The 60,948-nt window shown below is 45.7% G+C and overlaps 1 protein-coding gene across 1 annotated transcript; it reads left to right on the top strand.

Moving 5' to 3' along the window:
• The first annotated feature begins 2,123 nt into the window (after positions 1–2,123).
• Positions 2,124–55,797, top strand: LOC135256514 (transcription factor HES-1-like). The gene is made up of 5 exons (XM_064338346.1): positions 2,124–2,262; positions 53,978–54,088; positions 54,219–54,314; positions 54,515–54,602; positions 54,992–55,797. The coding sequence occupies exons 1-5, from the start codon at positions 2,185–2,187 to the stop codon at positions 55,495–55,497; spliced, it is 879 nt and encodes a 292-aa protein (XP_064194416.1). The 5' UTR covers positions 2,124–2,184; the 3' UTR covers positions 55,498–55,797.
• Positions 55,798–60,948: the final 5,151 nt, after the last annotated feature.

The following is a 60,948-nucleotide window of genomic DNA, read 5'->3' as shown; positions in this document are numbered from 1 at the left end:
TCTATCAATCACTCCACACCCCAGGCACCCTCCCCCCACAGCTCCTCTCACCTGCCTCATGCCCTAAACCCAAACAGATGAAGAGACCAGCCCCCTTTTCACCCTGCCCTTCCCCTCCCCTCCCACACCCGCCTTGGCCCCTGGTGTCAATCCATCACTCATTCTGACACTTTGAGGCCGTTTGGGTTTGTGGGTCTTTTGGCGGCCTGAAAGGAGACAAAGACAGACACATGTGACCTGCTGCCCGTGACTATGTTGGTTCAGTCACAGGGCCGCGGGGACAGGTGTCTACCCTGGACAGACAATTAACTGTCCATCAAGAGGCCATAACCTCCTATTAGAGGTACATCCTTAGACCTGCTTGATGAATAGATTGCAATATTTGCTATTGTGGTTTTCCTCTGATTCAATTTTTTGTTACTGTGGCACATGTAAAATTGATTACTGTGCTGAAATCATGTAAACATGTCATAAAAATGACAGAATATTTAGAATATGTTGAACAATTTTTTTTTTTTTAGTAAGGATTGTGAGAGGGAACAAAAAAATTTTTGTCAGGCAGCATATTTGTGTCACAAAGTTAAATTGTTCCAGATGTCATTAATCAAATGCTGGTCATTAACATTAGTCTTCATTTACACTCCTTCCAATGATAGGTTTACTGATTTTTCATGCAGTGTTACCATTATCCAAAAGTTTTCTGCCAAATTATTTTGACAGATTTTTTTTTTATTTTTTTTTTTAGAAAAGTAGCTACAGTAGATAAAGTAAAGAAATCAAATATTTTTCCACTTTGACTGAGTGAGGCTGTGGCCATACGCCCTGCATTTCTAGATTCATTGGCTTGGAATGATTGATCTACTGAACCATGAAAACAGGAAAACGGGGAGATATTGTGTTAATACGTGTAAAAGGAAAGGATTCAGCGCGAGGCCTCAGGGACAGGAGAAGATATGTCCTATGGGTCAGACACTCCCCTCCTCAACAGCAACCCCTATCCCGCCCGAAAGTGTCCCCAGTTTCACCTACCTGCAGGATTCCCCTTCTCCTCAGCCTGAGGTTCCCGATTGTCAATGTTGCCTCAAAAGTGGCTGTCTCATTTGCCTGTATTGTTGCTCAGCTAATTCCTTTGCCACCTCCTCGACCCCCCGTCCCATCACTCTTAGCAATGACAAACCGTGGGCGACTCCTGTCCGGTTGTATTGATATCAACTGCTGGGAGAAGAATTTGGCCTGATGACAGAAGACATGCGTCAGTGCTGGGACAAGCCCAGACTTGTCTGGCGTTAGATTTACTACAGAGGGAAAAGCCATCAGATGGACAAACGTTGTGTTTGTTAAAAAGGTCTGACCTCCCTTTGTTGGAGTAGCTGGTTTACTATTGGTCTCTGTGCTCAGAATGTGAATCAAAAAAACAGGCTGTTGGTTGACTGCACTCTAACGTCAGGGTCAATCTAATGCTCTGCTTAGGAAACCTCTTGCAATTTCTAAAATTATATGCTAGCATTTATTGGTTATTGATATCTAATCATCCATTTGAGCTTTGATCATTTTGTCAAATAGAAGTCTTTAGATTTGATTTATGCCGTTTCTAGTATGGAGAGCAACTTTGATTAACCTTAATAATTTTAACATCTTGAATTTCCATAACAATACTTCTCCAGTGTCTAAGTTACATATTAATGCAGACATTTTCACCTGTAATCATTTGTAAGGTTCTTGAATGATTATGATTATAGTTCATGTACCTAGTCCCGTATTCCTTTCTTTCAAATCATCTTAAACATACTCTTATATTGAAATAGTGACACACATCAATCAAAGGCCAGTTTTTGACAATGAGTCAAAAGTAGACCTTGCTTAGCTTATTCTCAATGGAAAGGGACATGAAAGGGGAAAACGGCTGTTTTAAAATACGGTTTAGTTCACATTAAATACTTATTCATTTTAATTTATCGTAATGAATCCATTCTTAATTAATTATAGTTAACTATTGTTCATATATTTCATGTGGAATACGTTAAGTATATCAAATAAGATGAAAACAAAGAGGACATTATCACCCAAACAAGGGGACACAGCTGTCACAGAAACTGATAAATGAAAATAAACACAATCTCCCAGAATTCTTCACCGGTTTGCGTGCTGTTTCAAACAGCTGCACTTGAGTATTGCAGCTACCCGATGGCAGGTACGTATATTTATGCACCGACCAAAGTAACCCGATTACCCGCTGTAAAATCCGACATCAAATTCAAACAGGTAAGATACCGGGTTATTATTTATGCTATTGTAATAGTTATGTTGCCAAGCATTCTCACGGTCTGGGCGGCGTGTAGGGCCCAGAGAACATAGGCCGCAGGCTGCAGCTGGCTAAATAAACTCAGCTGAATGGTGTTGCACTACCAACAACGCAACACAATATACAGGAATTAAACATATATTCTGATATGTTTTATAGCAGAGAAGAACTGACTTCATCGATCCTGCAACAAGTCAATTAAAAATGACAATTTGTTCGTAAAAAAGTTAAGTTTAGCTGGGGACCAGTTGACGCTATAAACTATAAAATTATATATTATAGTATAATGGAGTCAATAATTATACGAATACTATGAGTGAAAGCAGAGTGGACGGTTATTCTGTGTGGTTCGTTTTAATGCAACGAAACAATGCTATCATACATACTACTAACATACGCTGTGCTTTATGTTAGTAGTAGCAGCAGCAGTAACTTTGAAGCAGGTATATAATGAAACGTTACTGGGCAGCATGCATATATCTATTTGTTAACATGTAATTAAAGTGTGCGTGTGCGTTTGTTATGTTTATGTAAATTTGAGCCTTACAGGAAGTTGGGAGCTAATTTAACTAGTAGTTATCTCACCACCAGTTATCAGGGTGCGAGTTGGCCAAGTGGAGGTGTCTCTAATAGCAGCAGTCGGAAAGGAGCACCATGGCAGTAGTAGTTAATGTTACTAATATTAATTGTCAGTTGCCTGTTTTCCAGGTGTTTTACTATGTGAGATCTGAGCGTTAAATGTTAAGGCTGCATGTGGAAATGTATATGTTTGGTAAACATGACGTGAATTGAATAAAGGAGAAATAATATAATTTTCATTTATTGGGTTCGTTGACTAGAAAATAAAAAAAAACAGTTTAGACGCTGTCCTGGGAAAATCTGGCGGGGGTTTTGGTGGGTGGGGGAGGGTTCATTGTTTGCCCCTGAGGACATCAAAATGAGACACGGTCTGGCAGCCATGATCCAATCAAAGTGTGACCTGCACACTTTTGTTTAACCCTATGTCATTACCTCATGCTGGTGTTTATTATCCAGTCTGCTCCGTTGGCTTGTCTGCGCTATGGGATGTCTGTCTGTCCATCTGTCTGTGTATATTCGACTGCTTCGTGGAGCCCTGTGATGTGGGAACTGGTGCATCAGACTGTACCCTGTCTGCCACAGAGAAACAAATCATGTGCGGGATGCATGTCTGGTGCACTGAAGTCATCAAACGCGTCTGAAATGAGAATTATGATTGTGTGTTAACTAAGGAAAAACCCACCTGCCATCCATAAACCCTATAATCTGCCCTAAAGTCAAAGCACACCATCCCCTTGCCCATGTCCCAAGCCTTAATATTATCATTGGGGTTTGCTTTTTCTGGTTTTATTTGCGTGATTGCTGGTGTCATTAACGATTTGGTTGCCATCAGTTGAATGGATAATGAACAGTGGTTTGTACTCTTACTAATTACATTTTCAGTATTAAATCATGGAAAAACTAGCATGTATGAAGCAATCTGTGTACAAACGGAGCATTCCAACTTGGGCATTTAGTCTACTACTTTATAGATGAAAGAGAAAAGACATTCAATGAGTAAGTAATGCTCAACTTTGCTATTATAGCTGCCTACACGCAATTTTGTGGTTTAGTGTGCATTGCACATCAGAAAAGATCTGGCATGAACAAAGATTCATCAATATTAACAAATATCCATTTGCCTTGTGGCATAGGCTATATTTCTTTACTCAATTCGACCACTCTCCCTGGTCTTGTGTTGATAAATTGAAGTGTCCGCAGCAGTGCAGTACAAATACCTCAAATAGAATGATTTATTTGCTGTAATAATTTTGTTGCGCCTGTCGGAGAACCGCATACACTGATTTTGTGTGGATATTGTACCCGTAACATCTGCCCATACAGCTGGAAGTCTGGCAGTAGCAGTTAATTAAGATGTTAAGAGGATCAGAGGGACTCCAGCCCGGTGACATAATGTTGATCCGCGAGTCTCAGTTTAGGACTTCAAAGTGCAGCGTGCCCCCCTCTCCTGTGTTCGACATCAGCACAGGGCAGCGCATCCCCACCGTGCGTGCAAACCGCCTTTATTGCTCCGCGCCGGACAAAGGCCGCCGCTCGAACCCCGTCATACCTGACCGCGAGGGGGCGGGGCTTCCAGCGAGCTTAATCAGAGCAGCTGCGTGGGTCCTAATGGACTTCAAAAGCCGGTCACTTGATTTCAGTTTAGATGGAGAAAAGTTAATTTCAAGGTTTGTTAGTGATCCCGGGGTGAGTCTAAAGAGATTTCGCTGCGCAGGAATTCATGATCCAGATCTTGGAGCGCGAGGAGCCTGGAGGTGCGGTCAGGGGTCCTCGGCGGACGGCGGGGGATGTGGAGGCCGCGGCCGGCCTCGGGGCGAGGGGTCTCTCTGCGTCCCTCTCCCCCGCGGCTCCGGGATAATGGCCCCCCCGTCCCGGACGAGCCCCCTGTGCCACCGGTCGGGTCGAGGGGTCCTCTGTCGGTTTTGGTTTTTCATGAAAGGGGATTAGTCGGCCCGCGGGAGGTATCAAAAGGTTTGGCTGAGAGGCGGAAATCGGAGGAAAATTTTATTGGCGTCTGTGGATAATGCTGTTTATGTGATTATGCGTCCTGTCCGGTCTGCAGCAGGGGGGGGGGGAATCCACCCGGCTCAGCCTTTGATGCTCATCTCTCACCCTGATGTTCATAAAGTGGGGTACCACATGGGGTCTGGCATTCCAGCTCCTGTGAGAGCTCAGGTCTTAGATACTGAGCGTTTATGCTGAGGGTGAGGCTTTCTGTCCTAGGTCCTTCTGTTCCTCGACAGCCTTGTGGTCCTATGAAAGAATTTCGGATTGCCTCTAAATTTACACACAGATGGATGTATAGGTGTATGCCTATTGGATATGTATATAAAATAAAATACAATGTTTTCATAAACAATTTGGTCAGTGCTGGATTATAAAATGATTGAAAATGTTTGTCAAAAAAATGTCATTCCATTCGAATGAAATTGGCCTGAAAGCTGCATAAATGCTGTGTGATCATATGGTAGGCTACCTTTTAAAAAAATGTGTACTTTTTATACAGGAGGGATTTCCTTGCCATAGAACAATGACATGTCTAAGTGTCCACCAATGACAATCCCATGATCCCCCAGAATTCTTCAGAACCTGGCCCAGCTCATCCTACACACACTCTAATGTGTGGCAGTCCCGGTTCCCTTGTTCAGCGTGATGGAGCGTGCGTCTTTGCAGTTGCTGTAGTATATCATGCAGCATAGGAGTGTGTCAGATGGATCTGGCCCCCAGCCTATCTCCTCAGTCATCAGTGTTACAGTCTGCACAATCGTGTGCTAACAATGTCGGGCGCCACGATCGCCCCTCTGACCACTGATAAGGTCACGCTGGGGATTTCTGCGCGTTCTGGTTCAAACGAAGTATGTCGAGGACATTCTCATGACCGTCACATGCACTTTTGACATCTCCTGGGGCTTCCAGCTGTGGAATTGCATCACTGGGAACTTGTGGGAAGTCTCTCAGTCCTAGATTGTGTGATATTTTTTTATTGGAGCTAATAATAATAATATTAATTTTGGTTTCTTGGCAAAATGCTGCATGTATGACTTAATGTGTATGTGAACATCCTTGTCTAATATGCTGTGAGTTCTGTTTGTACAATAGAGTGGAGAGTTTGAAGCATGTCGAGCTGTGGCCAGTCTACATTTGCAGAACTATGCATGTGTATTCCACTACAGGGTACAGCTCGGTATTTGGTGACATAGCAGTAAAAGGGTGTAGCCTACATGAGTAGAACTGTAGAGGAGTAACTGGATGTGGAAGGTTTATAGGTGCCCAGTGGTATGCTGACTTCTAGGGCTGCCTGTGCGGTATATGTATCATGAAGCAGAAGAGGAATGGATGGATGTAGAGCTCTAGTCTTGTGTAGACAGTAGACCTATGTTGTACAGTGCATACTGTGATTCTTTAAAGGGCTGCCGTGGTGTAGTGTTCCGGACAGTTCTAAATCATAGCTATAGGGAGACGTGCACTGGCCTGTGGGGGTAGTGTATAGCCTACATGCTGGTGGTGGCTGAGCATAGCTATATAGCCTTGCATGGAGTTGTACGGCTGTGGAGTTTGAGGCGTGGCGCATCTCCCCTCTTGCGCCATGAAGATAAGAAGCGACGTGGGAAAACGAGAGGGCACAATGGCCCTTCTGTTTGGCGTGCTCTCCTCCTTGCGGTTGATAAGGGGGGGGGGGGAGCGGTGGGGGGGTTGGTTGGCGTAGGGACGGCGGCAGCAGCTCCTGCACCACGTACCCCTCCGAGCCTGAGAGAGGCCTTTGTGTCTCGGGGACCAAAGTGCCTCACATGGCATGGAATGCCGATTATACCGTGGTATCGGGCACGTGTCCTGGCAACCAGAAGGCCATTTTACCCCCCGTGTCACCCTCAGGTCGAATGGGCAGAGGGGAGGTAAGCACTGATGGGCTGTGATGCTGTGTTCTCTAGTGAAACTTTACTACCATTTTAACAATCAATGCCCTCTGTCTTTCTTGTGCCAGATCCAGACACCCCTGTCATGAGTTTGAAGGCTTTGGTTGATATTTGATGATGGGTGGCTGTTGATTCTCAATAATAACCCAAATTTTATGGAATTTGTTGACAAAATACATTGCCCAGAGAGAGAGAGAGAAAACTGGAGACACATTTTCAGTGGATGCTATGCTCGGTTTCATCAAAAAATAAACATCGCTGTGAAGGATTTATGAACCCAAAAAACCCTCTGCCTTGAGAGATTCTCTTCACGCTGCCAAATCGAAATGACAAAACAGCTAGTAGCTTACTACCCAAGAAAACCAATTTTCAGTGATGTTCTGAAAACATAAACATTGTAGATGTACACCTAAATTTTCTGGTTTAACATAAAAATGATGTTTTAATATGAATAGTTAGTTTTTTTGTTTATAGCAAAGATAACAGTCCATTAGCTTGTATTCGGGTGGCTCATACATGTGCTGTGGTGCACTGGTCTATTGTACAAAATGCCACTGATTGACTTTGCATACACACTTATTTTATGATTAAATATTATCATTACTCCAGTTTGAGCTGCAAGTACATCCCCTACTTCATTCTACTCCACTACTTCACTGAAGCACTTTACTATTTGTCTGGAGGTGGGGGGTCAGGATATTAATGAAGTCAAACAATCTCACAGCAAGGATTGTATTCAGGGCCCTTCTGAGCACTGCTAGCCGTCCCATACTGTGCCTTTTGTCCCGGGGCCTAATCGAGTTATCAACAAATCTCTCATCAGGGGCCCTCGCTGACAGTCCCAGAGAAAGACGGGAGCGGGACGACAAATTTCTAGCAGCAGGATGTCGGTGCTGTCCCGGGAGGCGGGATGAAAGGTACCTGTAACCTCCGGGCCACCTCTCCCCCTCCGCCCCGCTGGGCTCCACGCTGCTCTCTGCTCTCTGGCCCTGTTCAGCCCGGGAGAGGGGCGCAGGAGGGCCGGGCGCACAATGGACAGGGCGTTGGTCCTGCTGGATTCCACTCTAAACGACGGCGTCTCACGAGCCGCTTCTCACTCATCCTGAATCAGAATTCGTCCTTAACCCTCACAAATTACTCGGTGAATTAATTTATGACCAGGCTTGTCAAACTGAATTTCTGATGAGAAAAATGAACAATTAGTAATTCATCGTGATAATTTTGAGCCCAAGTGTTTTTTGAATCCAGGCCATCAGTATAAGACATAGATTAGACAGACCTCATGCTCAGAGGTAGGGGGAGATTCTTTTACATTACATTACATTACATTACAGGCATTTAGCAGACGCTCTTATCCAGAGCGACTTACACAACTTTTTACATAGCACTTTACATTGTATCCATTTATACAGCTGGATATATACTGAAGCAATGCAGGTTAAGTACCTTGCTCAAGGGTACAACGGCAGTGTCCTTACCCGGGATTCGAACCTGTGACCTTTCGGTTACAAGCGCAGTTCCTTACCCACTGTGCCACACTCCGTCCTATTTTAGGGAACAGAGGAACTCCATTCACTACCAGCAGCCCCCAGAACACCTGCTGCTCCACTGTGTCCAGTCTCATTCCACCATTCTGGTGTATCAGCAGATGTACTAGATCAGTTTGGCTGACTATAATGCTGTGTACACTGGAGGCATAATGCACATTGAGTAACTGTATGGATGCTGTTATTCTCCACATGTATTCCTGTTTTCCGTGAGGATGTTTAATGTTGAACTTAATGTACTTTAAAATGTTCTTTATTTGCACATTGCCTGTGTGTAAGCTTAATATTCACATGAAAACAAAATCTTGTCTTAGAAAAAGTTTTTTGGTTAAATGGTGAAATCTTTTGAATGGGAAAAACCTTTCTAAACTAACTTGGTAATATACAATTGCATTGTAGTCATATGAATGTCTTGCCAAGACATAGGCCTAATTCTAACAGAAGGCAGTCATGGTCCTTTCAAGATTCTGGCATGGATCATTTTTAACCACTTACTGGTTAAAATAAAAATATTTAAATAATTTAAATAAAAATATTGAAGTTCATGTGAAAGATTAAACACTGCTGTTGTATGTGCTGCTTTAGCATGCTTTACAAAAAAAAGCCTGTTTTTGTAAATGTGGTGACTTCTGCGTCGTTTTTAGCGAAAACAAAAGCAGATGAAAAGTAAAAAAAAAAAAAAAGGTGCTAAGAATGGGAGGGAAATGCCTTGCATATCTCGTACAAAAGCATATTGTTTATGGTAAAGAACTGAAGGGGAAATCACAAAGGCCCACTTGCGCTGAACTGGGGTGCGCCGCGGACCAAAGGGCCTGACTCACGCCTCAAAACTGCCCGACTATAAATCATCTCTGCGGCTGCTGTAAGCCCCATTTATTAAGTGCGTGGCCTGTGTCCGAACTGGGCTCTGACCCTTGGCCTGTCCGTAGCAGGCCGGCTAATGAGGAGAGCTGGTCAGTGTGGCCAACCCCGGCTAAGCCGATCTACCTACTGCTCTGGACAATACAATTGGACACAGCTTTCAGGATGATGGAGAGGACCAGATTTGCGGGACTGACCACTGAGCCGGACCTCACCTTACACGGTGACCTCTCAGATTTTTGGTCAAAACGACCCAAAGGCCTTCTCTCAAAGGCCATGGATTTTTTGGAGCTTGACCATGTGCAGGGATGTTCCCCCCGGGGTCATGGGGCAAGCCAAGGGCACAGCTGCGCAAACTGACCTCCCAAAAATGTCTATATTATCGTAGTTGTTCACACATATTTCTTAATAATTTCTTAGCAATTTAACTGTCCATTTCATCAAGAGAACTACCTGCCTGAATAATTAGCTCAATTTATAATAGTCTCTCTATGCCTAGAAACATGTTTTGAAGACTAGCCTAATGACTTAATAACTTTAAGACAGGCTTTTATTAAAGGTACTTACTTGTACCCAAAACCAAAATAGCATGTGTACGCATACTGGCCTTCATTTCTTCTGAACGGAAACTTGCACGGTCAATCCGTATGCTTCAACGGGTTACTATCTATCATGAATTAAATCCTTGCTTTGAGATTCATCTGTAGTTGTTTGGTGAGCTTCCTGTTCTCTGTGCGAGGACAGATGGCAGTGCCGAAAATGAAGTGCTAACATGGACGCCTCTCCTGCTGTGCGTCCCTGTCCCCTGTAAACGCATCAAAGGACAGCAGACACGCAGTGTGGGCATCTTCTACGCCACGATGAAAGCGGGCATCTGTGCCAGCGCGTACTGCCTCCCTCATATCATGCCCACTGATGTCATCCCTCAGAGCTCCTTGTTCTTCAGTCCAGGGCACATCGTCAGCTGTGTTGATTCCACTTGGGTGCTGACCACCAAAATGTCTTTCCAGCGACATTCTGTCTTCTACACAGTAGAATAATAAGTGTTACGTCAACTCTGATAGAGTACAATTTGTCCTTATTGAACTCCGTTGGACTTCATTAAACTCCATGATTGCCATAAAACTTGTTCTGATGAGACTGTGGATCTGTGGTGCCTCATTTTGTCGCGTGGCTCTTATTTGCGTGCTCGCATGACCTCGTGTTTGGATCTTGAATCCTGTGACTGAAAACAGGCTCCATTCGGGCCTCTCAGTTCTGAGGCTCTGTGGCTCTGTGGCTACACACAGGTGTTTTCTCTCCCGCTGTGTTCCACAGAGACCCATCAGAACCCCACCTCGGGGTCCTTAATTCCCACCCAGCGCGTGAGCCGGGGGCGGTCTAGGCACAGCCCATTGCCTGCAGGTTTCACACCTCTCATTTAAAAGCGCCATCACGCGCACGCTCTTGTTTGGCTACTCGGCTACCTTGTTTGTTCTGCAGAGTGATGGCGTGAGTTCTGAGGATGGTGTTAGCTTGTGCGTCAAATAATCCTCAGCCACCTCATTACAAGTTTGAAAGGGCTAATTGACAAATGATAAATAGCTCTGGTAACACCAGTGTGTTAATTGACATGTTATTCTGCATTTTTTCTTGGAGACATTTTTTAAATGAGTAGTTTTTTAAATTAACTTCTGTAATAGCTTTTGTGCATGCTACGTTTGGAGTAGGCTATGTGAGGTAATTATTATATAAATTACGTAATGCCCCAATTTTGATTCCATTTTTAGAAAATTCTATTTGGAATTAGATGTTGTGAATTGTTCCATTGGTTGTTCCTGGATGTTTTCACATTTTCTGGGCCTTCCATTGATCTCCAACCTGCACATGAATGCAGATTGATCGAGCTGTTTCCTTTAAAATGCGGAGCTTTATTTGGTTAAAAGGGGAATTGTTTTGTTCCATTATGAATAATTGCCATTTTCAAGGCAAGTTCAACATGAGTCAGTGGAGACCATCGCTCATCTGAAGAAGAAGTGAGTTTGGGGTCCTGACACATTTGTATGGCACTTATGAGAGGTATTATGCCCTACGCACCCCACCTCTGGGCCCGTGCCCCTGAAGCAGAGAGAGAAAGGAAGAGGGTGAACTGCTTCGCCGTGGCCTTGGCTGAACGCCCCACAAAGAAGCGGACGGTCCGGCATCTGCCGTCCCTTTTTACTAAACGCGGGTTTAATTGAGGGAATCTGGCATCGGATGTGTGGAGCCGTGGCACGGACAGAGATGGATGGAGCGGGTCAATGGCTTCTTCGGGGACGGGAGCCCCCCGAGCCTTATCTTTAACCTTCGGTAGCCAATCGATTTGCTCTGGGCCATTACTCATCTTCCGTGCCTGACGCGCGGCTCCTCCGGGCCGGGGTCAGTGTGCAGTCCGCCAGTCCGCACATGTTCATTAATAAAGATCCATAGGACCTATACTCTTAATGAATGCTGTGCGTGTGGTTAGAATGTGCCTGTAATGTGAAAGCAACCAGTTAATTACTTATCGTGCAATCTTTAGCATTTCATGTATAAGAAGACATTAATTCCATCTCCTTTTAAAGTGGAAAGAAATCCTTTTTCATTATGAAATTGAGAACAGTTTAATGCAAAACAGGCAGAAAAACGAGAAGGAAGGTCAGCATCCTGCCCTGGGTTGAAAAGAGGGAGACTGGCCTGTAGTTATGGATGTGGCCTGGGCCTGTGTTGGTTGATAATGATTGCCTCTTGCAAGAGTTTTTGCCGTATTTGAGATCATTCTGGTGGTTTAGTCTCATTTACATTTTGAAATAATTTGTTTATCTTTGAATGTTATTGTCTGTCTTATAAAGCTGCTGTGTGTAGTAGTCGTTCAAAATAAGATTGTACAATCTGTACACAAAATGAAATACGGTGTTAACAACAAAGTTATAGAAACCTCTTAAAGTTAAAGATGCGCTTTCTATGTAGTAGGCCTACTGCTATCAGACAGTAGGCCTCGACTAGACTTAAGAACTCCTGGCTCTCCATTGGGAATGCCTATAGCCTACATGTAGCCTGGGTCAGACCAGCAGGGAGGAACCATGGGGAACCCGGGAGGAACGCTGTCCTGTGGAGATCCACTAGCTGCAGAGATTCCAGGGTAATTGGGATCAGGCAGGTGCACTGGCTGGTCCTAATGGCTCAGGAACAACTTTTTGGCCCTCTCCTGGGTTTAGACACCATTATTTCCACGTAAGTCTATAAGAGCATTAAGCACTGGCACATTACCTCTTGTGTAAAAGTCAGCAGGAACTACCATTATGTCGTGGGCTGGCTGTTTTGTTTAAATTGTTATTATTTGATATTTTAAAACTGTGTCTTTGTCCTGGTGATCTTTTCAGAGAGAAACGCAAATAGATTTGTCTGCTGACAAGTGGTGCCACAAGACCCAGGGAAAAAATTAACCAAAAAGCCATAAAGGTTTCTGTATTTTAACGTTCCAGTACTGTTGAGATCCTTGTTCTCTTTTCACTGAAACTGGCCTCAGCCTAAAGCGAACATATTTGTACTTAATTTAAAGCAACAAAGTGTCACATTTTGAAAAAAAATCTTAAGTTTTGGCACAGTTTTCACTTTGTTCATTTAATTTTTCTTTGTGTAACATACTAAAGGAATGTATTTCCTTAGATTTATTCGTGAAATTTAACAGGAACAGATTGCGGCGGTTAGACTGAAAAGAGATCCTGTGCACAGTCTCAGTTCTGATCCTAGACCTCAGCTCTTTCTTGGCTGACATCTGCTCGGTTACAATTTCTCCTTGTTTTGCTAATATGAGCCAGAAGATCTGCTCGCGCTCGCTATCTTTCGCCGAGCTGAAGTGAAATTAATTGTGTGCTAAGCTGAGCAGCATTAGCGGATTGCGGCTAATACTCTGGCCAGGCACAGCTGATCTCTGGCCAGTCCTGCTTATCCTCCTTGTAAAGGGCAGCTTGCCGCTGCAGATCCTGAGATGATTGCTGGGCCAAGTAAGAAGAGGGGTTTTTTTTCTTCTTTCTTCTTTTCTTGCTAGGGTCTTCTCTTTCTCTCTTTTGTCTGTCTTTTGTCTTTGTCTATCAGGGATTCCCCATTTTTTTGTCTGTTTCCAAATGAGGTTTGACTCCTTTGTCCTTTTCATGCATTAACACAGCTGCACTCTTAATTGTTACAATTCACTGGTCGCCCTCCCCTCCTATTCCTCCCTGTTTATTACCAACACCCCAAACAAACAGAAACCAATCTGCTTTGACTTAGATACCACACAAAGCCAAATACATACCAGAACACTGAATCTTCGCATGTGCTGTTTGAAGATTGTTTAACATAGAACAGCGGTTCTCCAGAGCAACACATCTCTAGTCATAGCACCCTTTGCCGAGCAGTACCTTTGTGTGTGGAGTGTTGATGCACGTTTTTTTGTTTGTTTCAGGAAACAGTTATTTTCCGGGGCATACTCAACTTGAACCACAGTCGCCATGCTCCACTGTATCTAAGTTGACATGGCCAGCGATAACATGGTTCTCTGTTGACATTCTTGTCGAGCGCGGTCCGACCGGCTATCGACTCGACGTGTGGCGTGTTTCAAAAAGCTCCACTCTCTGAAAGAGCGTCATTCAGTGGAGTTTGTTTGCGCCCTCGAGTTCCTTAAGCACCTTTATCTGGCGCATAGCAACACGGCGGCTCGCTGTGTTTCGTCTGTCCGACCCGCAGTGTTCAAAGTGTGGTGAAGGGCCTGAAAGTTTTATGCAAATATTGACTCGTTATTCAGTCATGCGCAGGTATGTGATTTTCTCTCACGTGCTGTGTTTGTCCTGGGAGGCTGGGAGGTTGGGGCGTTGGAGGTCGTGTTAATTATTCTGGCATCTTTGCAGAGCCTCATTGGATGAAGTTTTGCTCATACAGTTTGAGATGTTGGGCAACAGTGCGCTTTTGTAATTTTCCTCACGCACCTGTTCCTGCACTTCACAGTCTATTTGAATGTTTTTTAAATAATTCTTTCTCAGGTCAGTGAACAGGATGACTCAGTCTCTTACACTGCTGGTACACTGACATGACAATGTCACCACTTACCTTAGTGAAGATGCTAGTGCCACCAGCATTTTGCTTATCTGCAAGGAAGACTGCAGAGGTCTTAAAAAATAAAAAAATTTCCTCAGTATCCTGGTGCCACACAGAGCCAGCTTTCATAGATTGGAATATAGGCCTATGTTGTACCATATTTTGCCTGTTTTTGGATCTAGCCTAAATCTGCTGATTCTTCACCATTCTCTCTAATGCCGCGAGGCTTTGTGTAATTGCAAAACGTTCTCTGGCTTACATATTGTGAACTTTGTGAAGTCTGGCATAGCTACCGTTTATAGCCATTGCTCAAGCCTTTGCCTATCAACCCGGCCTATGCGGCTGATGCATTTAAAAATGCTTTCCAATCTGTTAGGTATTCCCTATGAACTCCCGGCATGGGGCCTTCCCCCCCATCTGCCTTCCCAGGATGTGCAGTCTCGCTAAAGGCCACAAAATAAAAATTCAGACAGACAATCGCCCCTAACAGCTTGTTAATGATTTTATGGTCTCCGAGATGACACCCCGAAAAATAAAGCTACAGGACACCTTCCATGACCCTACATGGCTGTAAACATGTATTAACCAGATAACGGGCCTTGTTTGGGGGCATTTAGGAAAGACAAAGCCTGCCCCCCCAGCCACAAAGGGGTGGGGGAGGGGGACAGTCAAAGGAAAGAGGGGGTTCTACTTTAGCTAATGAGATGGCTTATTGAGATGAAAAGGAGCAGGTCTTTAGGGAGGGCAATTGCCCCACTGGTCTGTGCTGATAGTGTAGTGTATGGGCAAGAGAGAGGCTCTGAGCGTAATACTGGCCGTCCATTGTGGCTATGCTAATTAGCATGGGGACAGTTGCGTTTCAGTGTGGGTGTACAGGGACAGAGTCATTACTGAAGTCACTCTCCTGGTAGGCTGTAAAGAGGAGGCACTTTTTCTAAAGTGCATCTTAAATGCTGAAGTTCTGGTTACAAAGGAAGGCTACCAAAAACCATGGAGCAGTAAGTAGGCTGAAAATGTCCCCTTCAAGAGGTACTTTCGGAAAACACTTAACCGATTTCACTCTGCTTTTTTAACGTTTTGCAAAGTGGACAGCAAAGTCTGAAGTGACCGTCATTTGGCAGGGCAGCTCTCGATGAAAACAAACAGGACTAAGATTCAGGTTTACCACATAGTCCCTCTGACTTTCCACCTACATGTTATTTTATTATGAGGTAGAGCAAAACCTATCGCTACAATAATTATTACTGATTAATGAGAATTCCATGACTGTAATAGAAGACAGCCGTTTTAATGAGATGGCCATTCCATTACAATGTCTTGATGTGGGGTAGGGTCATTGTGATCTTTTTTCAAAATTATGTTGTACTTTTCTTGCACCCTTATCCAGAAAAGGGCTAACGTGTGGTATATGCTCCTGGATATATAGACTACTCAGGCAATGCAGGTGAAGAATCTCACTAAAGGGTACAAAAATACAACAGTGCTTAGTTTGGAGCTGTGAACATACTGAATGGATACTAGCAATGTTTCCGAACTGCTATGTCATGGCAGGGTACTCTGACCTGTGTGCAGTGCGAGACCTTTCGGTAGCATAGGGTCCTTCCTGATTGCGCTGAGCTTAATTCGCAAGGCCTGATATTAGCATGCTAATGCGTTCCTACGCACTGGGTTCAGAGGCTGGGTCAGGGGACGATGGTCGTTAAAGAGCACCCGTGCCTTTCAGGGTGGACGCTGCTTTGCGTTTGGGATTAGCAGGGCGAGGGACACACCTAATCTGTCCCCCTGATCCCCCCGGACCAGGGCTTTGCCGTGTTCCACTCCGATCTGTGTTTGCCGCTCCTCTAATTACGGTCTTTTATCGCTTTGTGACATGGCTGCCAATGCCCGGCTTCAACCTACTTGAGAGCTGGCAGTCCCTCAAATCTGGTGGCCCAACGGTGGAAGCATAAAAGACAGATGTGGTTTGTGAGCTCGCTTGTTGTTGTTTGCTATCCGCGACCCACCCCCTCTGTGAAAAGAACCCTCTCTATCAACTCCACGATGAAGATGTAACTGAATTAACCACAATGAAGACTGCACATTGTGTGAGCAGTCTCTCTCTTGGGTGTGCATTCAGAAATGCCTTCTAAGGTTTCTTTGATGTGCCTGAGGAGAAACTTATCATCCCAGAATTCTCTCTCTTACTCGCCTGCTGAATCCAACATCTGTTACTGAATCTGCTAGAATAAAGGCATTTTAGGTACACAACTATATTAGGACCATTTCAACCAACAAAGGGGATCCAACTGAAATAAGCATGAGTGTATGCTTTCATCAACTATCAGCCAATGGCACTTAGTGGAGTTTTACATCTACGGACAGCTGATTTGCATTTGAAAGTGGATCAAAGAAAAGAGTTGACAGTAGCAGAGAACGCACCAGACGCTGCCATGTCCATAATTTACAGGCTCTTGAAAGATTCCATCATCTTGTTGCTTAAAAATAATGGCTGTGGCAACCTGTTTTTTAAAATCCTTTCTCTCCCATATGCAGATGCCGTTTTTCATTGACTTGCACCTTTTCGAGATGTTCAGTTTGTCAAAGAATATCTGGGTGCTGAAAAGCTCTCCGTGAGTCCAATAGGGTTGGATGTAGATATGTTAATTTCCCTGACAGAGTGCATCACAAAATGGTACATGCATATAAGTAGTTAGATTAACTTCAGTCCTAATGCAAAAATTGATGAATTTGGTCAAAACAAAGCACAAGTTAAACAGTGCTGTCCCAAACATATTGCCAAGCATATTGTCTTTCCCCCTCTCATACTTGTCCAGGTGAGGGGATTTAACCCTGGTTAGTGTACCTACCCTTTTAAACTGCCTTTTGCTACCCATCTCTTCAGAAGTATTTAGGCTTGTGCCATTTATAATAGAAAAACTTCAAGCTACAGAATATATGTATACAAAAATTAAAGACCACAGTATGAACCCAAATTTCCGCTTTTCAGTTCATTACACAGTTGTCCGTGTAGCCAATGATATATTTAGAATTTCAGTTATCTTTAGGTGATTGTGTTCTTAAAATATCAGACTTGTGAAAATGGGGAAACTTGCCTTTGACGCTTTGGCCGAAGCACGATACAAAGTGTCAAAATGGTTGGACCATCGGTCTTACAACACCGGCCTTAAGCCTTCCAGCTGCCTCTGTGTCTCCTCAGCCTCCATGACGAATTCAAATGACGCACATCTGAAATAAGGTTCATGTTTTGTGCTCGACAGGTTTATGCCAAATTTCCATGTTTATAAACTTCACTCACAGCACGAACGACTGAAAAAAGGACAATATCGCGGATTCCCTCTTCAAGCTACAGCACTTTGGGAGGTAAAAATAAGGTTGCTCAGAGAGAAAAATTGAATCCATTTTTGCTGGTTAATGGTGTACGAGTAGGCAAAGGAAAAATATAGGCCAGATAAAAAACTAAAGCAATCTGAGTTTTTCGATATTTCATACTGCGTTAATGACAGTCGGTCTTTGGCCACGTATGTGGATCAAAGTGGGCCTTTGTCAGAAAGTTGATAGAAGTACCAGGTTTTGGATTGTAAGGAAACGGCTAAATAATGAAGGGAAATGTATTTGTAAAGCAGTAAATTTCTGCATATTGCCATTATAAGATGCAATTTTAACAGTGAAAGAGAGCAAGACCTTAAATGGGCATATTTAAAAAAGCTCATTGTAATCATTGAAAAGTTATTGACATTTTTCAAGTTTCATAAAACCGTTGTCTTAAATAGGGATATTAGTCTGAAAACATATGCCTTTTCGTACCAAATATGTAAGTATAAACAAATGCGTATAAACAAATGTAGAAGCAAAAAAAAATGTTTATTCCAGGGACCTTCTAATTAGTTATGTTTTTAGTTATAATAAAACCAGAGGGAAACTTAAAGCCTCAGCTTGTGCTTCTAATTACTTTTGAAGCGTGCATCAGGCTAGTCAGTAGCCCGAAGCTCCTGGTGGCTTGGATGTTTATTTTTTTGTTGATTAACTTGATTATTCAGACGGGCTTTCGCACACAAACCAGAATCAGACTCCCACTCACGAGCTCTATGCCAAGGGGCTCTCCGCCGGAGCACCTGTTCTCAAGACCAGCGTTTAACTGCAACTGTAATGGCGCAACGCAAACTGAGGGATTTTGTGATTTGATGGCAGAAAACAAACAAATGTTCCATCTTTTTAAGGAATAAAACTGAATTTTTTGTGTTAGCACAGGTCAAAAAGAGGTGTCCTCATCTGTTTTGCTATTGCAATGGCTCATTGCAGGACAAAGGCACACCCCTAGAATGAGTTGAAGCTGTGGCTGGTGTAATGGCCAATCAGGACACTATATACATACCCTTTAAAAGAGTATTTGTGCTCTCATCCTTTCTATGATATGAAATTAGGTGTTTATGGTAATGGAGTCTAAATTACAGAAGATGATGCTTGTGTACCGATGTTTTATTGAAATATATGATGAATTTAATAGATTTTTTATACAGTGGTGTGTCTGCTAATACAGTGATGTGTCTGCTAACAGTTGAGTAATGTATCTTCTGTCACTCTTACACAGTTGAGGAAAACAACATGGCGAATGTTTTTCACCAGCAACATCTCACAGAAACCAGTTGTCAAGATAGGTGAAGCTTGCTGCTGTACTGTAATGTTAGCCACTGCTTTGTATTGAGAGCAAAGAAAATTTGCTGTTTGAACAAAGTCTTTTGAAATGTTTTGACAGCACATGGTAGCTCCTCCCATTACATTATGGGATTATGGGATTCATGAAGCTTCACTCTCCCATCTCTAGTAAATTCAAGTAAGTTTTACATTGAATATATTTTTCTTAACAGCATCTGGAATAGACCTTTTAAGATGCAGACTAATGATAATACAGTACTATCCTATAATACATGGACCTAAAATACTGCATAGGAAATGTTCAGCTGTACATGGATATAGTACAAATAATAATTAGTACTAGTGAGCCCAGGGCTGAATGAATTGAAGGTGTGCAAGCTGCTCTTCTTTGGGGGCCTGATTAATATTTGGCTTTGTTGAAGAGGGCGTGTCCTGTTGAGGGAGAGGTCAGGGAGGAGTGCGATTCCCACACCCCCCGGAGAGTGAGGCCTAGGGTTGGCGGTGTGAGGGAGTGCATCATATGACACAGAGCTGTATTCATGGTTTTTAAAGAGAATGGAACTCGCACAAGGTAGACTTTAAATACACATGCTCGCACTCCCACACAAATATTACCCTAGCAGCACACCTGAACAGCAGCAATAATAAATAACAAAGCAGCCTTCACGTCTGGCAACCTCTTCTGCTCAAAAATATCAGCAGTTTTATTGTATCGGCTGTATGCCTATGAAGTGATGTTTTTTGAGATTTATTTTGGTGGTCGGTCGTAAATCCAAAAATATAAATGCTCAGTTTTCGCAGAACGCACCACGTTCCAGACGCCGTATTGGGAAAACACATGGCTTTATTTATCTCTCCGAGTTTGAGAAACATAATATCAACTGTGTACACATATAGGGCTTAATTGCTTGGCTGGGAGTGTCGTTGGACAGAGCTGGGGGCAGCGGGGGGGGAATAAGGCTCTTAACCTAATTGATAAACAGCACGTGCGCTAGTTGTGTAGTTTAAACGAGGGCTGGCGTGTCGTCGTGGTGACGCTTCGCTTCTGCTTGACGCCGTGCGTGACGTGCAGGGTCCTCGCGGCCAGCCTGCTGTTCCCAGAGCGGGAAAGCGAACGAGGACCAAGTCGCCGGCACCCATGCGCGCTTAATCCACATTGATTAGTTCATGCAGCGAGTGCTTTAATGCGATGGCATAGTTCTTCCCTTCATTCAGGGCTATTTGCTAGCATTGCTAGCAAGTATGTGCGTATGCGTGCGTGGCATGTGTGTTCTTTCCTATTGTGCTGAGGCCACAGCCTCTTATCTGTCTGCAGTGTGCAGGATCATCCTTAGAGACACACTTACCCTCTTCGCCATGCAGGAAACTCTGAAGTGCGCAGGATAAGTGGTTCCTGTCACGTGTCGTGCTGATTGGCCACAATCAATAAAATCTATTGGGTCACAACGGCCGAGGCAAGTGGTCAGTGTTTGCCCTTAAATGGTCCATTTCCTGTCGGCGACTGATCTGAAACTAGACTGCGGAAAGGAGAATTGGGCTGGCACCGTAAAAGCCTTTCAGTGGTCCTGCGCAGCTGAGGGTCATTGTGTGCGGAGTGCGAGGGTGCGCGGTGGAGGATGTGTTCATCGGTTCGGAGTGGCCTGGCGCTGTGGGTGACATCACGGCGTGAGGATATACAGTGGAGTTAACCTGTCCAAATGGCCTCTTTGGTTTTTATTACTTTTTTTTATAACTCATTGAACTGGGCTGGTTGGGGTGACTCACTGTTGCCATGATTGAGTATGGCGGGGCAGGGCTGGAGTCCGTAGCCGCTGGGGGTGGCAGAGCGCCGCGTTCAGGTAATTTACAGCCCCCCCCCGCCCCCCCGCCCGCTGCCCCTCCCTCATCCTCTCACCCCCTGCGTCGCCTGGCTCCATGAACTCATCGGTGACTCAGCTAATAGCTTAACCTGTCACAGATTAGCCGGTGACATCATCCCCTCCCCCTCCTCCTTTCCGAACACGAAACTACAGAGCGGCGAAGAAAAGAAAAGCAGAAAAAAAAGCCAAGGCCACGGGGTCTCCTTTCCACTTTATGACCTACACCCCCCCTCCCCCCCACGCTCATTCTCAAAGGGTTATTAATCCCGCGCGGTGAAATCACCGGCGGCGGAGTTCCCGGATCATCTGCGGTTGCCAGGAAACGGCGGGCCGGCGGCGCGTGGGACGGCAAGCGTCTCGCCGAGCGTTCGGATGAAGGCGAGTGCGATAACAGACCCACGCGGGCACGAAAACACACGTTCTGAAACGACGACCGGCTCGTTTGTGTCCCAGTGCCAAGCTAATTACCTTTTACAGCCAAGGGCTTTCCTCTGAGTCACTTCCAGCGGCGCACTTCACCGCTGTTGAACACACACATCTGTATAATTGCTGCTTGACTCCAATCTCTGTCAGCATCAGCAGGTATTTGATATACAACTCTGAACCAAATTCATAAATACCTGGCACGCCCAAACCTCTGCTTTAATTCTTATGGAGCAGCATGAGTTTCCTTGATGACATGTAGATACACGTGGAGCTCCTTGGTTTGAAAGTGATATTTAGTTCTGAGAATCCAAATTGTTGGTTTTATTACCTTACTGATGTGCATACTTACACGTGTGGCTGACTCTCCTGCAGAGGAAAGTGTATGTTCCATTAGAATTAAGTTTATTTGAAGCAGTTTATAATTAAGTTTATTTGAACCAGATTTGTTTGAGATTTGCTATTGATGCATGGACAGCATTCGTTGATTGCTTAGATCACTTCCTAATTCTTTCTACTTGCCAAAAAGTATTAATAATCATCTAGAGGATGGAAGTATTTTCAGTATGTGTGCTGTAGAGTATGTTTCTTTCACATGCATACACAGCACCATTTTCTCAGTACACGCATGCTAGAGATGATGTGGGTTGTGTGACTGAGATTTCTGTCTTTGATAACAACTCATCAAACAAAACTGCTTACTGCCATGGCTCTTTAATTTTTCACTTTGTCAAAAGAAAAACAAAGTTTTGATTCCAAAGAGTCAAAACATTACAGATGTGGTCACTGCATTACATATCATTTCAGCCATTTAGCAGATGCTGATCCAGAGTGACTTTTTATGCATTTGTGTGCATGTGTTTGCATGTGTGTATTCCTGTGTGTGCATGCGTATGCATGCGTGCGTGTGCGATTGCTCGTGCGTGTATGTGTGCGTGCCTGTGTGTGTGTGTGTGCGTGTACGTGTATGTGTGCATGCCTGCGTGTGTGTGTGTGCGTGTACGTGTGTGTGCGCGCGCGCTGCACTATATTTGGGTTAGTAAAGCGGGAAGGTCAAAGTTCACCCTTATCAGCGCGGGGCGGCGCGGCCGGCCTGCCATCATGCTGCCCTTGTTTATGGCTGTTATCAGGAGCTGGGGGCCCTCGATAGCGGCCTGAGAGTCAAAGGCGCTGGCGGCGCGGCGCGGCGCTGGGGCAGGCCCGGGCCTCTGTTCCGCCGCGCCTTTGTCTTTCCCACGCTGATAAGGATCTGGAGTGTGCCATAAAGCGCCGCTGTAGATCAGGGCGGGCAGTAAAGAGCCCTCTCTGCCAGAGCGCTCCGCTCTTTCAGCGCTCCGCTGATAAGGAGCGCCGCGGCGCCTCTGCTCTCATCTCTCACCCTCTCTCCTCTCTTCCTTCACCCTCTCCCCTCCTCTCCTCTCTCCTCCCTCACCCTCTCCTCTCCTCTCCTCCTCTCCTCCTCCTCTCCTTCCTCCCTCACCTCTCCTCTCTCTCTCCTCTCTCACCCTCTCCTCTCCTCTCTCCCCTCTCCCTCCTCCTCACCCTCTCCTCTCCTCCTCTCTCTCCTCCTCACCCTCTCCTCTCCTCTCCCTCCTCCCTCACCCTCTCCTCTCCTCTCTCCTCCCTCACCCTCCCCTCTCCTCTCTCATCCCTCACCCTCTCCTCTCCTTCCTCTCCTTCTCATCCCTCACCCTCTCCTCTCTTCTCTCATCTCACCTCTGCTTCCTCTCCTCCCTCACCCTCTCTCTCCTCCTCCTCCCTCACCCTCTCTTCTCCTGTCTCATCCCTCACCCTCTCCTCTCTTCTCTCATCCCTCATCCGTCACCCTCTGCTCACTCATTCAGCACCCTGTCTTTTTATCTGAGAGCACGCTGGCTCTCTCTAAACACACGCGCACACACGCACAGACACATACGCGCACGCCCACACGCGCATACTCATACACACACACACACACACACACACCCACAATGCAGGCACACACACGCAGAGACACACACACACACACAAACACACGCAAACGCAGGCACGCACGCAAACTCGCATGTGTCCTATATGCACATTTAGGTCTAGAATGGAGAGTTTAAAGAGGAGGAAAGGACTACACATAACACAAAAAATAAATTCCACAAAATTGTTATATCAGTGACAACCTGGCAGTTTTAACAGAATTATCAGTAATAGTTTATAATATTTCACATCACTTGTACAGAACACAGAGGTACCAAAATGTATTTCTGTTTTATGTAAAAAAAAAAAATTAAAAAAAAAAAGATAAAACTCAGGGAATGTCTTTTGTAATCTTTATGAAGATTAATGATTTTGTGTGTCTGGGCCAGCTGAAAATTTTCCATTCAGTTCATTTTTATTAACTATTTTAATTCCCAGGAATACTTAAAATTACATTCATGCAAGAATGAGATGAGTGTTAAATGGAAATTGTAAGAAGAATGATTGATTTTTCATGGATGAAGCCTCACATGTGCTTAGGCGCTAATTCAATTTGCTCGTTGTGTTCGCTCATTGAAGTCAGGCACCAAAGATGCAAGGTTATGTGTCCTCGAAGATTTGTATTTCATTGTGTACGTACAAAATGATTTGGACGCATTGTACTCTGAGGAACTTCCAGTTCTCCTTGCTTTAACACATCTTGCAGTGAAGGTTCTCCCCAGTCAAACGAATAAAACTTTTTTTTTCCCCACATCTAAACATGCTTTCCTTCATCGCATCAGTTTTCCATCACAGCATCTGTTTGTATTAAGTGGCTTCGTTTTGACCATTTGTGCCTGGCTCCTGTAGTCAATGCGTGCAGCTGTATTCTTTTCTCTTTTCAGAGATAGAGCTTAGACCTTTGTTTAAACTGTTGCTTGCCAAAGGATTGCAAGACAATTTCTGCTTTGCCTTTGTCACTGCCTGGCTCATCAAGCACTTAATGCTCAAGCAGGTCAGCTCCTGCGGCATCACGTGTAGCTGCCTGCGCTGGCCATTTTCAGTGCTGCGTATCCCCTCGTTTCCCCACGCAAACAGAACGCAGAGAACTGGAATGTGACGACTACCGCGGCATCTCAGAGCCGCTCGCTCGTGTGGATTCTGGATCTTTTAGCGACACGGCGACTATTTTCGACCGTTTTTTTTTTTTTTTTCAGGTTCCAGGCTCTCCGTTTGACAAGTACACACATATCTCCAGACTTGTGTGACTCAAGTGTCAGAGACACCCTCTGCCGCCTGCGAACGTGGCCAGAAAGATCCTGTGACGCGATCTGTGGCTTAGAGCCGTCTCTGCAGGAAACCGTCTGTAGTGTGCTTCCTGTCCTTAAACGGGCATGACGCGCATCACAGCTGTCAGGTTCTGGGCAATAATTACCTATCTCTTAACCGGTGGTTATAAAATATGCAACACAGATTAGAGTGAAATGCTAGAAAAGGAAATGGTTCCAGATAACGAAATAAATGGTGGCATGTAATAAATAATCAGTAAATGTGTGAAAATCAGCGTTCTTTTGTCATAAGGCATTAAATCATTAATGATCAATTATATAGGGTTCATGAATCCTCATTCTTCTGTTTCTCTAAATTACCCTGAATTGAAGCGTGATGCACCTTAAAAAACCTAAAATGGCTTTAAGAAATCTTCAAATGGTCGACTGCATTTCACTAAAACTGCTGGCAGTTAGTTACTATTGGGCATTAGGACCTCACCTGGGCATTAGGAATGTTTATTGCTAACCATGGTATGAGTACAGGCTTCCTATGCCAACAAGTGTATTGGTGTATAAGAAGCAGTTCTTCAAAACCAGCACCGTCAAACATCGAAAACTGAAGGATTCCCTGGTCTGGGTTGGGCTGGAAAAACAACCGCTTTTAAGAGCAGCGTTCGCAGGGCAGTGAGGCGTCACCGGCGCTGTTTTGAGCTCTTAGGGTACAGCACAAAGCCCCGCAGGTCCCATTAGAGCCCCGAGCCGCTAGTGTCCCCGGCGGAGGTCGCGTCCGCGGAGACGGCTGGCGGCGGCGGGCTGGCGTTCGGATGGTTCGGCGCCAGCTCTCCCCGCGGCCCGGGTCGGGGCCCTTTCTCTCCCTCCGAAACGCCCCTTTGTCCCGCAGTCACCGCGCTGAAAGGGGCCCGAGCCGGTTTTGGACGTGGCTGTGACGGGACGAGGGCTGCCAGGAGGACGGCGGCCAGGGTCACGTGACCGCTCAGAGGGGGACTCCTCCGCTCGAGGGGAAGGGGGACTTCGCTCCGCTAGTCCTCTGAGGAAGAGGGAGATCCGAAGTGTGGGAAAAGTGGGAAGTGCGGTTGAGCGGGAGAATGGTGCACCAGTGACCCGTTTGTGGCCAGCAGTTTGGGTGGTCAAGCACTTGAGCAAAGGCACTTAGCCTCAGTGGCTTCAGTTCAGGTCTGCCTCTGTCCTGGGTGGTTGGTCTGACACAGGTTTTTATCCATGGCTATCGCCATGCATAATGAACAAGTGTTACTGTTAGCTCGCTGAGCTAAAGTCCAAGGTTTCTAACTAATTACACTCTTGTCAGGATACGGAGTGATGTCATCTTCACTCTTCCAGATATTCACGTTAACTAAGGCTTCTGAACTCTGCAACACACTGTTAAATTAATATTAAATCGTGAATAACTTTGTAAAATAAATATTAAACTAAATCTATGGTTGCTATGTGCAAGGTTTTCTGCAAACCAGGTAATGTACGTGTGGTGTGGTGGTGGTCAGGGGGGGTCACTCTAATGTGCCACCATGCTAGTTTGGTAACAGGTTTTCATTGGTGTGCTGTTGAACCAAGACTTGGTGGAAATAAAACAAAACTCAGACTATTCACATCTCTCCTCCAGCCGGGTACGGTCTGGGTTTCCTCCTTGATACTTGCTTGTTTCCTCTACTTTGATTTCTCTGTTGTCATGGGCGTGGGCGCCGGAAATGAAACTCCAAACCGCAGTCAAAACATGAGATTGGATTGGCTGACAGATTCAAGTTTCAGTGGGATTTTCACCCACATGGGGGGCTAGAGTTATGGATGTATGGGACTGCCTGGGAATGGGCTATGGCAGACCTGACCTCCTCCCCCCCACCTCCTCCCCAGTTTGAATCGGGCAGGAGACACAGCTCTGCTAGATACTGTACAAAGAGGCCTTGTTCTGAACCTGACATGAAAGACGTACAAGAGCAGTTACCTAGGAGCCAGTGTCCTCATTTAGAAATATCAAAACCGCCTGCCACCGTATCCAAACAGACCTTGCATTTTCTCATTGGGAAATTGAGCGTTTTTGCAGGGTACTTTCCCATGAACTCTCTCCCCCCCACCTCCCTTCCCCTCCCCCCCTCTGGCTCTTTCCTGGGCTACTGTGTCTGAGTTGGCAGCGCTGTGCCACAGGGTGTTGGCACAGACGTGGGGTTGGCGCAGCTGAGAACGTGGGGCTCTGGGAGCCCGCGATTCCGGGCCTCTGGCCGGGAGCCCCGCGGCGAGGGGGCGGGTCGGTTGGGGTGAGGGACGCAGACGCGCTACCGTACGAGCGGCGAGACCGGGGCGCACTCGCCGCCCCCCCCCCACCCACCCGGAGACGAAGAGGCGGAGCCTCAATGGGGGGGGTGTTGTGGGGGTGGCGTATCAGCGAAGCGCTCCCCCCCAGCACATCTGCTCCCTGTCCCCATTCGCACGCTGGACCCCTTCCAGCCGATAGAAGACTTCCGCACGCCATGTCTCATCCTGTCACTCTTTATTCTTCCTCCGGCAGGTTTCCAGCGTTTCGGTCTCGTGACCTTTGTCTCAGTTCCTGAGCTTAAAGGAGGCTTTCAAACGATGAGCAGCCTAGCAAAGGAAGTGGCATTGGGCAGAATATGACAAACGGCTGCCTGTGGGACACTGATTTATTGAATGGTGACAGGTGCTATCTGTTTCTTATCAAATCCCTGTGTGTGTAACTTCTGTGTGCTTGCAATGAACTTGCCAGGTGTTTTCTTCCTGTAGTGTCAGCCATAAGCTGTAGGTGTCATTTTCCTTGCATTGTCATAGTACTGTGCATCTGCTGAAAAATTCCCATCATAATTTATTTACTCTGTAGCGTTTTCCCCACCCATTACTTATAGAATAAGCCAGGTTCTGGAGACGCTGGATAATCCTCACTGATGTCTGACGTCCCTGTGGTAGTCCCGTCGGGTGCGACCGCGGTCGTGTTCCATTCCTGTGGCGGATCTCCCGGGGTCCCGTGGGGGGGGAGCGCTTCTGTGCACGTGCGGTTCGGGCCGCGACCCGGAAAGGGTTAAACATCTGTTATGTGCATCAGCCGCTGAGGGAGGGCGGGGGGACGGATCGCGGGGCCGTTTGAGAAAACAAAGAGGGCCACGCTCCTGTTTGCGGTTTCCCCCCTCTCCTGCGGGCCAGGGCCGGGGCCCGGGGCCCGGACCCGAGCAATCAGCCGTGAAACGCCCCGTCTCGGCGGGGTCACGCGGGCCCTTTGAAGGGGGCGCTCAGACATTAAATGCCGCCCCTGTCCTGGCCGGGGAGAGCAAATACCTCTCGCCTTAAAACTGTTTATTTTCCCCTCCTCTCCCACACATCACATCAAAGGCCCTTACCGTCTTTCGCCGTGCGGGACAATGGGCGAAGGGGGCGGAGGCGGGAGCTAAGTGGCGGAGTAGGTGCCGCGTACGCTCTCCCATCATGCATTGCGTTAGTACGCGGTAACCTTGTATTTGGGCTTATGACGATGCTTAGCTTAAATCCAAGAATGGAGGTTTTTTTTTGCAAAGGCCTCTACAACAACAGAAGGTGCTTTATCTGACTGATAAAAGGAAGCTTTTATCAGTCAGAGCAACTGGAATATTACTGAATACTACAGTACAGGGAGGATACCTTATTTAGTATCTGCTGGGTGAGTGAATTTCCGTCATGCACTTGTAGGTCTGTAGTTTTATGGCTGAGTGTAGGCAGGGGGCATGTGTGTCTGCGGCGAGTAACATTACACCCTGTGTGTGTGTGTGTGTGTGTGCACGCCAGTGCCAATAGGAGAATAGGGGTAATACTGCACCTATGTTCACCATGTGGCTACAAAACCACGGCAATGTTGTGAGTGTTTCTTGTCAGCTGGCTGCTTACTCTGTTTAAAATCTTCACACCAGTGGGAATGAGGGTAATACAGATAGGCCATACAGGGAGGTAAATAAGTGTCTCTGTGTGGTGGAAAGGCACACGTTATTTGTACAGTGCAGATTAAGCCATTGTTCCTGGAGATTGTAAGTGGAACTCAGCGGAACTCCTATCTTTACAGAGCAAACCGTGCTGAGAAATGAGGAGCGCTGATGAAGTTTGTTTTCACAGACAGGTGACTGTCGAATGGGCAGCTGCAAGAGGAGGAGGAGTTTAACACTGCCCCTCCCCCACAGTGGGGCCAATTTTAGCTGACGGCCTTTTGCGATCCATGTGGTTCACCTGTTCATCTTGGTCTGCGTTCTTTTGGAGAAAAAAATGACATTTGTTCTTCAAGAGAACTGAGGAGATATAGCTTAGTTTGTGCTTCAAGAGAACTGGTTCTCTTGTGCAGTTCTGCAGAGGTGTTTGGGGAAAAAGAGACAAAGACTAGATATAAGAATTTCAGCCATCTTTGGAGAAGAATGGACATAAATGTCTTTATTGTTAAAAACAAATCTTGGCCTGGGCACTTGGCATTATGTAAGCTTTACACTGGTATATTGGGTCCTGAAGAACTAGGCCTATCTGTCCATTGGGAAAAATTAATATGTTGGATTTTTGTTTAATTCGATATTGGTACATGAATCCACAAAGTGCCAGTGGGTCCTCCAGTCTGCCTGTTTGAGAAGAGCAAAAGGAATATTCTAGAACGTCAGGTGGTGGCAAAATGGCCGTTAATCTTTTACTAGAGGCTTGTCAGCACAGTTTGTTAATGGCACTGAGGAGAGCACATTATACTGCATTTCTGTGACTTGATAATTACAAAAACATCAAGGCTTTAGTGAAGCGAATGCCTAACTACGATTAAGCTTTACTGTTTTGTTGCTGTCCTTATGAACTTCCAGCAGAAGCTGAAATTATTCTTCTTTGAAGTTGAAATGATACCCTCCACCCCCTCTATACCCATACTCGGTATTGCCTGTCTCTGGTGTTTCATTTAGTGTCATCAAGGCTGAACATGTAGGATCTTGGCTCACAGGTGCTGTAATCCTCCATTCCCAGCATCCTTCTTTGCACACAGCCAATAACAATCACGCATTACCCCCTGGGAATCACTGGGATGTTGCACATTAGTCATAAAGGTCAGGATAAGATCTCAATGGCCCAAAGAAGTGGCTATTTTTGGTACTGATTATTATTCCACTTGTGTTAAATACGTGGATTGCAGACAGACTGAGTCTTTCCTGAAACTCCGGGGGGTGGAGGCAAAACTGAATCTCAGGAAGGCAGTGAGTCAGCTTCTCATGCTGGGGGAAAACAAACAAGTTTTGGTCAAACTGTCTGTTGACCCTAGGTCAAATTCCAGGGGGTGGGAGGGAGATTGGTGGGAATTTGATTAAGGTTAATCTTTCACTGATATCAGAAAAAAAATGATCCTGGCAGAGAGTTGAAAATATGTGGAATAACTTGCCAGGTCCCATAAGCTGAGATGTGTGGAGAATTCATGACCTGGCTTCACACAGCTTTACATGGTACTCTGGACAGTACTAAAAATGCCAAAAATAGCCTCTTCTCTTCATCAAATGTTGCTTATTTTGTCTATTAGTAACATTAGACAAAGTGGTGCATTGCCAAAGTTTGAAAAGGTCCCAGTTTTAACGGTATAATTTAAAACGCAAGTCAAGCCTTGCATTTTGTGTTTGTTTACTGACAGCTATGTTTACATCCGGCAAATTTGGAGATGCTCTAATTGGATATGTGCTAAAGTTTTCAGTTGCTTCCTTTGATTTTTCAATAGTGGCCTAGTGAAAACTGAAAGCTCAGACTGTGGAGTTTCTGTAGGCCTAATGCTCACTTGAGCACTCAAATGATCTGCCACTCAAACCCTCAACGACAGAGCCCTAATTTGCTCTGTGTTTGAATGCAGTTCATACAGAATACAACCATATTGATTGTAGATTGTGGATAGATGGGTCCAGATTATGCTCGCCCATGACAAACTCATGAGCAGGCATAATATTGCATGACAGGTGGTTCACCTGCAGCTGGCCTTGTCTGTACTAGCCTTTAATCTCTAGTCTGACGTTGAGAATTTGAAAAAATAAAAAATAATTAGAAGAGATGGAAAGTCTGACTGAAAAGGCTCATCTCAAATTGAGACAACAAGGAAACATTTGAATCTTCTGTGAACTAAAGGGTAGCACCTTTGGGAGATGGGAGATAAGAGTTTGTTGATGGAAAACAGAAACAAAATTTTATCAAATTTATGAACGGTAAACAGGGAATACTGTGAAGTTGGAAATTGAGTTTACCGTAAATGTTCATTATAAGGTGATCCTTCCTGGTCTTGTGCTACTGTAAATCCCTTACTGACCACAAGCCACCTCTTCCTTTTATGTCTCCTCTAAATAAATAGCTATAACAATAGTGGCAAATTACAAGGTATCAGTCAGTCTCAAAGGACACCTGTTGCTCTGTGACCAAATAACCCCCCGCTGCAGCGTTTCGTTGGCTGCATCAGGCATTTATAAATCTTCTCTGTTTAAGAGCCATTCATCTGGTGCGTTTAGTAGGTCTGGCTTAACACTCCCAACAGATGTAATGTAATTGTTAAATATTCTGGAAAGAAAAAGGTTATCAATCTCTTCAAGCTGCAGTGTTTCATTGTTACAGGTCAGTGCCTTTGTGAGGCTGATGTATAGCGCCCTGTTTGAGGTTTTGTTTGGGGGGGGGCGCAGGCGTGCTAACTCGGCCCGGAGGAGCGCGGTTCACCCGCGGCTCTCTCTCTCTGCCGTCGCCTGGGAAGCGCGCCCGCGACAGCGGCTCTCCCTACAGCTGGCCCCGGCCGTCAGCGAATCCCGGCGCTCGCGCTGCCGTCGTTAAGGATCGTCACGGTGACATGTGGCGGGGCGGAGGCGGGGCTGGCTGGCGGGCGGGCGGCTGGCCCGTGGCAGGTGTGCGGCGGTATTTATAGCTCAGGTGAAGAGGTGGTGAGAGGCGGGGCACGCCGCCACGCTCCGCTGTCATCCCGCCAACCCGCCGCGTCAGCGCACGGCCTCTCGCAAGCTGCTGTTCGCCTGCCGGAGCTCCGCTCTGAAAGGCGCTATATTTAAATGCCACCCAGGATGCTTCTGAAAGAGAAAGTGATGCTCAGGGAAAGTGTTTGGTGGGACACACTTAAGAGTTTTTCCTGCCGGGTACCTCCAAGTAAAAACCTTCACTAAAGAAATCTCCATGTGACAATTTTGAAGTATTCTATGTTGAATTTTATGTATTTATTTGTCAGTTAATTTTACTCATTGCATTTAAAGTGCCACACAATTACATTTATAGAATAGAATGGCTTTATTTTTTCCCTGGGGTAACTTCAGGAAGTAGTTACGGGTAAACTAATTCACTGGATCATTAGCCTTTAAATGGCAGACGTGACTTTTTGTAGGAGAGCGACTTCTAATAGAGAGACTTTACGCAGTTGCAGTTTAAGTTGACTAATTGTTTCTGTGGTCTGACACATTGCTTCTCTGTGTGTCTCGCCTAGTTCCGAAAGGATGGCAACGCATCCTGTTAGCGCACTCTGTCACAATCTCTCATGAAGGCCTGTTCCACTAATTGCCCCATCTTTTGCTGTAGGTTACCAGTGTGGTCTAATAGCCGCAGTCTGAAGATTCTAACACTAGCATTTAGCGAAAGCGGGGTTTCTGTGAAGTGCTGCAGAGACAGAGAGAGAGAGATGGAGTGAGAGAGAGAGAGAGAGAGAGAGAGAGAGAGAGAGAGAGATGGAGTGAGAAGAGAAGTATAAAGAGGGAGAAGAAAGAAAAAAAATCACAGCTACCCTCCTCGGATACGACTGTTTTTGCCAGAAGGCTGGGGCGGATTCCGGCTGCGGAAGTCGGAGCTCCAAATGGTGCAGAGCGCACAGCTCGTGGGCTTCCTTCATGCGGCGCGCGCGCACACACACACACACAGACACACGCTCTCGCTCGCAGACACACGCACACACACGCTCTCGCTCGCACACTCACTCACTCACACGAGTCCCGGAGCATGGCGGGGCGGCTGCGGGGAAGGAGGGAGGGAGGGAGGGAGGGCGGGCGGAAGAAGGCGAGTTCAGCAGAGAGCAGCGCTTTCCCACAGTCTGGGGAGCTGACACAAGGCTCTCACACATTCCACAGCCTGCAGCCAATGGGCCAGGCAGACAGTCAGGGCACACAGCCTGCAGAGAGGGGAGGGGGGGTTATTCCGCCCTTGGCACTCGCTGCAGTGCGGGGTTCAGGGGGGGTCAGCCTGCACACTGTGCCGTTAACTCTCCCTGCTCCCAGCAGAGCAGTTTATTGTACACATTCTTTCTGAAAAACCAGGCCAGCTGCTGCAAGTGTGTGTTCTGTGTGCAGGGTCGGGGAGGATGTTAACCCTCTGCGCGCCGGATGCGGGTCCGGAACACGTCCTCATCGACCGTTTAATCGAGTGCTGTGCATTCTGGGTTTTACAGGAGTGATGTCGTTCCAGTAAGCTCCACTGATGCATGCTATTAATGTGTTGTGTATGTAAATGTTCATAATTACCAATTGTCTTTCACTCCAAACTTTAGTTTAATACATGGTGATGTGTGCTGCATCATTTCGTCAATTGAAGGTAGGGGCTATTTTTAAAAATAAATATATTTATATTTTTATGCACGTGTACAATGAATAAATATATGTGGGTAATATTGCAGTTATGAGTGAACGCCCAGTGATAGCTACAGCTATGAATCTCATTCTTTCTGTCAATCACTCACTGGTTCGCTCAGTGTAAACACAGGTCCCTGTTAGAATGGTAGAGCTGAAACCCCACAGGAGGTCAGTTCCATCGCTTAATGACAGCTAAGGCATGGCGTCCAGGCAGTCCAACCCCTTAGAGTGTGAGGATTGGGGAGGCGGGGGGTGAAATCTGGTCCACCTACTGCGTCTGTGAGGTGGGGTGGGGGGTGGGGGTTGGGGGTTTGGGGAAGAGCGGGTCGCACGGAGCATGGGAGGATGACTTTCAGGCTGGGCTCGGGGCCGGGGCGGCTGGCCCACTTCCTCTTCTGTTAACAGGAGCCCCGCGCTTCCTTAAGTAAACGTTGCGCATCGTGTGATGTAAAGAGGAACAGGAGGTCGCGCTCGTGGCGGTTATAATCCAGCTGAAAAACCAGACCGCCGCCGACACACGGACCACCCACACCTCCGCCGAGCGCTCGGGTCGAGAGCGGGAGAACAGACACAGAGAAGCCCGTCGCGAAAAAAACAAAACGGGGGCCCCCGGACGATGAAAGGCGGGAGGGTGAATTATCTTCGCACGAGGTCCGACGAAGCCTCCCCGCTACCGAGCTTCACGGGACCACAAACAGCCAATTAAGCTGACCCCGGGTCAGGCCAAAAACATCTGAGGTCCCAAATTACGGAGCCTCGCGCTTTGAGAAGCATCACGCGAGGACCCAAAACACGGGGGGGGGGGGGGGGGGGCGGGGGCGGAAATCTGTTACAGCTCTAATCTCGATCCTGGAACAATGACAAAGCGGGGAAAATCAATAGGGAGATCAGGCTGGCACCCCCTTGACATTGTCACTTCGGGGATAATTAAGAGCTTCTCCCTGCTCCTGCCTCTGCGGGTGAGGAGGAACCTTCCTTTTTTTTCCTCAGGAGCTGCCCCTGGAGCCCTCCTCCACTAAACTCTGGGATAAAGGGCAGTTTGTTCTGTTTAGCTGAAGCAGAGGATGCAGGGGAGATGTGGAAGGGAGTCTGGGCGGGGGGGGGGGGGCATGGGGGTGGTTACGGAGATGAAAGAGGACTCGACGTTCCCCCCCTCCCATCCCCCCACCCCGCTGTACAGTCGCCTCATGACATGGGAAAATGGTAAGGAAAAGAATGGCGGCCTTGTTCGCTCATCTCTCACTTGACAGATTATCTGTGGAAATGAAGAGAGCGATATCGTGCTGGATCAGAGACGCTGCTCCCCGTCCTGGGTCGCCGCATGTGCTGTGCGGACCGCTGCTTTTTGGCAGTGGCTGTCCGGCGGGGAGGGGACGTGCTGATCCTGTGTCAGAAGCTGTTATTAGGAGGAGGCATCTGGGAAAGGCTTTTGAAATTAGGTGTGTCATTCGCGCAGCTGAACTCACCTCACCCAATTCGCATAATCCTGTTCATCGGATTACGAACAAAAAGAACATCACCACCCCCCTAAATCCGACATGTCATGAGGGTCTTCAGAAAAATATGTGCCAGTGTCCCTCATTCTTATTGGCCACGTCACGGTGTCACACGCTCTGTACGATGCCAGCTCTGAGCTGTTCAAAGTGGTCGTTATAACACACCTCTCTACTCCACCGGCATTCCTGACCTAGGATGCATTCCAGCCAGTGTGTCCGAACTCTATGTCCGTCTGTCCGTCTCTGACATAACTGTTATAGCCAGTGATGGCACAGTGACATTTCATGCAATCAAAAATGGGAGGAGCTACCACATGCCATTTGTGACTTTCTTTGGTTCTGACCACTCATTTTCCGTTGCTGCGAAGAACCAGGTCTTTTGATTTGTTTGAAGAAGTGACAAGTGACAGTTCATTGGCTCCTGAAATATTATGTCCTGTTGTTCTCAGTGAAGCATAGAACTGTGTTGTCTGCGCATACAGTGAGGTAATGTCAAATCCACAGTCATGGCTGCATCAAGGTGGAACTGTATCAGTACTGGTGCAAACATGGATTTAGATTATCGGTGAAAAGTCATTACTGGTCCATTGCAACAGAACTCCAATTGGCTGTATGGTATATTTTCTCTCAGATATTCAAACAAGTTTGGACTTGCTTTGAGATGAGGGGAATCTTAATTTTGTCCGCTGTGGGAGGTTTGGCCAGCTCTTGTGCGTGCTCATGCCCATGGTACCGCCCCATGCCCGCTCACTCTCTGGGAAATGGGGGGTTTGCGGCTGCTTGAGACCCTCTAATGAAGCCTGTTTGATGTGGAGTGCCCAATTACTCCTCACTGGAACCGGACCCTCGTCAGGGGAAAACAAAATGGCCGCCTTCACAACCGAGCGGTTTGGCTCCACTGGCCTGATCTGCAGCATGAAAGCACGTGGGTGTAATACGTGAGCATTTACACCTCCGCCAGCAACTCGTTTGTCCTTGGGCCCCCTTTAGAGGGATGGACATCCTGACAATGTGGAGAGGTGAAGTGGGATGAGGCGGTTGAAACCAGATAATGTCAAAAAACAGATATCCTCTCTGTCCACTATCCAAACATGGGGTTTGTTTAGATAAAGGGGAGGGACCTTTAACCTGTGTTAGCAACAGGATCTAGGTAGCAGTGGATCCGTTTTCCTTCAGAGTGGCTGTTTTTTTTTTCCTTCTGCCCCTCCCCCCACCCATGTCTCTCTCACTTCCTCTTTCTTTCTGTTTCACTCTCACGCTTTCTTTCTATGTCTTTCTCTATTCTATAGAGGGTGAATCTGTGAGAATTTTCCTCAGCCTTCCTTTTGTTGGAAAGGGACTGCAGTTCCACTGCATCTCCATGAGTATAGTTCTCCCTGGCTGGAAGGGAGATGCGTCAGAGGAGTGAAGCTCTCCAGCTGTGGAGCTTCTTGTGTGGGACCAGGTGACGAGATGTGGGACGGCTGATTCCAAGCTCCAAATTGAATAATGGAGAAACCAAAGGCTGTATAGTTACAGCATCGTGTGAGCGGGCCAGAGAGGAAAGAATGGGGCAAAATAAAAAGTCCAGAACAGTGCCAAACCAAGAAAGAGTGGATGTAAAAACAGCAGAAGGAAGGAATGAAGAGAAAGGAAAAAGGATGCAAAAATCAGAGATGACAGAAGCAGGGTCTGTTTGACTAACTTGTGTGAGAGAGAGAGAGAGAGAAAGAGAGAGAGACACACAGACAGAGACAGAGCCAGAGAGATAATGAATGAATGAAAGGCAGAGATGTATGGGGATATAGAGAAGGATGGGAAAGGAGGCAAAGATCACTGGCGATACAGTCGGCTCCAAAGCCAGAGTCTCTCTCCACACTACAATGTGGGGCCTGTGCACCAGGGAGGAGGAGGAGGAGGGGGGGGCACTGCAAGCGCATGTGTGCCAAGGGAGGCTTGTTTGCATATGAAAGTGTCTGGCTGCCCCTGAGGGGTTTGATGGTGCATTGTGCGATCTTATCTGGCGCGTGCCTAGGCCAGCCTTTCCCACAGTTCTGCGTGCGCTGCTGCCAGGAGCCGAGGGGGACCGCGGGGCTCGGCCTGTCAACACTACACTGACTTGACGGCCATGACTGCTTCAATGCAGTTTATCTGAGGGGCTCCACAAACAAGGCTCTTTCCAACTGCATGCGTGCCTTTTGTGCTTGGCCGAGCCCCTCCTGTCCTCCTCGCGCCTTTCAGCTTAAATAGCCATCTCGCCGAATTAGGGCTCCCACTCGGCGCCCATGAATGGATGTATGGAAACATTTTTGACATATTTTGCGAGGTCTGTGGGGGAAATAATGTTCCATGAAAGTGAATGGTTCTTTTACCGCCCCCCCTCCCCAAACCCTCCACCACCCCTTTCCAAAAAGCAGCCACTTCGGGATGCCATTTCCCTGGGAACACCTCTCGAGAACCCAGAACAATTCAGTGGGCATTAGCAACAGGGATTCGCGGTGACAGAAGTTTCCACAGATCTCTCTGAGGTCCTTTGGATTCACTTTGCGCCGCTCTGTTCCGATTGTGGGAAAAGAATGGCGCACAAAGAGATTGTTCGCAGTCGGCAGCCAGAGCAAAGCTTGAAGAAAACGGCTTTTGAAGTAAACTTGAATCGCGTTCATCAACCGTTTGCTTCCCGTTGTCATTCACGGCATTCATGACCTGCTTTTTTCTCTATTTATGAGCAATGTGAAGCACTGTGTATGTGATCACTCAATACAAACTGGTTTTTTTGTTAAAAGCAAACTGAAGCACTTCATTCTCAAATGGTTTGAGAGGCACTGGCTATTTATGCTCGTAGTTAATATTTGCAGCGCTTAAGGATTTAATCTTTTCTACCGAACGGTGGAGGGCGGAAACATTACTTAAATGCACAAACTGGTCAGTGTAATAGCTGAACTCGATGTAATGGAAGTATGGAGCGGGAATGTGGGCAGTGTGAATTAGTCAGCCCGTTGCTATGTCAGCGAGGCCCGGGTTCGGTCTGCCCCGGGCCCGAGCGCTGGAGCCTCCCGGAGGAGGCGGGGGCGTTAGCCCGCTCCCAGAGAGGCTGGATTTATCACGGCCGCGCTGCCCACCTGTAGCCCCGCCTCCGCAGCTGCTGCGGCTGTCTGAGAACCAGGACAGAGGCACGCTGGGCCTGACCGGGTGACCTGCAGACAGGGTCCCGCTGTCCCTGGTCATCTGAGAGAGGGAGAGAGAGAGAGGCGGTGCAGGTGGGGCGATCCCCCTGTGCTCGGCTGCTCACGCGAGGAATGCAGCTCCCCCTACTCTGAGCGCTAAGCTATAGGGGCCTTAGGACTGCAGGCCATTCTTCACTGGGAACATGCTAATATTAACAGCTGTGCGCGTGAGCTATCCTGGCTGGGTCTAGTTGTTACATATCTTCATTGTGTCATTGTGTTCCTGTTTTTTACTGGACACCCCCCCCCCCCACACACACACACACACAACATTTGCCAAAACAAAGTAGATGCCTGTTAGTAGTTAGACCTATGACATTATTAGTTTGGTTTAATTGAATTTGCTGCTAGACTTTAGTGCTGATGAAAGATCCCCTTGCTGCAGGGGGACTCCTGTTTAGCATATTACTCTTTAAAACTCCCGTTTTACAGGCCCCATGAACATTTCTTATTAGGTAATAAACAGGTGTGGTCTCACAGCTGGCATAGCTGAAAGCAGTAATCTTCCTCAGTTCTGGGTGACACACTCCACCCTTCCTTCCTCCTTGTTTATGAGGGGCGAAGGAGTGTTAAAGGCTGTCAATCAAAACGATGTTATTCAATCTCTGTAAACACAAGTCTGGTCCCGATGTATTTCTGCCATATTCATGGTCATAAAAGTGATCAAAGAGTGAGCTTGTTTTTTTACTACGTGGCTTAAAATCGCTAAAACTCATCAAAAAAGATCCCAATGGAACTTACAGAACGTAAAGCTGAGCTGCTTAAATATTTGAACAGCTTCCAAATGGTATTGTGTTTTTTATCTTTATAGTGGAACTCAGAGAGCGATAGAGAAATCTGTAAAAGTACTTCAATAAAGCGATATTACTTTTTGGCAGAATAATTTAGCCTACTCAACTGTATGTAAAAAGTTATTGATGGGAAGTACTGGCTTTTATTCCATTTAAGTTTTCGATTGTTGCTTTGCCACCGCTGCTTTTAGGAGACTGGCCTCTTAGACAGTGACGGGTTCAGAGAAACGGGTTCAGAGTACTGAGTAAGCTCTCTTTCTCTGTTGCTCTGTGTTTTCTGCTTCTCGGTTCTGAAATCCAATTAGTGCTTTGCGTGCAGACGGGCAGCAGCTCCGGTGCAAAACTCTTTTGATGATTTAATTGCGAGTGACAGCCCTACGTCAGGAAACCTTTGGTGTTCCCGCGGCGGATGGAGTCGCTCGCTCACCTCCCCGTCAAAGCTGCAGAGCTGCAGGGGAATCGCTCTGTTCCAACCCGCAACGCCAACGTTCCTCCATATTCCGGTTTCATCAGCCGGAACGTCGGACTTCTGTAGGACTGAGGAGTTTACTGGAAGTTTTCCGTGAGATACTGTATTATTACCACATATCATGCGTCGTCCCCAATAAATTTCATATCCAGAGGTATCCAAGTGTAAAGCATTCATGGAATGAACACAAGTGCTTCTGTAACTAAATTTATGAATAATCTGTGATACAAGAGTAACTGCTTCAACTAATAAGTTGTATAAAAAGCATTGCTATGTATGCTGCGTGCCTGTAGCACTGAAAAGCTGATTTAAGGCAGCGGGGAACGATTAGCTTCTGGCAAATTAATTTAAGATTACAGAGTTAAAGGAGGAGAAATGTGTCGTTTGTCACATGGGCCCGAGGCTGAAAGGAAGGGGAGAGAGCTCTCCCGGTTTGACGCAGATGCCTTCGCAGCACGCGGGGATGGGGCCGGAGCAGGCTGGGTGACCTCCATCCTCCCCCTGGCTCCGTCAGGAAGATCACACATTCTCTGTCACAGCGGTTCACATCAGCCCTGCCCGCGTCCGTCCATAATCCCCCTTCTGTAACATTAATTATAAACTGCCCCTTTGTGCCCCGGGGCCCAACCATGACTTTCCCAGGACAATTAGAGTTACTTAGTTTAAAAAGGAGGGGAAAGCCGAGCGCAACGGAATGTCTTTTCCGTACTCCTGGGCAGGATGGCCGGAGGCGAGGCGGCGTGGATTACTCCGGCTCTCGGAGGGAGGGGCGATTGGCCGATGTGTGGGAAAAGGAGCCCCGTTGTACTCGGAGTAATCGCCCCCCCCCCCAAATCTCTCCCAGCGGCCGCGTGATTTAATAGACCACTGAGTTGCTAAATCTTCCCTGACCAGCTACTGCTTCCTGTTCGGCGTTGCTTGAACTCTGGGTGCCCATACTGTGAGGGAGAGCCAGGAGTGGGAGTTTGGATGTGGTGGGGAGGATGGGGGAGAAGGGGTGCTCAAGCTCCTCGGTTTACCCTTTTGCAGCGAGGGTCAATGGGCCATGTGTGGTGGCTCGTATTGGTCCCTGCACCCTGGTCCCCACCGCCAGCTGTCACTTTGTATATCGTTTGATCTTCTGTGTCCCTGTTTGATTGGGGTTGATGGCTCCTTTGATAAGAATCTGACTGATACTGTTGTCCGGAGCTGGTTTCAAAGAGCTTGTTTCAATCCAGGTAAAGCCCCTCACCCCAGGACATGAGATAAAAATGCTAATGATGTCACACCCACAATATGACCCCATGACCTTGTGATAGAGAACCCAGTGAGTTCTCAGCCAGGAAGTACCGATTGCCCCTGAATATCTTTAGCCGCGTTTCCACCAAAATTACCCGGAACTTTCAGTCCCAGGAACTACTTTACCAGGAACTAAAAGGTTCCTTCAGCCAATGGTTGTCTGCGTTTCCACCGGGGTCTAAAGTACCGCGAAGATTAGGCAAATTAGCCCACTGACGTTGTCGTCGGTACATCTGTCATATTATTTCTTCTGTAACCCCATACTACCACCGAAGTAGCCTACATTATTTTCTAATAACCAGCCCGGAGGGGTTTATTCCACTTATATACAACGGGTTACCAACAATTACTATATATGGTTACTTTTGTATTTATTTATTTTCATATCCTCTCAAACACATTTATTAACATCAGAAAACATGCACACGTTGTAAACAATTAGCTGTTTTATTACTTTCTCGTCGTCAATTCCATATAGGCTAATCGCAAAATGACAAGAATAGAACGAAAACTCGGACTTGCGTGAAAATGTAAATTAGTAGTGGTACAGCCACCGTTTGCTTTCCTTCGAAGTTACTGCTAGCCGAGCAGCGAAGTGTGCCCTCCAGATGCGAACCATGCACCATAAATTAGTCCATAGTCTTCCTGGTCTTTTCGTGGAATTGAAAAATGGCAGTAAAATTGAGTAAAATTAACGGCAGTCTGAAAAAGCTAAAGGGAAGATTACTAGAATTAATCTGATATTTTACCCGGATAAAAAGTGCGGAAGGTGATTTCCAGTTTGCTTGTACTGTATCACCAATGTTAATTATGCAGAACTACCGCATACCTCACATAACTGTATCAAACGTTTTGAGTCAATTACAACGGGCTAACAAAGAAAATCCGGAAGAAAATATTCAGCAACCGAATTAATCCGTTTGAGTGTTTTGGTAGCCTACGTAATATGCTGTCCCAGCACGAATGCTTAGCATTTTATAAAACGAATACTAAAGCAAGAAAAGAACAGAAGAGCACACCTTATAATTCCAAGACGTTGATAGGCTATAACCAAAAGTAGGCTACTGCGCCGCATAACATACAAGTTTGATTTGAAGTTATTATGAAAATAAATTGGTTTATTTTCAAACATGGCGGGTAATGGCGGAAAATAAATACAACACAAACGCTACGAGTACTCGACCAATCAGAAATGTTCAGCGCTGCAAGCTCCACCCAAAAGGTTCCTGTACTTTCGGAAAGTACTACCCCCCGAGCAGGAACGTTTTGGGGGGTAAAACAAAGCCCCCAGAACTAAATTTAGACCCTAGTTCCTGCGGTGGAAACGCACTGAGTTCCTCAAAAGGTTCCTAGTTCCGGGGTATAGTTCCTGCGGTGGAAACGCGGCTTATTAGACTCAGTAAGACCTGATGAGAAACTATCCAGCTATAAAATCAGTCCTATTCTTCACTTTATGGAAAATCAGTAAGCAGGAGTGGGAAATTGGAAGCAATACTTTCATTAGAAACACAGACTCTACCTTTTTCACTTCTATTCATTTTTATCAGGGAAAATGTTGAGTTGGCTTCTCAAGCCAAACCATCATTTCCACTTCAAACGTACAGCATTTTTTTAGCTGAAATAATCTTTTAAATAATCCGCTGAAATTGGTGAGGGTTCCATCCCCTTGCATGTGGAACTGTGTTCAGCAATACCTTTGAAATTCCATTGTTTATGTAATAAAAAGTGAAGTCAGTAGGAGTTGCATTACTGCAGTTGGCGTGAGCTCTTCCTGCAGCATGTCCTGTTGCCCTCTGTGGTTATGGGGAACATATGTGAATGTTCTTGTCGCAGACATAAACATTTCACGAAGATAATGTTCCACCACGTGTGGAACGCCTAGTAGACAGGTTTACATGATGCACACCAAGTTTGTGTCCATTACACGTATTTCTTCAGTTTGTCTAGTAGGAATGACAGTGGGGACATCAAGGCTGATATTTCTCAGCTTGGAATGCTGAATGCCTAAATGTATCTGTGGGCCTGTCTCATTGGTGCAGTATCCTGTGTGAATTTGGGAGGGAATAGCGTGAGGTCATCTGACGGAGATCACAGACTGCACAGCTGACAAGGCTCGGCAAGGCACGATACTGGCCCTTGCCAGGAGGTGTTGCCAGGGCGATGGTATTGAGTGATGGGATTGAGTGATTATTAACAGTTTATTTATGGAACGAAGGGTGAAAATTTAGTGGTATGGCTTCAGGGTCTCAGTCCGAACATACACTGCCGGAGCAAGTCGAAATAATTCCCAGGAGCAGAGGGAAGAGTTTTCGGATGGCTGTAGGTGAATCCACTGCTCTGTCGGTACTCAAGTCACAGAAAGGTGAGATAGTGAAAGACTGCCTTGTCTGTGTATGGCAGCGTGAATGAGACACTGGTCTCAGATGTGTAGGCTAGCGCTGGCGTCTGTCCCTGTAGGCAGGTGAATATATAGACTCCGAATAGGTGGGGGGGTTGAAGGGTCAACCCTGACAGAGCCTCAATGAGAGGGCTGTCGTCTCGTCGTACAGAGCCAGCCCCCTGGGGGAAACGAGACGGGTGAGGTCATTCGTGTGTGGGGTGTGGGCGTGTGGGCGTGCGAGAGATTGTGTGAATGAGCCGGGATACAGAAGCTGCCTGGCACTCAAGGTCAGCCTTGATATCAAAGGAGTGCTCAAGACCAGCTGCGGGGAACTTGTGTCATATGTTACTCTCCTCGCTCAGATAACGTGCAAGCACAATTGTTTGCGTTCATCAGTCAGGCCACCTGCTTTTTAAAAATTTTGGTTTTTGCAAGTTTTGATTTCCATCTTAATGCCTATGTATATAAGTGTATAAGTCATAAGTATATCAGGCTTCTGAGTGGTTAAATCTGAAAATTAGTTGCAACGTCTGGCCTTGGCTATGTCCGTGAGTGAGTATGTACTCACTCTGCAATCTGCATTGCTGTGCATTATCCAACCTTGTGGTTGGTGTAGGCCAGCAAGTTTCTGTGAGTTACCGTCTTACTACTGTAGTTCCACTCTCCTTCAGTACTGCAGCAAGGTTCTGCAAGTTACCATCACAGTACTGTAGTTCCAGTCTCCTGCAGTTGGAAAATGGCTGCTGAGGCATGGGCAGAAGCATTGGTGGAGTGCATGTGCTTCACATGCTTTGCTCCTTGCACAGGTGTGGATGGCTCAGCTGAGCCTAAAGAGCCATAATTTGTGATTCCAATGAATAACAGGCAAGGAATTATGCTCAGAGGAAAATGAAATAAAATCAGAAGAATCCCTAGAGAAGCTGAAAAAATAAAGCACACCAGCACACCAGATTTCAGTTATAATAATTTAAAATATCTACATTATGCTATTTTAGCCGAGTCGGTGGAGCCTTGAACGTAATGCTTTCTAGGAGCAAAAAACGCATCGCTTGCATGTGTGTGTGTTTGTGATGTCTGGGAGGCCAAATCATTTGCCTTATAAGTATTTGGCACCAGCGCTTGACCTTTGTAGAGCTGAAGGAATATGACAGCTGTGGACTTCAGAGGCGGAGCGGCGGAGACAAAAGCCGCGCAGAACGCAGGCCTCCGCCGAGCAGTCAGCTCGCCATCAGTGTCAGTCGGCATTCTTGGCAGGACAGTTTGATTTCCACTTTTCAAATTAAGCTTTTTGTGCTGATAACAGGGCGGCCAAATTGAAATTGGCAGCTCTACAATCTGCAGACAATGGTCCGGGCGCAGGAGATCATGTGAACACCCCAATCCCCCCCCCGCCCCCCACCAAAAAAAGGGGAGGGTAAAAAAAAAAAAATCTAATCTTTGTCACAGTGGAGAAGAAAGAGGAAAAGAAAGGAGGGGAGGAAGGCAGGGAGGAGAGAGCAGGGAGGAGGGAGCAGGGAGGAGAGAGCGGCGAGCGCCGTGTCGGTAATGGGAACGGTGCAGTGGCGGGGCGGCGGCCCTTTAATGTTCCTGGCAGCGGACCAGCCGAGGTCTCGGGGTTATCCTGGCTTTGCAGACTCCCACGGGAAGTGTGCAGGAGGCTACACTTCTTCCAGCGGAGAGGCTAATGCACGTGGGGCGTAGTCTGGGGGAATGGAGGAGGAGGGGGGGGGGGGGGCTTCTCGCTCGGCGCGGCCCCGACCTTGCGGCAGGTAGGAGGGTCCGTCAGATCTCCCAAGGCCCCCGGCGCTCCCCGGCGTAAGCCTCGCTCGCACGGAAGTGGGGAGGTGTGTATCGGGAGAGCCCCCCTTTTGAGTTTTGCGGTTCCCTGCCAAAATGTTGTGGAGGCAATGCGCATCCCACGCCTGCAATTAAAGTTCCCCCTCAGTGTGAAAATGGAGCTTTTGGAGTGGAATTATAGACTGAGCGTACAGTGGGATCTTTTTGGTCCATAGCCATTCCCCCTTCTCATCGTAATGTACCTGTTTCAGCAGCAAAATGCAAAAGCTGAACACGTGTCTGCTCAGACACGCCCCCGTTAATAACATTAAGAATAATTAAGATTTCTTGCCTCCTAACTGTACGGCACCATTATTGGGTGGTTCCACATTATTTCAACTGTAAGCGATTTCCTAAAGGAACCTCCACTAGGAAATTTTTTAATGCTATAAACTTTGTTTATAAAAACAACAGAGCAGTGTACTGTGGAATTGCTGGTTCTTTGACTCTAAAGTCTCTCTTTCTGAAGGGGAGTTCACTGTTCTTGATATCCACAGAGATGGTTTCATGGTCATTGGTTGGTATTAACGTACTTGCTTTAAGTGGAATGCCTTGGTTTCAAATCAAATCGTGAATTGTTGAAAACCACACTGCTGGACACCAAAGACTGTGAACTTTCCCTTCAAAAGGAAGACTTTAGCCGCAGATAGTGCACTGTACTATTGTGCCATTGTGTTTTAAATGGGAACCAAATGAGCAATATTCTTAATTTACCATTCTCTGCATTTAATTTAACAGCTTCAAAGCGTCTAGTCAGTGAAGCTGTTCTACTTGTAGTGATCTCATTCTTTGGATAAATGGTGAACCACTGGTCCAATTTTATTGAGTATGCAATGAATTATTCCCATTGGACTTTTTCCAATGATACTCCTTTCTTGTTCAGCATTTGCTATCTGCTGCTTGTGGTCATTTGAAGGTGTCTGTAACCCTTGAGAGTTCTCCCAGTTTCTTGGGAAACTGAAATTTGCTGGTCAATGATCGGCAAGACCCCAGAAGCGTATTTTTGACCTGCCAGGGGACTTTATTATTTACTCAAGGCAGAGTCAGTTTTATTGCTAAGTTTAATTACATTTTAGCTCTGTTGAGGCAGGCCAAGAAGATGTAGTCTCTTTGGCCACAGCATTGTCAATTTTATTTGATTATTATGGTAAACAAATGTATTTTTAAAGAGATAGCTGATAAAAGGCCTTGTATCCACTATCCTATAATCTTGTGGAAGCAAAGTGAGCTAGTGAATAATCAACAGGTTCCCAGAATCTTAGCTGCAGTGGTGGCTTGTGAGCATTGTACAGATGAGGTGCTAAACTGATTGTCGCTCACAGTGCGCTCATGAGTGCTTTGCTTGATTTAAAAAATCATACCAGCTGATGGGTAATTCCTATTTCTATGACAGAATGTTTATGAATTATCATTGTTGTTGTGGTAGTTTCATCAGTAGTAGTTGCAGTAATTGAAGCATAACTTGAAGTGCTGTCCAGATATGATATCATGCAAAAACAAGGGCGTAGGTGCAGAACATGCATAATAAGCATCAAGCCACATAAAACGGTGGTGGTGTAAGTGTTCAGCCAATGAGATGCAAGAATGTGCATGTGCTATGGAAGTATACCAAGTTAACCACATTAATCAAATGATCTGAGCAGTTGGAAAATCTCATGAAATGCAGATTATCTGATTTGTAAATCTGGTTTGTTTGCAAGACTCAATCTAGGTTTGACCTCAGAGCTCTTTGTGATGGGCAGCAACCAGACGATTTACCTCAGAAGTTGAAACGTTGTCTTTGTAATGATGGAATTGATTTTTCTCAATGTCTTATCATTTAATTACTCTTATTTGATGTGAAGGAAGAACTCAGCCACTGGAGATGAGGAGGAAGGGAATTAGCTGTTGGGTGATAAAGATTATTTTGCTATTTGATTCTGTTTGTTAATCAAGCCAACCAATAGAAAACAGATTGAGTGCAGGACATCAGTTTAAAGGGTATGATGGTTGATTCACCTGTTTTGAGTTTGTGAATCACCACTGCGTAGCTGAATGAGTATATATGACCTGTGATAGTGCCATCGCTTAATTTTCCAGTGTATTCACACCAGTCACTGATCAGGTGACCTGATTTTTTTTAAAAACATCTGAACCTAGTTTTATCTTTACACCAGTTTAAAATGCACACTTGTGTCCATGTTCTCCAGATTTCATGCCTAAACAAACATGCAAAAGAAGGATTCAAAATGGATTTCATTGTGGATCCTATAACTGTACTGCACTAATGCACCACTCAAGAGCCCAAACTCCGACCAGCTTTCATTTTAAATTAAGACGTTTTAGGATAGAGCTTTGGTGCATTGACGGGAATTCATATTTTTAGCAGATTTAAATAGAGTTTTTGCAACCTGATGTTCTTACTTCCATCAGGATCTACAATAAATTAAACCCCTTGCAAGTGTGTATTTGAGCTCTGCTCTGGTAGTGGCTGCTTGCTAATTTCGGACATGTGTGCACACGCACACAAGCACGCCCACACACACACACACACACACGTACATATTTGCTTTATCTTACATCTGGAAAATTGTAGTCTCATCTTTACTTCTGTGATAATAATGTAATTAAATATGCCTCCTCCAGTTACTTTATTATCACTATTTACTATTCATTTCACCTGCCATTATCGTTTTTGCAAAATGTCCTCTTAAGCACTTTGAGAAAGTTCCTTGGTAATTGTTTAGCACTGGAAGCCGTTTTTATATTTCAGCCCAGCCTTACAGTGACAGTGCTGCGTCTGTGTTCAGGTTTTCATCAGTGGCTCTGAATGTTTTTCGTGGCTCATTTTGGCTCGTCTTCCCTACAGCAGCCAGTCTGTGAAATGCTAACTGAGCATCTTCAATTATTGCTGTCGTTTCTTCTTCTGTGCGGCATTAAAACGGAAGACCAGAACGAGGAAGATTATTAAAAAGATGACCGTCTGTTTTTTTCCCCCGCTGTTTGCGTACACAAAGCATTTGCCAATTACAGAGAATGATTCCCTGCTGCTGACAGATAAATAGGGCCTGTGTCTTCAAAGCTGGCTTCTTACTTCCTGTCAACTACAGAACCCCTTAAGAAAGGAATTGATAGATTTATGCGCCTGTAATGGAAATGCACGCTATTTCCTGACGCTGATAGCCGGTGCATTCACAGTGCACTTTGTGAATGGGGACCTGAAGGCTGCTGGATCGCAAATGACTTCTCAACTTGCACAATTCCAATCGAAGGAGGGCCCATCTAACTGAGTCCACATATTACCGTGAAACAATCTTGCTTTAAGTTCCTTACAGCTAACACTACTGCAATAAGGATTTACTGTGGCAATTTAGACGAGATAGTGCTCAAAATTTGTGATTACAAAGATTCCATCTATCTGGAAGTATTAAGAATTGTGTTGGCTTTATGAACTAATATCAATTTGTTGGTGTAAAGGCCATGGACAAGATTTACTTGAAGTTGTCTTCAGAAAGAGACATCTTCCTCTGTCTTTCCCACCTTTCTCTAGTCTTATTTGCCATATCACTAGCAGTAACAGGGATCTTTGTGGGTTTCACTGGCCTGCATGCCATGTACTTGACACAGGTTGGGGCTGGGGTGGAGTTACAGTCTCTTGTTTTGAGCTGTACCCCCCCCCCCCCCCAGGTTGGGGCTGGGGTGGTGTTACAGTCTTTTTTTGAGCTGTACCCCCCCCCCCCAGGTTGGGGCTGGGGTGGAGTTACAGTCTTGTTTTGAGCTGTACCCCCCCCCCCCCATCTTGAGGAGAGGAGAGTCCTGTGAGAACGCCTCATCCAGGGCTTCCATTATGCATTGAAAGGGCCTTTGATTTCCCAGTGTGGAGTTTTCTCAGTGTCGTCTTGAAAATGACCGTTTTTGGGCCTTCATTCATATGACTTGCACTGTTTTTTTACTGTGATCCGACTGCCGCTTTACAGGCCCTCTGTGTGCATGTTCTCTTAGGAGAGATGCACGCGGAGAGGGGCCACGTTTCCCAGTCCTGTTTGCCCTGTTGTTGGAACCTCTCATTCAGGCTGTTAGACAAATCTGTTATTCAATCTGCTCAGATTAATATTTACCATATTTCTCAGCAATTCCTAAATAATACTAATGCTAAATAATACAATTCCTAAATAATACTAATGATATTTCTGGCATCTCAGTCTCCACTCTGAGTTTTATGGAGTTTATAATTTATTACAGTTCTTATAGTTCTTGTTGAATCTCTCACAGCTGACTCTCGTACATGAGTCTTTTACTGATGACAAATGATTTGGTAAAAATAATTGCATACATTCTGGGGTGTTACCTAACTTCTGTTTGAGAAAGGGAACGATTGCTTTTACTATGAGTTTATATTAGGATTTAATTTAAGAAAATATGTTTTCATCCGAAAAGCACAGCTAATATTTTTTCGATTTGCTGATGGGGTCTATCTGACTCCTCGCATGCTTTAAAATAAATCATATCTGATGACATGACTTGTGCTGTGATTTCAGGGCGCACTGGGTTTCTTTTGCACATGTTCTAGGGAATGCTCTGTTGTAATTCATGTCTGTAGGTTCATTGCGGATGTGCTTTTCTGGGACACTGTACAAGAATATAGGGTCCATCAGCCTTGGGCTGCTCATTTTAGGGGATGATACCAAAATTCAGTTAAACTTACAGGAATTATGTCTTGTCTTACTTTTATTAGCAGGCTTGCTTCTCTTTTAAAGAGCATTGATGGGCTTGGTGAAGACTCCAATTAATTTCAGATAATCTTGGCAGGCATATTTTCGAAACCATGAACTTGGCCAGAGAAAGCCACTTCGACATTTTGTCAGGTGTTCTTAATTATTGATCTGAGGTTTAGTTTTTATTTTAGTTTTTTTTTTTTGGTTCCCTGTGGGTGCCCTTAATAGCTCTTGATATTCATTTCATGTTTATGTTCTGTATATATCAAAAATTCAATAAAGATATACACACTAAATACAAAAATAAGTAAATAAATCGTAGCAATGTGCATTATAATTCCAGGACATAAAGCATAAAGGAATCCGTTCAAAATCCACATAAGGCTTTGCTGTAAATATTCTCTTCCCGTGCCAAAGCATGCGCTCAGTTTATCTCTTAAGGGCTGTGGATGCAGGAGACCTACAGTGATCTTTGCAGTCGACACTGCCGCCTCCCCAGCCCACCAGCCCTCCAGCAGCGCACCCCTCTCGCTCGCTGCTCTCCGCCTTGCTGTCTGGTGGCTATGCTCCGACGCTGCACTGTGCTTCGCGAGGCGGTTGTGTGCGCGTTCAGTCAGAAAAATATCTGGAGAGAATCCAATCCGCAATCTCCCCAGCCCGTCCAACAAACGCGCTGGGTTAAGGGATAGGGCAGAGCTTTGATCGCCACTACGATTCAATGTGTATCCCTGGCGGCATTTGTGTATCCGTCGCCTTCCGTTCACTCCGTCTTTGGTTCAAAAACAGGCAAACACCCACATGAATGTGCGCACACACGCTCGCTCGCACGCACACACACGCACAGGGAGAGAGAGTATGCAAACGTTGTGTACTGAACCAAAATGCAAACCAGTGTAGTTGTTCTTCTCCCATTGATAAACAATTCTCTCAATATTATCTTGAAACTGTTTGACTAAACCAACTTTGTGTGTGTGCGTGTGCGTGCGCGCGCGGGGGTGTGTTATCTGTGAAATAACTTCATAATTGATCTTAACTAACTGTAGTTAAATAACTGTACTCCTTTGGTATAAGCGGTCAGAATTTAGTTTGGTCTTATGACCATGACCAATTTGTCGGCACTTCAGAGAAAAGTGTGAGGATTCTCGTCCTTGAATAAAAACAGGCCTTGGTGATACCCTTCTGCCCTAACTCGTCATACATAACGTGTTATCTCACTTTTTTTGTTTTCTGCATCTATGAATCTTCTTTTCTGTCCTGCTGTTTGCCGCTTCTGCTTGGTTAGTGAGGTGCGCAGAGATCACACATTACATGAGGCCCCACCGTTATAAAGTCTGCCGGTTATTGCAGCCCAGATTGTTTAGGAGCGTGGTATCTCGTGTTTTCTCACGTACTTCATCTCCGCTATCGCTCCTGATTGCATTATTGCAGTGTGGAGGTCCATGTTCGAGAACCGTCAATAAAGATATGACCATGGGAAAGAGAGGCGGCAGAAAGTGTGTCTACCCCCAGAACACAATGGCAATCGCACCGAAGTCGTCCGCAACCGAATTTCCTCATTAACCAGACACGCTATGGTTCTCTTTACTTTACGATTTCACGCCTTGGCTTTGTAGTTGTATGCAATATTTACAATAATGAATGTTACGGTTATTTTTAATATTATAACTCTCTTTTATTGTTGTTGTAGAAAAAGTAGGCAATTCAAAGTTTGAATGGAGAATTGTCCATCATTCCTAATGTCTGATTACATTTAGTATGCCTCAGCGGTATAACTGTGGAGTAAAGCATAGAAAGACTATTGGTTGCCCGTGCCGAAAATCCATGATCAATTGCACCTGTAACACATTTATTGTCAGTTTGTCCATTTATTTCCCATACCGTGAAATGAAAACAAGGTTTCATTTAACACATGGTCAATGGTTAAAGTGAAACACTGGATTTTGCTATTTATTTAATAGGAAGGAAATCTCAAGCCAAAAAAGGCAGCATGTGTTAAAATGTTTAAATAGCTGGAGAATGGAAACGCGTGTTATATTGTGGGGATAATATCTAAAAATAAAAAAATAAAAAACGTTCTGTTTCACAACTACTTAAAATGTTCCCTCATGTTGAAAGAAGTATTTATTCGCATGCATAAAACGTAGCTAAAGCTTTTCATTTTAAGAACATTACTATTAAATATGTCAAATCTTGTGTTCATTTATCCGAAAATCTGTATACATTTCTATCAGCTTGTGGGATATTGTTTCCTCGTCCATTATGGGCGCGAGTGAGACCATTTTAATTCAGTTATGTGACCCCCACTGCTGGATTTTAAGTGAGCCAATAGTATTTGAGTCCAACTGTAGTCAGTCTACGTTTGCATAGCCAATATGTCGCAACTCTAGCCTGGATATTACGTGAGGAAACCGCCGATATGCGGATATTCTCGCCATTCTGAATTTTTGATGTGTCAACCCTTTGATATAGTCAATTTCATTCCAAATATGAATAATACATTCAAATGTATGCATATCAGTAATTATATGGAAATGTGATGTAGATTAGATGAAGGGGAGAGGAGCAGACGCACACAAAAGGTGTTTATGGGTTCTTATTTTAACAAACAAAAAAAAAGAGATGGCAATCTTTAAGAGGGACTGATCTAAAGCCACTTTGAACAATGGCTCCAGGGAATAGAACTATTTAATCTTGCGTGCACTGATGCGGCAATCAAAGCAGAAATCGCGTAGCTGTAGGCCGGTGGAAGGAGTGTCTACCCCGGTCGCTTGCCCGCCACGTGTCGCGGAGTCTGCAGCAGCTGGAGATCACGCTGCTCAGCGGTGCAGTCTGACAGAGCAAACATCCTCCTCCCCCGCGTGCCTGCCCCTATTCGTAAAGTCTGTTAATATGCTACGTGTCACACGTTTTCAGTAAAAGACCACAAATACGCCTTCAGGAAATAACATTAAAGCATACAGTTGTAGGTAAACAAAGTCGATGCTATTCATTTTTATCACTGGGATCCTTTTTGAATAACACATTTAACTGTTACCAGCGGAGGTCATCCTATTTATACTGTTATATTGAATCGTCGTTGCTTAAGCCTTTAATTAGGCATAATAATAATAATATTATTATTATTATTATTATTATTCTATAACAATATTGGTATGGATGATCAGTGCAGTCCTATTTTGTGCACTGCAATATTCGTGCAGCCTATTTTCGTGTGGTGTTATTCCATATGAACTCAAGTGTAAGTATTTAGTAATGTAGCTGTTGTTTACGGCATTATTAATTGTGTAACTGCCGAGCGCCACCGTTCCCTCAGGTCTGGTAATGCACTGCGTTCGGCGTGCGCCTGTCCACGCAAAAAAAATAAATAAGTGGACTGGCTCACATTCCAATAAGCCTGATCCAGTTCGCAGTGGGCGTGGTTTTCCCATGCCTTAACACAGCAGCTGCTATTTACCTTCTCTCTAATATAAACCACCACCGCCACCCCCAGCTCAGAGCCAAACCTCAACCACAGCGGCAATAAAACATCCTGGCACGTGCTCCACATTCACAAAAGCGATCGCATGCCGACAGATGTCAAACTTCATGCAGCACAGTATTTTAAAGATGTAGCACAGAAATCACTGCGCGATAGAAATGATCTAGAACCATCCTGTAAACTAGACTGACTTTTTTTAGTTGTATTGCCAAGTGGAAAATAAGTTTTTTTTATTTTTTTATTTTATAGGCTAAAGGCTTCATTTTAAAATCTTTTGTAAAATGAAAGCAATTCCCCGCAATTAAGTAATTCGTTCAAAACAATACAATTTCGATCACAATAATACGGTTCATACTGCAGAAGAATGAACATTGTCTATTTGCGCAATATAATAACAATAATAACAATAATAATAATAATAATAACCATCATCACTGTGCTGAAGAAAACATAGGCCTAATTTGTTAAAATGTTAACCAATTCTAAATGTGTCCGCCACCGCTGACAGCTCAGTGCAAAGCTCGATATCATTTTCGCACATACATTGTTTTTCCGGTTGCCTTTCAGAAAACAACGCAACTGGCAGAGACACCCCTGTTACTTTACTATCTTAACTATTTATGGTCATAACGGTATGCTTGTTTAGGCGCTTAATTAGTTAGGTTTAAACTGTATTTAGTTGGCCCACCGTTAATTTTAAATAAGTAAGCCTGCATTGTGAATTGCATTACCTCAGATAGGGCGTTAAAAACCTTTATCTTAAGGACTGAAAATTAAGGGTTAATGTGTAACTGGAATGACTGACGGCAGAAGCCCGGTGGTGCCGTACGCCGGGCCGTGTGCCATTGGCCGTCCGCTCCAATACTAAAGAGCCAATGGCGGGGCACCGTCCACGAGCCGTCCTCCCCTCGGGCCGCGTGTCGTTGACGCTGATTGGTAGAAAGTTACTGTGGGAAAGAAAGTTTGGGAAGTTTCACACGAGCCGTTCGCGTGCAGTCTCCGATATAAATAAGACCGGCAAAAACTACGATCAGGCAGTTGCGTTTGTAGCACTGACATACTTACAGTGAACCTCGATCCAGTCACACCCCGACTCTCTACTGGTACCACCATTTCCTTAACAGTGTTGGCTGATATTCTCAACACTGCAGCCAATTTTGTGGAGGGAAAAAAGCTTTTTCAAATATTTTTACCATAAACTCGGATTTTCTGTTTGAAGAGGGCAAGGAAAGATAACGACAACAGCCAATTTTTCCAGAACTGACGCGACATTTCTCAGGGATCCAATTAAACGGGATTCGCAGCCTCCATCTGTTGTGTGTGGGATATTGCCTACAGAAGATGCCAGCCGATATGATGGAGAAAAACACCTCCTCGCCAGTTGCTGCAACTCCGGCAAGCATGAACACGACTCCCGACAAACCCAAGACGGCTTCGGAACACAGAAAGGTAGGCTACCTTGCAGTCGTTTCTTATGGGTTCACCATCGAGACGTTGTTCCTCATTGAAATTTGTCATCTTACTGTTTACATGCTGGCACAATTTCTCACAAACTGTTTATGCTGCTTTGTCATTTTAGTCGTCTAAACCCATCATGGAAAAACGGAGAAGAGCGAGAATCAACGAAAGCCTCGGTCAGTTGAAAACACTCATCTTGGACGCGCTGAAAAAAGACGTGAGTTGCAATGGTTATACTATTACTTAACCCAAAATTTGCAGAATTCTTTAAAATAATACTCTTGCTTGAGATGAGATTACATGCAGTGAGATCACGTGCATTATTTTCTGATACACTTGTTATAAAACAAGAAATATACTCGTCATGTGTGATTGAATACTTTTATTAATGCATTTTTTAATTCGTTTTTTATACAGAGCTCCAGACACTCAAAGCTGGAAAAAGCGGACATTCTTGAAATGACAGTGAAGCACCTCCGAAACCTCCAGAGAGTACAGATGACTGGTAAGTCCCTGTCTCTGTGTCTTCCCTGAACAGATTATAGCCTAGCTGATTTCTTCCAGACATCCGTCTGCGGTTTGGATGGCATTCGGCAGCAGTTGTACCGGTTTGGCACTTAACGCCGTTCCCACGGTCCGGGTTTATTTATAGAATCAACTTTTCTGTAGGTGGTGATTTGGAATACTAGCCTGAAGTGTCGCCTATTCCGAAGTCATATTTTGTTCGAATTCTACAAATATTAAACGCATCTACTCTTACCAGCTTAACGACGGCTTGCCTCCCGTTACCCCTTAGTTGTGGCTCAGGCACGTTCAGGAAAGCTCTTTTTTGTATACTTGATGTTGACGGAATGCGTGGCCCATCCATGACCGCATTTTAATTTCTTCCGACAGCTGCCCTCAACACAGATCCCTCCGTTCTTGGCAAGTACAGAGCGGGATTCAGCGAGTGTATGAATGAAGTCACGCGGTTCCTGTCCACCTGCGAAGGGGTGAACACCGAAGTCAGGACTCGACTCCTTGGTCACTTGGCCAGCTGCATGTCCCAGATCAACGCCATCAACTACTCCACACAGCACCAGCTTGCGGCCGGTCCACCTCAGCCGGCATTTAACCAGCCCATGGTCCAGATACCCGGCGGGTCTCCGCAGCTGAATGGTGTCTCTTGTAAGGGTGGTTCAGCTGTCGGTTTACCGTCAGATTCTTCTAAATTGTACGGCGGGTTCCAGATTGTGCCTGCTTCGGACGGACAATTCGCGTTCTTAATTCCTAACGCTGCCTTCGCAACGAGTGGACCAGTTATTCCCGTGTACGCCAATAACGTCAGCACGCCGATTCCAGCAGCGGTCTCCCCTGGCGCGCCGTCGCTGACCGCTGACTCCGTGTGGAGGCCGTGGTAGAGTGTGGCTCCGCTCTAGAGACTCTGAAAAGAACACTTATTTTTTTATTCTCCTAGAACTCAGTGAGATCTTTTAAAATTCTATTTTTTGTATTGAATTGAATGAAAGTGAAGATGATGCACTATATTTGTATATATAAGGAGAAAGTTCATATTGAAATGCGATATGTATTGCAAGTCTGTGTTTAAATAGCATTTTTATATTTGAGGTGTCTTTTTTCTCATGTGATGCCAAAGATATGTTGAATGCTCTTACATATTTCTTCCTTTTGGAAGGCAAATAAATTTTAAAAGAAATATACCAGAATTGATTGTGTCCATGTTTACGTACAGCTCGGAATAGGCCAATGTAGTGTAGAGAAATAAGTAATATAATAGACCAAAGAGCCAAAATGATTGGTTTGACTAGTTATATTGTGCATGTACTTCTGTCACTGTTGGATGGATTTTACTGTTATGTGCCCGGGCCTTGGATTTGGGTCCCAGTTGCAGCTTCTGTAGGAAAATATTTGGAAAATAGGGGCTGAAATCAACTAAACTAAAGCTATTCAGGGTGTTCTAATGCAGTCTGTACGCCTGGCTATACCACATTACACAAGTCACTTAGCCCCTTGATATAATATTATACCCCCTATTTTAATTTCACACTCTAGTGTTCCAATGACAAATTATGAATTCTATTAAAAGGCCATACCATACATTCTCTATGGCCATTCAGGAAACATTTAGACAAATACATTTCCCCTTGAAAGTACTCTTATCAAGTTTGATGTAAAATCTGTTCTGTGGCGGACGATATGTAGCCTGTTTTCTTTCAACTTTGCCATGAGGAACAGTTCGCAATATTAACATTTGAAAGCAGTTGCTGAATTAAAACTCAAGGCATCTCCATCATTCTTTGGAGATCAGATCTGCGTAGCCGAGGGGGGAATGCTGGCAGTCTGAACACGTAAAAAAGAAATGTGCTTTTTTTTTTGGAAGAGGTGGGGGGAGGGGGTGCGCCATGTAGTCAGGATGAGCCGGATGAAGCCAGTGCACTCACAAGTATCCTGTTTCAGGCCTATGAAGCACAAGACATGTCCAAACTAAAAATGGTACACATTCAAGCGCCTGGAGATTCCAGGTGCAGGGCCCGGCACTAAATCCAGTCTCTGAAGGCACTTTGAATATGGCCCTGAAGCGACCCGGGTATTTTCAGAAACAAAAAACATGCATCGGCGTGCAGGAAAGAGCGAGACCGGACAGGACGAGGGAAGACAAAAATATCCACCGTCGTGAGACATCCGGGCTCAAAAAAAAAAAACCTCAATCGCGGGTCAAAGCTTAGTGAGGGATTTTACCTCGCGTCACAAACACAGGATTCAATGCGCCTCAAGTCCTCAGTGTGAACGTGCTCACAGGAGCAAAGGAAGGGTTTGGAAGCCCTTGCTAGGGGAGTAGATACAGTTCATCTAGTACTTCAGGCTTTTTTTCTTCTAAGAATATCCCCAGTTTGTCCTCTGTGTCTGTTGTAGAAGCTATCACACACACATACAAAGTATATATTCTGAGAGAGCAGCACGATTTAGTGGTTAACAGCTGAAAAACGAAGGTTACAGGTTTAAGTCCCTGGTGATTCGGTGTTTGTTTAACTTCAGGGAAGAACTGGTTCTTTAAATATACAGCTGTGTCATTGAATAATATCCACCTTGTAAAGTGATGCGAAGCGTCATGGGTAGCGGTGTCTGCTACTGAAAGGAAAATGTATTGCCGTACAGGGGAGGGGGAAATACCAGTTATATATCAATATAGCTGTTAACGGGGGAACTTTTTCCTCCCCAGTATATAATTAAATATCAAAAATGGCCCACTAGCGCCATCTAGAAAGATGGAGGCTGATCTCGTGTAGCAGGTCATCGTGAGTATGAGGTGCTGTCTCCTCATATGGGATCACTGTGTAAAGAGTGGGTTTAGGGTTAGGATACTGGAGTTGGTGGTAGTCAGGAAATGTAAGGTCTGATGTGAATATGTGAGGGGTGCTGTAACGGATGTGTTCAGGCCTCATCCTGTGAAAACGATAAGCTTTGCGCGGAGGTCGTCTGCGTTCTTTTCGGAACGATGAAATGGCGAAACCTTGGCGAAGGCCGTGCCAGAGTAACGCAATCCCATGGTTCCGTTGGCCGAGGCCTTGCCAGAGCGCGGCCCGTCTTTGAAGAAAGAAGGAGAGGCCGATTCTGCCAGAGGGCACATGCCATCATTTTTGGTTTCCATCATGCTGTTTGTGGAGTGGGAGCTCCTTGGGTTGTGCTCAAGTGTGCCATTGCAAACCGGTACAAATGGGTGGGGAGGGGGGAGAGGGGGTCGTCTATGAGTTGGGGAGTACCCAGGGTTGCTAAGACAAAGACATAATGATATCATATTATTCTTGGACCTGGACTGTAATATTTACCACAAGTTCACTGACAATGGGACCCCTGTTTGTACCTGGTTGTCCCCCCCCCCCCCCCCCCCTTTTGACAGTGGGCCTGGGAGTGCAGGGGGCAGCGCTCCTGAGGGGAAGGGAGGCCGCTAGGCGTATCAGCGGTACCCATGTTCCCCCGGCCCTGCAGCTGTTCCAGCTCTGCCTCAGCCAGCCGCCTGTAAACACTTTCATGCCCGTCTCCTGTTACCGGCGGCATGGCGCTACCCGAGCGACGGTCCGCGCGTGTAACGCCGCCACGCCCCCCCCCGCCCCCCCCCAGGGCCCAGCCATCACTCATGTCAATTAACATTTCCCACACTCCGCGCGCACGTTAGCAGAGGAAAAGCGCTCTCCCTGTTTCCTCTCTGGCTCTTAAGCGCTAGCATATGGCGCAATCTCTCCTCCCCCCGACAGCCCCCCCCCCCCCCCACCTCGCTCTGCTCGGCGCTGTCTTTGATTGTGGCCCAGACATGCAGGAGCTTCATGATTTAAGCCTGGAGCTTGCTGTACCAAGCCCTGGACTCACTCTGCGGCCAAGGTGTTTTTTCAAACCCCCCCGCCCCCCCCATCCCCCCCCAGGCCCCCACCCACCCCGTGCTCCTCCTGCAGTTGCAAGGGAGGGCTGTTTTCTGGCAGGAAATGAATAGCTCCCAGATGAGCTCAGGAACCTGAGAGGTCGTGAGAACGAGGCGAACCCCCTCCGCAGCCGGCTTGCTGCCAGCCACCCGGGGAATGTGGGAGAGCGTCTCTCTGACACACGAATCAACTCCTGCTCGCCTGCCTGGAAATGCTGACAGACGAGGCCGCGGGGGCGTTCGGGGGGCGGAGGGGGGGGAGCGGGCGGGCGGGCGGGTGCGGTGGGAGGGGGCGGGGGAGGGGGGGAGGCAGGGAGGGAGGGAGGGGAGGGGAGGGGTTGCGCTGGGCCTCAGCGCACCCTTTTGGCGCTGTCCACCAGGCACGCTGCCCGCCCCCGGCTCCCGTCCCGCACAGGTGCTGCGTGTCAGGGCGTCCGGCGGGGGTGGGGTTCGAGGAGAGGGGGGGCCCTGCTTCAGATCCCCGCCACAGGCCCCTGCCTGGCTCCTTTTAACTGCTTCTCATCTATAGATTTTCTCACTATATTGCACTGATTCTGCTGAATTCCTTTCAATTCTATTATAATTTCATATATGGGCCTACTTTCAGGTGGATGTACATTATCTTAAAATTTGCAATGTGTACTGATATGACCCTGAGATTATGTTTGATTTGATACACTAAAATCAGCTCATTTGTGAGTCTTTATACATAATAGATAGCTGAACAAGGATTGATAAGTTCAGACTGTTCCCTACAATTACTTAAGAAAACAAAAGCAAATGTAGCACTGTTACATCCTGAAGGGTTGAAACTTACTCTGTTGAGTGTATCCATGTGAAGGAAAAATGTGGACCATGGATATTGTTATGAATTGATATGGATATTAACGTAATTTCACATGATGCTAAGTCAATTCAAATATGGATTAGCGTGCGTAACTTCCTATAATATTTTACAGAAGCTGTGCCAAGATTTCCCTGTTTGTGTCTCTTTCTTTTCTGTTGAAAATGTTGGCTGCCTTCATGTTTGTAAAACAGACTGGCATATCTCCTCAGAGAGGGGTCCACAAAAGCATATCTTCCTTTTTCTTTCTCCTTGCTACTATGGCAACTTGTTGACGAAACAAACAGAAATGGAGGCGGCAGCTGTTCTGTGATTTACATGAAAAAAACACGAATAGAAGAAGTAAAAAAAAAAACGGATGCATTATTACTGGGTACATGGAGTAAAGTGGTCTTAATATATTATTTTTTTCAAACTAGACAAAACTGACAATGTAATAAACATGTAATCCTGTTTTTATGAGGCTGTAGGTTTTAGTTAATATTGTGGAACATTATTTTGTCCCAGCTTTGACATCTGAGCTTGTGTTCACTGGTTTAAAGTCCACAAGTAAATAGGTTCGTCTTTGTAATTCATTCCAGACAATCAAAAACCTTTGTCTGTTCAGGCAAGCTCAGGGATTTGGTGTTGATCAATCTCACACAGCGACCAGGGATCAAACGGGGGCCTAGCTAACCGTTGTGCTTCCTGTTTTTCTCACCTCAGGAGAGCCTCGCGGTTGAATCCCTGCTTGGACAATGCTGTGTACAGCGGCAGTCCTCGCCGTGGTCTTTGAATCGTTTGTGGTCTGCGGGAATCCCCCTGGTGGTTCATGGGCAAAACTGCAATTTAATAGGAATTTTCTTTAAAGGTGTTTTGCTAGCTGCTGTGCTATCGTGTTGATATTGTACACTTTTAAATGAGAGTTTATCGTTTGAAGTTGATGGAAATGTTTAAGTGATCTGTGGAGATCTTCATAATTGTTTTAGTGGGGAAAAATTTTAGAAAAACAGAACAACGAAATTAGATCTCCTTAATCCATCCCAGTGAATCAGATTCACAATATATAAAGTATTAAATTGTAAGTATATTAGAGCCAGTGAAATAAATGAATGTGAGAATCTCAGGGTTCACGCCCTGTGGAGAAAGTATTATTAGAGATGTACAAATAAATCCATAAAAAGGTGTTAACGTTTCTTGTGTGGAATTTCACACTCCTGTTATGTGATCCAATGTACCCAACTTGACAAACACTAGTTGGCAAGCGGAAAATGTCTGTGGTCACATTCCAGGTGTTCAAGGTATTTCTCAGACCTTCATTACTGTCAAGACCTCTAACCCCTCTCCAGAGCCTTATCCGATCCCCTGGTTGTTGTGGTCTTGTTGGGGTTTGGACCAGGTCAAAGCACTGAATAGCACAGAATGGACAGCACCAGGTGTGAGGATGCAAATTTCTTTCTTATTCCACAAAGCAAAATGAATACGTCCCAGAGGCACCGTGGACTTACACAGAATGAAAAGAATGCTGTCAAGGACTGTCTGTTGACTACTTGTATGTGGGATGTGGGTGTTCTTTGAAAAAAAAAAAAAAAAATCCTATAGTTGCTGTTGCGT

This window comes from Anguilla rostrata, chromosome 6 (assembly GCF_018555375.3).
Source record: "Anguilla rostrata isolate EN2019 chromosome 6, ASM1855537v3, whole genome shotgun sequence".
Classification (NCBI taxonomy): Eukaryota; Metazoa; Chordata; class Actinopteri; order Anguilliformes; family Anguillidae; genus Anguilla; species Anguilla rostrata.
The sequence above is the reverse complement of the archived record's forward strand: the minus strand, read 5'-3'. Positions and strand labels throughout refer to the sequence as shown.

Coding starts and splice junctions, on each gene's coding strand:
- LOC135256514 (XM_064338346.1), top strand. CDS start 2,185: ATGGCAGGTACGTATATTTATGCACCGACCAAAGTAACCCGATTACCC. Junction 2,263..53,977: donor CCGACATCAAATTCAAACAG/GTAAGATACCGG, acceptor TATTGCCTACAG/AAGATGCCAGCCGATATGAT. Junction 54,315..54,514: donor TGGACGCGCTGAAAAAAGAC/GTGAGTTGCAAT, acceptor TTTTTTATACAG/AGCTCCAGACACTCAAAGCT.